Source organism: Micrasema longulum, unplaced genomic scaffold, assembly GCF_059751315.1.
Source record: "Micrasema longulum isolate JH-2025_06_02 unplaced genomic scaffold, ASM5975131v1 h1tg003292l, whole genome shotgun sequence".
In the NCBI taxonomy this organism is placed as follows: Eukaryota; Metazoa; Arthropoda; class Insecta; order Trichoptera; family Brachycentridae; genus Micrasema; species Micrasema longulum.
Window position 1 is genome coordinate 1 of NW_028280371.1, and position 72,089 is coordinate 72,089.

General features: G+C 32.4%; 2 protein-coding genes across 2 annotated transcripts; one reads left to right on the forward strand and one right to left on the reverse strand.

Annotated features, from left to right (window-relative positions):
- Nucleotides 1–121: 121 nt before the first annotated feature.
- Nucleotides 122–28,751, reverse strand: spn-E (tudor domain containing 9 protein spindle E). The gene is made up of 21 exons (XM_088242089.1): nucleotides 28,409–28,751; nucleotides 28,008–28,181; nucleotides 25,747–25,968; nucleotides 25,052–25,127; nucleotides 24,544–24,668; nucleotides 23,658–23,819; nucleotides 21,268–21,476; nucleotides 19,274–19,449; nucleotides 18,827–18,990; nucleotides 18,291–18,458; nucleotides 16,933–17,095; nucleotides 15,774–15,901; nucleotides 13,523–13,735; nucleotides 11,800–12,029; nucleotides 7,929–7,983; nucleotides 7,731–7,825; nucleotides 6,624–6,783; nucleotides 5,334–5,558; nucleotides 4,544–4,759; nucleotides 3,262–3,381; nucleotides 122–386 (listed from the first exon to the last, which is right to left on the reverse strand). The coding sequence occupies exons 1-21, from the start codon at nucleotides 28,619–28,621 to the stop codon at nucleotides 177–179; spliced, it is 3,504 nt and encodes a 1,167-aa protein (XP_088098215.1). The 5' UTR covers nucleotides 28,622–28,751; the 3' UTR covers nucleotides 122–176.
- A 4,285-nt stretch (nucleotides 28,752–33,036) lies between these two features.
- Nucleotides 33,037–47,043, forward strand: LOC148270889 (dihydrolipoyllysine-residue succinyltransferase component of 2-oxoglutarate dehydrogenase complex, mitochondrial). Its single transcript, XM_088242090.1, has 10 exons — nucleotides 33,037–33,199; nucleotides 33,309–33,448; nucleotides 33,525–33,626; nucleotides 34,101–34,422; nucleotides 37,454–37,531; nucleotides 38,805–38,956; nucleotides 41,845–42,003; nucleotides 44,889–45,022; nucleotides 45,742–45,899; nucleotides 46,019–47,043. The coding sequence occupies exons 1-10, from the start codon at nucleotides 33,146–33,148 to the stop codon at nucleotides 46,151–46,153; spliced, it is 1,434 nt and encodes a 477-aa protein (XP_088098216.1). The 5' UTR covers nucleotides 33,037–33,145; the 3' UTR covers nucleotides 46,154–47,043.
- Nucleotides 47,044–72,089: the final 25,046 nt, after the last annotated feature.

Genomic DNA, 72,089 nt, shown 5'->3' on the forward strand with positions numbered 1-72,089 from the left:
TCACCAACTCAATGGAGAATGCTGAAAGTTTGCGGTGTCAAGAATAATTGAAATCTGTCTTTGCAAGATTTAGAGACGGTTTTGAACTACGCAATAGCGTAAATAATAATTTAGGTAGGTAGGTTTTCAAGTATACATAGTTTATTTTGGCATCAATGACTAATTTTCTAATACCCTCATACATAATAATTATAAGTGAAAAATGTAAGGAAATTAATATACCTAAATGGACCCTTCAAATTGACTTGTATGGGACAATCCTTAATAGGTGGCGGTTCAATAGTAACAGAGGCTATAGAATTGTATTGCTTCTTTTGCTGTTGATTTAATGCATTTTTTTGGTTTGGTTGTAGATACTTTGAAGTCTCTCGCAGATCTTTATTGAGCTGAAATATTAGAAATTTTTACATGGATATTGTTGAACACGCAATGAAAAATTACACTTTTTTTATTTATAGAGATTTTTTACCAAAATAAGATAAAAAAAGGCCAAAATGCATATTCAGAGATTACATTTTTAAAAATTCTATTACATACATTCTATTATCTATATGTATAAATGTTAATGTTTGTATGTGTGTCCTCGATTACAATTTTAGAGGGCTCAGGGTGCATCTATGTGTACTAATAGGTCAATGGTTTTATTTCAGAAAACCGAACCAGTTTCTTTGGTTAAGTAAAAGCATTATGAAGCCAACTTTGTAAGTATACTTAATAAATTTTTATCTTGAGAGGAAATGTGGTCTGACTTTTCTTCATACAAACTTATTCCTGTATTTTCACCCTGGATTATGGCACTATACATATTTACCATCAATGTGTCTCAATAGTTTGGGTTTATTGATAAATAGTTTATTATGGGAACTAGAACCATCCAAAAACCTATAAAAATGACCAGTTTTATTTGCGGTCTTTGGGCGCATACAAATATGATAACTATTTTTGAAAAACACAAAACGTAACGATATAGAAAATTTCATTCTGAAACTCTATTTTTTTTAAATAACAAAATCGGTTCAGTTTTGAAGGGCGGAAAATGGGACAACGAAATGTCGATTTTGTCTATTTTATTTATGCATAAAAGATCCAAATGCAGTTGTCTTTTTCGCATAGCATCGGGGGAGGCATCTTCAAGACAGCAACAGGAAAACAATGTTCGAATACCTATTTATCGAAATTCTCTGTCCTCACAATGTATGTAAACCGAAACACAAAAATAATAATGAATACGTACACATCTAATTTGGACTAAATACAATAATTGATATCAAACATTCAATTGTGTTGATTTAAATATAATACAGCTGACCTGGCGATGCTTTGCTATTGCTAGATTTGAGTACATACTAGTATATAGATTAAATCAACAAAGAGAAAGGGAAACATATGGTGACCACCCAATCATAAACAATAAGGTAGAAATGGAAAAAAATAACCATAAAGTATACACACAAGTACATCCTTGCCACTTCTATATTGCAGGTGATTAGAATGGGAATTACAGATCATCTATGGTTAACGTCAAGCTATTAGTCCCATTTTATTCATTCAATAATGAGGAACTTTAGCCCTACTGGAAATTTGATACAAAAAATGTTTTCTTGCGCGCAGTAATAATTAGAGCATTAAATTGTACGGTGAAATTTTTAAAAAATGTACGAAAAAAAAAATTATTTTAATAAAAACGCACTACTTTGAATGACGTCACTGGTTCATATGAACGATCCAATGATATGAGAGCATTGAAGGATATCCGGTTTGGTCACCGTAAACGAACCAATCGGAAGAACTGTCATAGGACAACCTCCGACGTCGCACGCGGAGTTATTTCAGAAACACAAAACTTTAAAAAATCTTAGCGCTGATAATACAATATAAAAAATATAAAAAAATTGGCTTAGTTACATACTACTGGATTCTATTAACAAATAAATAATTAAAAAAAGATACTGAACTTCCTCATTATAAGTGATATAAAATTAATAATCCTGTCAGTAAATACGCTTTTGTAAACAAAAAAACAAAAAATCCGGTTGTGGTCCTGTGGCTAGTTTAGGCTTAGTTCGAACCCCACTCTACCCCAACTCGATTCCATTTTCTAATAGTGAGTTATTTACAACTCGTTGAAAATGGCCCTCAAAATGAAATATTTGGGTAAATCATAAGAACGCAAATATTTATTTTTATAAAAAAATTTAAAAAAATGGAAAAGCAATTATTTCATTCCCAAACTGATTATAATAGCAACAGCAAAAAAGTTGCCAGCTGTACAAAATGGAAAATTCCAATTTAAGAGTTACTTTATTATTTACTTTATTATTTTATTATTCCAAAACACTTTTGATCATAATAATTTGAACAGAGTTTTGATAAATTAATAATGCAATTTATACTGAGCGTACAGTAAATCAGCTATTACAACTAACAATAACAAAAAATATGTCACGAAAACAGTTGAAGACTTGGATTTATGCACCGTATTCGGTGAATTTAACTTAGATTTTTCTGAAATTCAAATTACCACTTCGTGGAATGCATTTTAACTTGATGAAACTTTTAATTGAACTTCATTGCGTTTGACAAATATTCTGATGATGTTTTTTCCCAAAACTATATTAAATTTGATTTTAAGATGAAAGAGGGCATTTTTGAAAGAAAAAACATTTATTAACATTATTTCATGAATTTCACTTTAACACGAGAGGAAACAAATGTATGGATTGAAGTATTTGGGACTTTTTTATCTGGTAAACTGGTGTATGAGTGTCGACGTGTCACCTATAATTTAGATATTTATCAAGAAAACTGTCTTCACTTCACTTGTTTTTGTTCATATTAAGCTGATTTTAGCTCCTAAAGTCAGGTATTTTTATTAAATTGCAACACCATGGATGATCGACACGACTATATCGATACTATAGACAATAAAACCACAGAAAATGTTTCTCTGATAATATGGACTCTAGAAATCACTCTGAATATATTATAATAAAAAATAAAATCTGTAACATTTACCAAAATGTAATTTATTTATCTATATAAAAAATTCTCAACGGTAAAATCCAGTAGTATGTGGCATAAACATTTGAATTTTTTAAAAACATTTAATATATTGAGTTTATTTAGGTAAAATGATATAACTTCGTGACATTAAGTTGATTTGTAAACTGATGTAAAAATAAATAAAAATCGAGGGTTTTGTTTTTTTCTATAAGTTTTCACAGCAAAGAGATTAATAATGGCAATGGAGAAATTACTCACTTTTGATATATAGGTTTCTTCCGCAACTTGCCCGTAGCCTTCTCGAATCAATAAATTGTTTATATTTAAATCTCCCGCAAACAACTCCAAGGATACCACACCCATGGCAACTGAGAATACCTAAAAAGCCATTTATTATAGTATATTATTCCACTACTATGAAATATTATGATAATAATACTTTTATATAGACAATTTTACTACTGAAACATATGATTTTCATATAAATATAAATAACTGATATTAAAAAGAGAAATAAAAACAGAATCCTTAAAAAGAAAATAAGGGCCAATTTTATTTTCATTGGCGTTAAACGTGTAAAGAGTTGGAAACGAACAGGCGAGTTGAAGACTTTTTCTTTTTTAAACTCAAAATTAAACAAAATAAACAAAGCAGTAAAAAAAAAAGAACAAATTGTGCGTAAAGAAAAATTAATGAATTTAGAAAAATCAGAACATGATGGGAATAAACAATAATGTTCTTATGGAGGTCTTAACAACTGCGTGAAAAGGGATGAGTGGATCCACTCTGCTGTGGTTTAGAGAAGTGTATTATTTGAGGGGGTTAAATGCAAAACCGCCACTGTCCATGATCACTGTTTTTGGGAAGACTAACAAAACCAGTATCTGAATTTCTTTTATGTTCAATGTGCACATTCAACTTAAAATGAATAGTCCTTTCACTATCTGTTATACCACGCTCAAGTTGCACATTTAACTTAAAAGAAATAGTCTTTGAGCTGCTGGTTTTGTTGGTCTTCCCAAAAACAGTGACCATGGACAGTGGCGGTTTTGCATCTAACCCCCTCATTTGAACTTTTGACGTTGACATAGACTCCTGGCTCTTAATGAATTATCCATGGTTTTAATATTTTTTATTACAGCGGTAATTTGTTAAACACTCAGGCCTAAGAAAAAATCCAATTGAATTATTATCAGTTTCCTGTCTCTGCCATTACAAACATTAGGGCTTCCTAATTGAATTCCTAAAAAAACAAAGATAATATTATGTACACTCAATGCATGTAAATTTATATACATACATTGAATGTACATAATATTATCTTTGTTTTTGAAATCCATTCTAAAACTAGCGTTATATTGGTCATAAAATATTTACACTAAGGATGGACATTTCAACAGAGATGAAGAGCATTTTTGAGAAAAAAAAAATAGATATTTTTATTTGTATGAAGGTTAACTAAAATTATGAGTCTTATTTTTTGATGCCAGTCTAACCTAACAAATGATATGTGATTGTGAAAAAAAAAATGGCAACTTACTTTTCCCAGAAGTTTTTTTCCTCTAGTCAGATTACTAAAGCGATGGATGGCTTCTTTTGTCCAAACAGCCCTCTGATCTTTTACTATGGATGGAGATATTTCTGTCAGGACACACTCAAATGCAATAGCATGAAGGTTCAGCATGGGTTCCATATTCAGATGTCTTAATGTGTTCAGTGGAACCACAGCATTGTTTCCATAATCGATGTAGAACACCTAAAATTAAAACAGATGATATCAGATTACAGTTTAGAACGTTTTGTTACTTTTTTGTCCTTCCGATGTTATCATGTTTTGGTAGAAGGCCCTAATAAAGGAAAAAAAAAAACTTTCATGCCCGGTTGATTAAATTTATAGGTAATATTAAAAAAAATTGTATACAATTTACTAAAAAAATAAAAATACATAGAGATTTTCAAGACTCGCGAGGCAATTTATTTGGCCACACTATTTAATTTAATTCTGCTAGAAAAACTATATTAAAAGGTAGAAAAAATCTGAGAAAAATTTGAATTGCAATTCAATAATAAAAAACTTCCTAGTCAATCATTTTGATATAAAATACTATCTAACTTCTTGGTTTAGTTTTACTATTTTATTTATTGAGCAATAAATGCTTTTGCCTAAGTGGGCATCTTCAAAACTGATAAAATTTTAAAATTAAACCAAGAACTTTGATATTTGAAATGAAAATTTTTACTGAAGAGAATCTTCATAGTCATATAATAATGTCAGTGGACCTTTAATAAGATAATTATAGTTGAAAAAGAATAGTTTGAAAATAATGTACCCAAATCATATTGTTTTCCATGACTTTTTCAATCTTGGCTCGGTAGTACATTGTGGGCTGTCCCTCGGACTCCTGGAATGGAGCGGCGCACAACTGTCCAGATTTCGGCTTGCGACCCAGCGGCACCAAGGGCTGGGAATTATTTAGGAAATCGTAGAGCCAAGCCAGCTGGTTCTTGGTGGGCTCTTCGGCATATTGGCACCAGAAATGCCCGCAGTCTATCATCTAAAAATTAAGATGAAATTAGTGTACATTCGATTCTCATGTCCAAGCGGAGAGTGATGGTGGGATTTTGCGGTGGTATGTTATAAACAACACCGCGTAAATCATTTTTGTTATTTTTTATATCTTATATCAACTAACAGATTAAGATCAACAGTCGAGTTGCGTGGACACTAGAGAAGGAGGAATTGTGGCTGAGAATTAAGAGGGTGCTCTAAGAATAAGAACGAAAAGGTAAACCATGAGCTGGTAAGCGTTATTTTTTTTCACCTAGGTGTATAGGAGCGTAAAGATTATGAAGTACAGTGAATAGAAGTAAGATATAGTGATAGTCTTTTCGTTGTAAAATTTTGAGCCATTTCAGTTGCCTACGATAATCAGAAATGCGGTCGTATTTCCAAAAACAAAAAATATACCAAATGTATGTATTCTGAAATAATTCAAGTTTATCATAACTTAAATCAGTCAAATTTCACTCCTGATTGGACCGTAGTTGATGGTTTGAAGTAAATATTATTTGACTAACATACTGGGACACTTTTGTAGGTGACTGTTTTTTACAGGGACACAATATCGCCTACCATAATATAACCACATCAGCCGTATTTTTTTATTTTTAAACTTTCATTTTATTATTCTATCTTTTCACTACCAATGTCCTTTAGACTTATGACTATAGTCGTCATTTCCTAAATGAGACATGATTTTAACAACTTCAGGCGGCATAACCGCAAACATGTTAAAAATCATGTTTAATGGATGCTACCTATTAACTCCACGGTACCACATTTCCTACTCTTTCAACTTATATTTTTGTTAATTTTAGTAAATATTAGTTAAAATGGTTGACTACAAAGTTAATGCTTTAAACATAAACAATCAATATTTTTGTATTGCAAAATAGGTTTCGTTTCTGACTGCACATTAAATATTAAAATCACATTAAAAAAGCACAAATTTCTTTTGGTACAGACAGAACATCAACTGAATAACAAAATACTTGAGGAGTAATATTTTAGAGATACATAAATCAATAATGTATAAAAAATATAAATGATAAGTACATACGTTTGAGATGACAATATCAATATAGGTTTCATCTACGTCAGGCAGGCGTGGTTGCAAAATGTTTATTACTAGATCCTCAGATTTAACAGAGGTCCATTCATTTGAACCAGTTGATTTGCACAGCCCCAAAGAAGAGGCGTATTCCATAGATTTTTGGTATCTGAAAATGAATACATACATACGGTAAGTATTTTGTTTCAACAAATACAAAATAATAAACAATGTACAGTCCATTTAAATCTTTGTTTATAAGTGGATAAAATAATGTTTTGGAAATACAGTAAAACCCCTAAATTACGTTTTTTAAGGGACTGACAAAAAAATGTAAATGGAGGGTAATGGAAAAAAATATTTCAGCAAATATTTTTTGTTGAAAAAGTTATGCAGCAATGTTTGAATTATTTTTTTTATTGCAACTTTTTGAACATCATATTCATAAATAATAAATGTCTGTAAAATACAATAAACTGTTTGCAAAATTACAATAAAAAAAACATGAAAATGGCGGCAATAGTTTTGATTATCGATTTGACTTACCAATAAGTTGGTATAACGATAGAGACTAATGTCAGACTCTTGTGCTGTCAGTTTTCAGGGTGGATTGCAATTTTTTTCGTCCAATAAGTTGGTATAACGATTAGACTAACTTTAGACTCTTGAGTTGTTAAAAACACGAAAATGGCGGCAATAAATGTTCGCTATACACATTAAACTGTTTTTAAAATTACGAATTTCTCCGACAAAATTGGTATAATGATAGAAACTAACTTCAGACTCTTGAGCTGTCAGTTTTCAGTGTGGATTGCAAATTTCTCCGACGTTACGGAAAAAAAAAATGCACAACTTAAAGTTCATTAATTTGTGCCATCTAGTTTTAAATGTTTTTGGAAATAATATCATCGTGCCACCATTATTTCTTGAATTTTAGTGAGAAAGTAAAATGTTTTCATTTTTACTTTTAAAGCCACATAAATAATTATGCTACTATTTCTATGAATGGAAAATGAATTCAGGAATATTTCTACATACGGAACTTAAAATGTTTGGACTTGTGCTATTCGTATCGCTCACGTGCAAATTTGTTCATTAAAAATCAACATAACTTACGGCATCACTTGTATATTCATCAGGTGTTTCAGCTGTCGCAGTTTTAATGCTTTGTATAAGGACAGAGCCACTTTGCCATGAAGAATTGCTGATTTCTAGATTAAAAATAAAATTTATTATAATAACTTGCAAAAGTGCGATTGAGTTATGAATATTTTAGCAACAGGAGTAAAATAATTGAATTGTAAAAGCAATTACCCCATTTTTATTGGTGGCATGTGAATCTCTGTTGCGAAAAGTTACATACACCTTGCTGAAAGATAAAAACAGATTTATTTTGAGTTCAAACGAGATTACATTGTTCTGTGCTAACGTCATAGATACAAATTTAATAGAGTTTGGGATTCCTTTCTAAAGAAACCCCACAGAAACATTACCTTGCCATAATGAAAATTTAAAATAAATAAACATTGACTCGTCAATATTCATGAATATATCAATGTTCCAATTTTTCTCAAAACTCAACCGTGCAGAGTCAAAACACATTACCGCATACTTTCCTTGCATCTTGAACGTAAACCCCCATCCATGCATATTATAGAAATGTTTTGTACTTTTTTTATTATTCATGCTTTTTCTAAAATGTATTTTTAATACGTACTGTATGTAATACGATGATATGGTTGTTATAGTTGAGGGAACTAACTGAACTAAAACTATTCGGTAAGTTTAGTAGCTAATGACGTTAAAATAATTGAAACTATGGTTTGACAAAAATATTGTATCTTAAAATACGGAAAAGACAAAAATTATACCATTTTTTATTAACAAAACTAATTGAGATTCAGTAATAAAAATATCTATTCACTAAAGCAATTGCAACAAAACTAACTGCGATCTAACATGTTCAGTATTAGATGCAACAGATAAAATGAAATATCTTGGTGTATACATAGACCAAAACTCAAAATGGAAAGACCATATCAGTAAACTAGTTAAATAAATGTATATACATATTTATTAGATTAAGAAATATTTTTATAATAAATAATTTAAAAATAACTTATTACTCAATTGTACAATATTTATTACAATATGGTATTGTTGGATGGGGTGGTGCATATACCAATATATTAAACCCTCATAAAATAGTACAAAGTTCAATTGAAAGTAATAAAAAAAAACCCCTCAACATTCAACACGGAAAATCTATACAAATTACTTTAAGTTCATACAGTAGACACTATTTACAAAATAAATTCTATTATACAAAATTTACAAAGAAGAAAAATAAACGAGTTTGAGAAGAATAAGTCACTCAGATACCAAGATAATAATATCAACATTCCTAAATTACAGACAAGTTATGAAGTTAAGAATAAAAAAATAAAATAATCTCCCCAATGAACTAAAAACTATTAAAACTAATATATCAGTAAATAAATTTCAAGTAAATTTAAAGAATTTTTTTAAACACGAATAAAAACAGCATTCTATTTTAATTACTGTTTTTCTTTTTATTTAGAAACAAAATTTTTTTTTTCTCATGTCCATATATTTGAAAGTATATAACTTCAAATTACTAAATAAAAATAACAGTGTAAGTTACTCTCCAAGCACAACAGCTAGTCTCGTTTTTGCAAAGTTAGTTATAACAATAAAAAAATATAAAAGTAGAATGTAAGAGAAAAAAAAACATGTATTATTTATTAAAAAACAAAAAAAAAAAAATGTTACAATTAGCGCCAAATATTAAATTAGCAAGTACTGCCACTATAAAATTTCTATCAAGAAATGAGTTGGGCACGGATTGACGAGTGGATCAGGCCAAATAGGTAAAAAGTGTTTATATTTATAAGCATAAATGCTAAAAGCAAAATTTTATTTAATATGTAATTTGTAAAGTAAAATAATGTAAAATGTTTTCCTTGGCACGGGACACCCCAGTGAGGGAATATTATTTTTTTAAAAAGTAGGAAAATCTTATAATAATAATAATACTACTACTACTACTACCATCACGCCATTTCCCCGTAGGGGTAGGCAGAGAGAATGGACCGCCACACACGTCTATCCTGGCATACACTCCTAGCCTCTTCCACATTCATACATCTTGTCATACATGCCCTTCGGTTCTGTCTGCTTTTGACATGACCAGACTTAAGATTTTGGTTTATCTGATCATGCCACGTCTTCCTTGGTCGTCCTCGTCTAACGTTGCCGTTCATTTTTGCCATATATACTTGTTTTACCATTCTCTCGTCGTCCATTCGTTCTACGTGGCCAAACCATCTCAGAGACCCTTTCTTAATCTTATCAATTATACTTGTCTCAGATTTACACTCTCGCCTGATTTCATCATTCGTAACCCTGTCATACATTGATTTTCCACACATTCGTCTAAGAGATCGCATTTCAACCGCGTTCACCCGGCTTTCATCCTTCCTCTGCCAGTTCCATGTTTCACTTCCATACATAAGTGTTGGGACTAAAACTCCATTGTGCACTGCCAGTTTAGCTTCGATTGACATATTTTTATTAGAAATTACTGTGCTTAGTGCTCCGTTCATTTTGTTGCCCGCATTCACTCTTCTTTCAACATCTTTTTCTACTCTTCCATCTCTTGAATACATGCTTCCCAGATACACAAATTCTTCTACTTGCTCGAGACATTCGTTGTTTACATTTATTATGCAGTCAGTAACCTCACTATCCCTTTCAAATACCATCACTTTTGACTTACTTTCGTTCATCGCCAATTCGCTCTCCAGGCATACATCATACATTCTAGAGACTATTTGCTGCAAATCAGCCTTGCTGCTTGCTAACAGAACTGCATCGTCAGCATACAACAAGCAGCTTACTGAAAAATTATCCATTTTTGCTCCAATACCCATACATTCTATCTCTTTCATACAGTTGTCCATGTATAGATTAAACAACCATGGTGACATTACACATCCCTGTTTCACGCCTTTTGAGATCGCAAACCAAGATGTAAATCCCCCATTAACTCTTATACACGCTGAACTCTCCTCATAGAGAGACGATACTGCACGTATAAGTTTATTGTTTACTCCATACTTTTCCAACACGCCCCGCAATTTCATTCTATCTACTTTATCATACGCTTTTTGCAAATCGACAAATGCGCAGAATAGTTTTTGACTTTTTGTCAAAAACTTCTCCGTTAGCATTCGCAGCGCAAAAATTTGATCCGTGCATCCACGTCCACTCATAAAGGCTCCTTGCACGTCCCACACTTTGTCTTTCGTCACCTTTCTTACTTTCTCGATTATAATTTTCCCATACAGTTTACCGACAGAACTCAGAAGACTGATGGCCCTATAGTTTCCACATTCCGCACGAGATCCCTTTCCCTTATATAAAGGCATGACAACTGCCCTCCTCCAATCCAACGGCGTATGTCCTTCCTTTAGGCAGAGATTGAAAAGTCTGTGCAGCCATGTACCCACGATCTGGCCACCACTCTTCAGATATTCCACAGCAACCTTATCATACCCAACGGATTTTCCGTTTTTCATACTTTTCAGCGCACTCTTTATTTCTACCATGCTTATCTCACATGACCTATTATCACTCGTATCTTCCTCTGCACAACCAAGCTGTTGCTCAGGGACACTTTCAGTACTTTCGTATACTTCCATAAAGTATTCCATCCATCTCTCTTTCACTCCTTCGTCATTCGTTAGCATTCGGCCATCTTTTGATTTTATCGCTTTAATGTTTCCACTTTCGGAGGAGTTCTTTGTCTTTTTCACCTCTTTCCAAAACAGTTTTATGTTTTCATGAAAATGAGTGGACAATAATTGAATAAAATAAATAAATATTTATATTTCCTATTAAAAAATTTAAAAAGTTACATTTTATGAAAGAGTTACCCACTAAGAAAAAATCTTTGGCGTAAAGTATGGTTCAAATGGAATTTAAAAAAGAAAGGATTTCTTCGGGTTACTTAATCTTTCTCTGGGTCTTGACAAGTTCAATATGTTGAGGGTATGTAAAGAGGCCATAAAAGTACTAGTTTAAAATACTGGCATACATGTGCAGTTGGTGACAGCCAAGGCAAATGGGTTAATTTAAAAAATGATCATGTTAATAGTCAAACCTGGTGTTCTCTTCAAAAGAAACAACGACTTCTTCATCCGAGCAGTCTGTAAATAGCGCCTTAACCCTTTCGGCATAGATCATTCCTGGTAATCGGGAGTCCATGTTGCGCAAGTACACCGTATTGCGGGGGTCTCTTCCACCCAACAACTTGGTGGCTTCACGTTCCTCGGTTTCTCCACCGTGTGAAAAGGTGAAATAGTACGGGTAGAAAGCACCCGCTAAGAGGAACTAAAGCAGAAATGACTTTTGTGGAAGGATTTTCAAAGGAGGAACCAAAAATATTTAATAATTTGCATAACAGTACACAACCTAAAATCAAGCTTTCTGCCACAGGAAATAGCAAGTGTAAAAATGTAATTTCAAAGGCATTTTAATTTTATTAGCTTCAGTCAAAAGTGAAAATGAATGTCTATAATATTCTGCCCGTGTCCGGGCGAATTAAGAAAATCGTTCTGTGTGTGAAATAGAACCAGGATTCTGGACGAGTGTTTTCGACTCGATAGCTGCTCTCGGGTAAAAATCCTGAGTAAAGAAATCGAGTGGAGATCAAGTCTGCCTAGTAGTGTAGAGGTTGGAAAGAGGATCATGCTTGAGGTTTTGGGTTTGATTCCAGGGTAGGTCAACATGAAATCTGTTGCTTGGATCTAAACGGACCAATGTCGTAAATTGCGATATTACAGGACAGTAACTTTCAGCCATTCTGTGACATTTTAATTTTGTATGATGTGTTTAATAACAAATATGAATAAAAAAACATTACAACATATATTATGTTTGTGCATATAAAATAGTTAAATACATATATTTTTAATTGAAATTGATCCTCTAGAAAATTTTGACAAGAAAAAAATAAATCTGACATTGGCCCTTTTAGATCTAAGCCACAGAAACATTGACTAAAAAGGTGGTTCTACACTGTAATATTTCATACACATGGACTGGTGCCTGAAGCATAATGCTGATGACCTTACCTTCTTGTAACAAGGCAATCGATATACGCTGCATTTAGTGACTAATGCAGTGCCCTATGCACCATATGGTAACAATTGTAATAATATGAAAGAGCAAAACTCACCCACATACATTTTCATAAATCAAATGATAAAATCAGTTTTTATTTGACAAAATAAACCAAGTGTAACTCTTAGGGTCAACATGTTACGAATATAATATTCCGAGTATATATTATACAGAATTGAAAAATTCCATAAGTGAACATAGAAGTCAACTACCAATAGGCAGAATGGTGAATGTTACACAGTGTGTACAATGATCACTTAACCCAGCCGATGACAGATCATAAGCACTGTAAATGCCTAGACTTCCATATTCTCAAGAGCTTTGTATTATTCATCGAGTTGGTGTATATTTTGTAGAACTCCATTTTAGAATCTTGATATTTAAATCAAACGCTGATTTGAGTATACTTATTTGTTTTAAAATGCCCTGATAAGGCCAACTGTCTTTTTTTTAATATTGAAAAATTAAATAAGCAGACAAAAAACAGTGTTTGATTTAAATACTAAGCTTCATTTCTGTTGAAAAAATATCTAATATTAACTCTTGAATATTCACAAAAACCTCCACCATCAAAATCAGATTTGTACGCTTATGATAATTGAGCGGGCATGTGTTGAGTTAAAGAAGCTAATACATTGGAAACAAATACAAACTCCTAAGTCAAAAAAAAGATTGGGGGATGTAGTAATCTAATGATTTACCTTCAAAATGAGCGGAAGTTCTATCAGATCCCAAACATTTCTGTTTTGTTCAACTTCTACGATGCCCTCTCTGGCAACTCGCCGTTTCAACTCATCAACGAGGGAATTCAACTCATGCATGGCATGTATCTGTAGGAAAGCTGACTTGGCCCAAGACCTCTCACCACCATGGGACGTGTTGAAGAAGTTTTGAGAGCATAAATGTTGATACACCTAAAATGAAATGGCGGGTTCATAAGAATCATATAATAAAAATAAGATTTATAGCACCCGCTTTTTTCCTATACATTTTTTCGCATATTGTTATCCGTTTCTTACGAGATAGTTACGTATAAACAACTTCTCTAACATATGGTATAGGTTTGCATATTCGGCCGCATTCCAATGCGATGCCCTCCAGCCACCCGCGCTTACCCCAGGCCCCGCGAGACCCCTAAATTTCTCTTCCCCCCTCGATTTTGGCCTTTATAAGGCGGATTTCTAGCCCCAGAAGTCAGAGTATTCCAGGTCGTCCTCTAACCTTTCTGCTTACCTAACTTCTTGGTACTTTTTGGTAAGGACACCCACTTAGGGCTCTCCTAGCGAACCAGCTTGCTTTCCTTTCCTGGAACTCTTTGGTACTAGACTATGCCCTGGCTCTCATCCCGTACAGTCATATTATACTGTCAACCCTTGCTTACCTAGTTGCTTGCGTTGTTTGACACCTCCGGGTTCTTTGGTCAGACATAAAATTTGATTAATCGAGATCCTGTAGTCATATTATACTGCTTAGATTATTATTTTCAGAGGAATGCCTTTTTTCCAGTATGATCGGGAAAACAGGCATAAAGCCCACAAAATCCCAACACAGAAAACAAAGTATAGGAATATAGTAAAGCTGGCAACAAACACAAATTAACCCATAATGACCGTAAACAATTTATTTTTTATAAAGTTTATATTTGAAGCACTAACGTAGTGGTTAAAAACAAAGTTGCTTTATTTTTTAATGACTGTCTAGATTCCTCAAATATATCCAACCCCTCCTCCCATCCACTTGGAATAAACAATTGAACATTCGTTGAATTCTTGGTAGGGGTGAGTGGTAACCAATATTTGATTTAAAGATTGGCAAAAAAAATGGTTGGCGATGTGTTCTACTTGGTGCAGAAAAAATAATTTGTTTGGTGCATCACAAATACGATGTTTTGGGAGGAATAGTAAGTCCAATCAACAGGTTTATCAAACAACAAACCATCACGCTGCTTCTTCGTAGGGGTAGGCAGTGGATAGAACTCCATATCACTCTGTCTTTGTTTACAAACCTCGCTTCCTCTACATTCCTCGGTGTACCGATACAATAAAAACGAACATGTGAAATTATACATGGTACTTCTTATTATACTATTGGGATAATTTATAAATATTTTATAATGTGTGCAATGTGAATGTATTTTTTTAAAATGCCAAATAAAGATTATTATTATTATCATTCATGCATGTTCTCATGCATGCGTGCCTGATTTTTGACATTTCCGTCTTCAAATATTTGTTGGATTTGGTCATGCCATGTCTTTTTTGTTTCCTGCATCCATCAACACTCATTCGTAGAGTAAATGTTTTTACCCACTCTTTCGCCATCCATTTATCTCTTATGTCAGCCTTACATAATGCACAGATCTCGACATTTCCTTTTACCACACATTCACCTGAGAGATTTCATATTGACAGCATTCAGCCTACTTTTATCCTTGTTTTTCCAATTCCACATTCACTTTAATACATAAGGGCCGACACCAGGGCTCCATTGCGAACGTCTAATTTTGCCTCCTGCGATAAACTTTCACTTGTCAAGGTTGGTTTTAGCGCACCGTTCACCCTGTTCCCGGCACTCACCCTCAAACAGGTTTATATCTGATCTAATTACAAAAAAATAATTTTCCAAAACACTTTTATTTATTTATTAGATATCTCACACCTATTAAGATAATTCAAATTATTTGTATTTTTCACTGAGAAATTCGGTGCCGTCTAATAAATTAAGTGATTTTATTAAATTTTGTTATTTAATTTGAACTATTTGAGTAATGCATTTTGTCTCATAAGGACATTGTCAAACTAATATGGGAATGAACTGGGTTGTGATGCTGTGGTAGTGTTGCGAATTCTCGAACCAGAGGTCAACTTGACACTCCTTTTATAGCAAAGTTATTTACAATACGGTGAAAAGGGCCCCGATATAAATTTAAAAAATCACTGAAATTTAAAATACCTTATACACATTCAAGAATGCGATGCAATCACTCGATGAACCATCTGCCCACGTTAATTTAGAATTGTACGCCATCAACCTTTTTTGGAATGGTGTACTGAACACATTCTTGACGCTCATTGCTGCAGCTAGAATATAAAAAATTGTTTCAAAGATATTTCTGGTTTTTAAAAAAAAAAATATACATCTTTCATCCTCCCTCTCTCCGACGGCAAGCCCATATCGAGCTTTGGTCTCCTGCAACATTAACATCGAACTCTGTTCTAGGACAGACATCTTTTTATAGTTTTTTTTTGTAATTTTAAAAGTGGGTTTTCCACCTACTTTATTTGTTTTAGTTTAATGTATATTTTTGATAGTTGTTAGCATTGTACATTGTAATTTTACCATTCCTGTAATAATCTAATGAGAAAGTTCAGTGTCTTTTTTTAATTTTTTACTTTGCTAATAGACTATTAAAATAAGCCAATTTTTGTTGAAATATTGCATGTAAGGGTTGCTTATTAAAATGCATGTCATGTTTGTTTTATATTTTTGTGCAACACTATGGTGAAGCTTAATTGTGGGTTTTGCATGCTGGTTTAATTGGTGTCCTGATGAAGAGACAGGTTTGTCTCGAAACCGGTAGACATAGAAAAGTCGGTCAGTGGTTATATACAAATATTTAATAACATTTGGTAAATATTAATCAATTTATGTATTATATATACGGCTTACATTAGTTACATGAAGAAACTGAACAGAAAGAACATAAAACTATGTAGCAAAGACAGAAAAGGGCAATAAAATTATGGTATACAATATATTCATAAACACTATGAACATATAAGACTTCGAGTTAAAACATGCCAATTCATCTACGAAAGGTCAGAAGATCTATCCCAAAGGATTCCATGTTGTGTGACGAATTGACTAATCTACACATTCTGGACATTAGGGCATAAACAAAAGTTGCTCTTAAAAGATTTAAAAAATAGCAAAAATAGAAAAATAAAAATAGCAGATTTTGATTTTTGGGGACATGGTTGGGAACATGAAAAGAAACTGATTCATTAATTAATAAAAAAAACATTACCACGCATGCATGTATGTAATAAAATAGTTAATATGCAAGTGCCTCTACAAAATGGTGGCAAGAAAAATACAAATAATATATTACCCATTGTGATGCAGTCATTTAGGCATCCAAATATGTATCCGAGAACAATAAGTTTGGAGAATCTAATATCGAGGGGCAGTTTAGCCATTATTCTTCCCATATATGTAATGTCTCCATCATCAACAGATATTGCTCCCGATACCGTTTTGAGCATAGCACCCACCTAAATTGGAGGAATAAAATTACTAATGACAAAAATTAGTTGCCAAGTTTTAGTGGATGCAAATGTGATTGATAAAACTCAACTGATTTCATTATGTTATTGTATGCTCGGGGGAGCATACAATAACATGGATAGGGGTATCCAATAATTTCATTCTGGAGTAGTGAGATTTTGACATGCGAGACTTTCTCTTCATAATAAAAATGATAATAAAATACAACCTATTTACTTAATTTCACAAAAAATTTATACTGTAGCCTGAATATGAGGTTTTTCTGTATTTAAATAATAAAACAAATAAACTAAATAAATTGGAAATTCTAGAAATAAAAAAAGCTGTCAAACAAAATTTCAATATTATAAATAATCAATTAAACTTAAGCCAAAGTCCTATTTTTAGTATTTTCTCTATAAAGTCTAATCCTACCTTAAATACAATTACCCCCTCCCCTATCCTCATCGACGCCCACTAATCTGTTCAATGTTTCTTTTATATTTTATTTTATTCAGAAAACATAGTCATATAATAAATATTAAAATCAACGATTTTTTAACATAAAAAGACTAATTAAGTTTTCATAAATTATGCGAAAGATGTAAACATTAAATGTGACAAACAAAATAATAAATAAGAAACTCAAGTGAGAAAAGAACAATTGTTAACATTTGGCATTTCCATGGAGGTTATCGTTGGTAATAAATAAAAATACCATTTATACAATTATAGGGATAAATATTGCAATACAAGAACAGTTAAAAACATGGAAGTTTAGTGATTAAATATCCCTGTAGTTGCTGAAACTAGTCAGTTGTGTAAATAAATAAAGTAGTTCATAAAACAAAGTTATCTTATTTATCTCTCAAAATATTATTTATAACGATGAACAACAAATTTAGTGCTACAAATATAAAAACAAACAAAATATATAGAATACAGTAATTACCAATCCAGACACTACATATAATGTTAAAAATATAATTCCTTTATTATAGATTGTCATATCGACATTTGCAGATGTCTGTTAAACCCACACCCACGTAACATGTCTGATTAAAAATACAGAATGGTGAATGTTACACAGTGCGTGAAGTGATCACTTAATGATGGATCATAAGCACTGTAAATGGCTACTTATAATATATTATCTTCTCAATTAGGATCTCCAACATAATTATACAAGTATATTCATTTTACCTGTTTTAGATTTAACACAGTCTTAGTAATATTAGTGAGGTCTGGAGGGTCCATAGCAAGAGCTAGGATAGAGACTGGTGGACCCATATCTAGTAGCTTGGCTGACAAGACCAGGTTGTCCAAGGGACATCGTTTCATCTCAGGAATGCAATCCTCAGGCAGGGTGTTCTGTAAGAGTCAGGTTATAAAGTTTACAGCAGTGGTAAATGTGATTATAAATAAAAAATATATTTTATTTAAAAATCATTCAAACATAATATTATCACTGAATTACTTTCACGTGTGTGTCAAACAAACCAATACTCTAAATATAATAATAGATAGTGGAACATTATTCTGTTCTTCAGGGCCCAATGAATATAGAAACTAAAGCTACCTCATACGTTTAACTGGTTGGCGTGCGATTGCAACAAATAAATGGAAAATATTAACAAATAAATGGTAAAAAAAATTGGCATCAAAATGTGAAATATTACAAATATGGGGGTTGACTAATATAGAGGTTTCACTGTATTTAAAATAATTGTAATTCTTACGTAGAAGTCTTGGTGTACCATCCTATAAACACGTCCTTCTCTAACACGGCCAGCTCTACCTGCTCTCTGTTTGCAGTTGGCTTGAGAGGCCCAATCCATTTGGAGCGAGGAGAAGTTAGTTTCGGGATTGAACTTCAGAACCTTCGTAAGGCAGAAGTCAATAACTGTAAAAAAAAGTAGATGTTTACAAAATACAACACTCAATTATTCCTTTCAATGAATGAAGGAGATTCTGGGAAGGGTATTTGCAATGGATAACTCCGTCAAAGCCCAGTTGTGCTTTGCACTGGTATATACTTTGTGAATCATTTGTTTTAACTTCTTCTTTAATCTTTTTCGATCACAGCCTATTTAAGATATAATGTGATAAAAAAAAATGCATCTACCAGTTGCGAAAGCTGTGCAGTGATATTTTTAGAATACACCAGTCGGGGTAATTTTAGTTACCATATTTGATGTCAGGAACAGTGATGGAGCTCTCGGCTATGTTGGTAGCGAGGATGATCTTACGAAATCCGAGTGGAGGTGACCTGAATACTCGCACTTGCTCTTCGGTGGTAATGGTGGAGTGAAGAGGAACCAGCCACCACTTGCAGTCGGAGTACGCTGGGTTGACACTCTTGCTGCGAAATAAAGCAACCTCATGAATAAAAATGAAAAAAATGCATTTTTATGATTTATAAATATTTCATATTTGTAAATAACTGAATACTAGAAAATGGGATAGTCGTGTTGGAATGAAGTTAAAACCTCAGATCTCTGATCTATGGGTCTGCAATACTACCACGAGATCTGCAATACGAACATGTAAAAGGCATTTAAACCACTACATAATGGTCGGTGATATTGCAATACCGCCTAAACTGTTTTTATTAACAAAAATGTTTTACTGCAATAAATTAATTATATGGACTATGAGTCGGTAGTTTTAAATTATTGCTATTTTTACTCTAAATAGTGGTATTGCAGTATCACCGACGATATTACGTTTTGTTTGCAGTCGAAAGGGTACAAAATAAATTCTTGCGTTTTATAAATTATGAATTGAAAATACCTGTAGAATCCTTAAATTATGATTTCCTTAGAAATGAAATGAGATTACTTGAATTATCTGATCGTAGAGTTATTGCCAATTTATTATTCTTATTTAAAATAATGAAATCGATAATTGACAGCCCTGCTCTGCTTGAACTCATTCAAATGCGAATACCTAGTAGGTGCACTAGAAGTAAGGAATTATTTTTTTGCAAGAATTCGCGGACCAACTTTGAAATGTACTCTCCTATTCCCAGGATACATAGGAATGGAAATGAATAAGAACAAATATTCGATATCTTCAATACAAGTTCTGTTCATGAATTAAAACGAATTCTCACTCGTTATTTTTTAGAAAAATAATGGATTTATTTTTAAATATATTATAAAATTTTACTTTGTTTCCTGGAATATGTGATTTTTTATTTCTTTATTTAACATGTTAGACATAATTTGAAATTGTACATTGGTGGATTTATTGCCAAATGGATGATTTCACTAAATGGAGGTATTATTATTTAGTAATTTCACTATTTTTATTTTCTATTTTTGTTTTATTGCTCAAAAAACTTTTATTTTTTTAAGTACTTATGTTGTATTAATTTTTTTATTATTATTATCTAGTTATTCTCAACTTTACTGTGTTATATTTATATTTAGTATATGAGATTTTATCATAGTTATTGCTTTTTTTTATTAAGAAATGTTATGTTTCTTTTTAACTTTTTGTATTATATGTTTGCTAAATTGTTTAGTTTTAATTATTCTATTATTTCTTACTATGTACTTCATGATCATTGTGCACTGCTGTGATTATTTCTGTAAATTGTTATTTTTTTGTAAAAGGTTCTTTGAACCGTTGATGTATAAATAAATAAATCTGCTACTTTGACCAATGGCCGCTAGGATCGCTGTATAAATATGATATTTGTGTTCATTAACATACTAAATAAAGTTCAATTAAAATACTTTAAAAATATAAACGGCGGTTTATATTTTATGTAGTATTTTTTACTCGGTTCAGTATACATAGGCAATATAAAGAATTATTATAAATGTTCTAATAATGTACAGGCTGCCTCGTGGTCAAATAGTCAGCGCGTTTTCCTACCATGCTAGAGGTCTCAGGTTCGATTACAGACCTCATGACGTGAAATATTAATTTAAATAGGTGTTTTAACACTAGAATATTTTATAGTCCCTGGACTGGCACCTGAGCGTAATACTGATCATCTTACCTTCACATTACAAAAATGATCAAGATACGCTGCGGTTGGTGTACCGATGCACTGCCCTATGCACCAGGAAGAATGAATGAATGAATATATGGTAAGCTGTGAATTTACAAGGATGATTTATCTTTGCTCCCAAGTAGAGTGAATAGTTTTCAGCAAACCACAACTCACCGTAATTCTTGATCATTTAGCGTTTTGTATAGTTCTTCTATCTCAAATATTCCCGGCAGGAATATTAATACTGAGGGCCGCGCACTGCCGCCAGTTTCATTGTTCTTCTCCTCTTCACTATCGATAAACTCGAAAGCATTTAATATTTTCAGAGTGAAAATATACATATCCTTGGAGATTCCCGGAACAGAATAGTTTATTTCAGGGAGCTGGAATAACATTAACGGGCATGAGAAACGTTTGATGACTTGAACGACACTGAGGAATGCTATATTTGAAAACACTGTAGCTACGAATGAAAAATTACTAGTCATCTATCATTCACCCAAAAATTGAAACAGGCAAATTAGGAATTTGATTTTTATTTTAACATGTTCGCGGACACTTTTCTTTCATTGGGTCCACCCATATAGACGCATATAATAATTTTCTTATTTTTTGGAATACATAATTGGACAGCGGTTGATGGTTTGAAGTCAATCTTATTTAACTAACTTACTGGAACACTTCTGTTAGCGAATATTCAAAATATATACAATATCTCCTCCTACCATATAATGAGTGCTATAGGTAATTGGATATAAAAAATGTTTTCTAACAAGCGGTAAAAATTAGAGCATTTAATTGTTCGGAGAAGTTTTCCAAAAATGTTTAAAAAAATTAAGAAAATAATATTTCACTTTAGGAAGGTTTCGAAAAAGAATGCCCCTTTAATTAATAATCAAATAACTTTTTAATATAGCCCATTACACGATGTTCCGTTGTAATTTATTTATTTATTTTCAGTTCACAAACAGTAAAATATATCATAATATAAATACAATTTATAAAATATAAAATAATAACACTAAACATCTTTCACCAATTATATGTGAACACCAATAGTCACAAAAGAAAAATTGTATTTAGACCAAAATTTAGTTTTCATTATATGTTATTAAAGCAGTTTATTAGAATTTAGGTAAGATTAATTTTAATAAAATTTAATTTAAGATAGATGCAATTTATGCAATCAAATATAATTTTACTAGATTAATAATAAAGTCTCGTAGTAGTAATAAGTTTTTTTAAATGAATATCAATAAAACATTTAAGTTTGTAAGTGAAAATTCTTGATGGAAGTTCATTGTAATTTATTATATAAATAAAAGACGAGTAATAATCCACAAATTTGGAATATCCAGTGACCGGATTCTTCAAAATAACTTCATTTAATTTACTTTCATATGATTTTGAATTATCTATCCTTACCTCTGTTTTGTATAAATACATTGAACTCCTTAATAAAGATACCAGTCTCGAAGATGTCGCGAAAGCGATGAAACCGGTCACTGGATATTCCAAATTTGTGGATTAAAGTATCACTTGTCTTTTATTTATAAAATAAAAGTATATCAATAAATTATAGTAATGGTCACCCTTTACTTAGTAAACTCATGCTTCTCCCTCAACCTCTTTTAACTATTTCTCCCACAACACCAAATATTTTCATAAATTATAATCAGTGCATGTTAGTGTTATATACTAAAAGCATGTGGTTTCAAATCAGCAAGTTGGTTTTATATGTATTTGCTACAACTATGGAAAGGGTGTATAGTGGGATTTGCATGTTAGTTTAATTGGTGTCCCGACGTATAGACGGGTATGTCTCGAAACCGGTAGACATAGAAAAGTCGGTAAGTGGTTATATATAAGTATGCAATAACATTTAGTAAAATGTTGACCACAAAGTTAGTGCTTGAAATATTAATAATAATTAAATATGTACTGGTGTGTTTAGAAGACTAAAGGAATGCACATTCATTTATTGGGCCTGCCACACACTCAACGAGTGTCATGGGAAATAGCGAGGAAAGGAGGCAGAGACGTAGTGTGGCAACATTACTCATCATGCCGCACGTCATGCTCTTCGTTGTGCCCACCGCTTCCTATTTTGCCGGTTTTTGAGCGCGAGTCAAAGGACCGGCAATATGAGCGCGAGTGGTTGGCCACAATCGCATGGTTGCAGTACGCATGTGGTAGGCATCGAGCGCTCACACAAGACACACGCGTCATTTTTTAATGATGTATATTTCTTTGTATGACATTGATATAATTAGCTATATTAAAAATGCATAGTGCGCACGCTGTCACAGTTTTATCGTCCAGTGTATAGAAAGAGAAATGACAAGTGCGGACCGTCGCAATTAATTGCGCGAGTAGAGCAGTGTGTGGGCGGAGAGGGTAACATCGGGCGGAGAGGGTATCATCGGGCGAGAGGGCGGCAGCGCGAGGAGCAAAGTGAGGAGCAGCGCAAGGAGCATAGTGTGGCGAGGCTATATAATTTAAATTGCGGAAAAACCACATTTGACGGTAAATTTAGAGGTCTTAAAAAATCAAGTAATACTTACTGCTCCCAAACAGGACAGCATTTGCAAATGGAAAATTTTTAGTTGAAACATTCTTACACTGTCTATATTTATAACAGGATACTTTACAAATCCCTGGTATGATGGCATACTAAAGTATGTTGAAAATTGTTCAACATTGAATGTGGCTGACATCAGAATAATCTAGAAAATAGGAAACTCATTTAAATACTAAAATGGTTTATATTAAAATAAAATATATGTTTTCATTCCATTTTGCGGCCAATTTCAGCTTTATTGTATAAACTGTGTTAAGCTGAAATGTCTAACGATTAATAAAACAATATATTTAAAAACAAATAATTCAATAAAATATTAAACATGTTCAGTAAAAAAAAAAAAAAATTACTGAAAAAAAAAAAAAGAATTTGAGAAACCAGTTTCGATTACATCTGGTGAGTGAGCAGTCAAGTTATTATTTATTCAATGTATCAAATTAGTTTTGCAATAGGGATTTTTTATTCTGGATGTTTCCTTGGGGCATTACACACATAAATAACAAAATTTAAAAAAGCTTTACTTGTTTGAAATTAACATATTTTATGTAGTTCAACAGCGATAGAGAACCTGCTTAAGAAGGAAAATGGAAGTCTAGGCGTTTCTTTTTTCAGCAAAAAATGCTTGAAATCTAATGATTCACAAAAATACTTTGATTATGGAGTCATTTTCCACGACCTTATTATGCCTGTCATTTCCTGGTTTAAATGACACTATTCTGCCTAGGTATGAACTTTCATATTATTTTTTCAATTCTGCCATCTAGCTTGCCATTTAAAATATATATCAATTGGATAGGGGATCAATGCACTAAAATCTCAATTTTGTAGGAGATTTTAATTTGTGATTATAATATATTTTTTTAATTCACCTTTACTTGGCGATTTGTGAGCAGTAGTTTTTTAACTACGATAAACAAAAAATCCATTTCTTGATTTCTCTCATGAACCTCATCAAGGATAACATGGGTATAGCATTCCATGCTTTTGTTATTAACTGGAAGAGAAAAATTAATAAGTTAAAATAAAAATTATAAACTGGCGTCAATTTAGTAATAGTCAAAATAATATTTTTAAATTGCAGCATGAGAAAAAATATTTGTATTCAACTGAAAATGTATAATGTGCACATATCGTAATTTCCCTACCCACATCTAGTGGTGCATAGGGCAACTGCATTGGCACTCCATCGGTCTTACGCTTCAGGTACCAGTCCGGGGAAAGTAAATTATTGTAGTGTTAAACCACCATTAAAACAAATATAATACCTATCATCACGGTTTTCTATATGTCAGGGTTTAATTTACACACTGTATGAAAATGAATAGTATTTGTGTTTATTTCTGATGAACCTAACTTGAACAAGTCTTAAGAACTTACTTAATTTTTGAAGTAAAACTCCAGTGGTGACATATTGCAGCCTAGTGTCCTTAGATAATTTAGAGTCCAACCCAACCTTGAATTGAAACCGTATTATTAAATCAATTGTTATAAAAATAATATAAAATGTACAAATTTATGTGTACCCATACACGTACAACACACAGTGGAAGTGGAGACAAAATTTTTTCATGCCTTGATAAATTATTACATCAGCAAGATCTCATTTATTTTAATGATTTTTAGAATCTAGGCTTGCATCAAAAGGTCCAGATCCAGTCTTGAGTTTACAATACAACACAATCGGGGCATTGGTGCATGCAAGCCATTATTTGTGGTGTGCAGATAGAGGAACAGCACATCATTATTTCACAACAGGCAGATCGGAACATTGAATGCCACTTGCTATAGTAACGATGGTACATCAATCACGCTACTAAATAAACTAAATATAAATAATATGGAGTCAATATTATTTCTCCGTTTTGTGGACTTAATATTACTAACATCGACTCCACATCTTAAGTGTAGTCTCCCTCTCAAGGCCGAAATTATAAAATGAATCAGCATAAAAAATAAATAAAACAATTGATACTGATGGTAGAGTAGGCACCGCTTACATGACTATTGGAGAGCACAGCCTTACAAACATGCTAACCATTATACCAAGCACTAAGGGTACGTTATGTATCCACCTGATAACCAACAATGCTGCCCATCTCGAAGTTGTTTTCTTCACAAACTCTGCGAGCGATGGAGATGGCGGCAATTCTCCTCGGCTGGGTAACAATAATGTTACAGAACTGTCTGCGATGGTAATGATCTTCTAAGATCCACTGAGGCACCTGAGTAGTTTTTCCACATCCTGTTGGACCATCTATAATAGTCACAGAGCTCCCTTCAATCGTACCCAATATCTAAAAAAAAAACTATTTTTATAGTTCAGATATTTGCAATGTACAGGGTGCGGCATTGCTATCTTCCTAGTTTCATAGGTGGATAAATAAAAAGCTATTAGAGTTACAACTAATTTATTTTTATTTTTGAAAGCTACAATACAGAAAATTTTACATCATGCTGTTTTGAAAAAAACGTTAGACAAGTGGTGCCCATCTTTGTCTAAACACTTCTGCAAGAGATTTCTGAAGCGTCGCGCAACTCTGGAGATATTCTTGGGGTATATGGGAGTTTCCGCAAGGATTTTCCTTCGGGTTTTGTAAGTTCCTTAGATGTTTATAAGCTTCGGTTTTGAGATAACCCCACAAGAAAATTTGCAAAGGGCCAAATCTGCCAAGTATGGGGGCCACGGAATATACCTCTCGGGGAGATCAAATTCTGGGAAACATTCACATGCCGCAAATTGATTATACCAATCACGTTCTGATAATTATTGGGCATTGCCCATCTTGTAAGGACGAAAACCTAGGTCTTTAAGGAGAATTCTCCTTACAGAGCGGTCGGAAAGTCTAAGGGTGGCAGCACGTTTGCGAGCAGAGCGTTTAGGCAACTCCAAAACTGAGCGTCTGACTGCGTCAATGTTCTCAGGTGTTCGAGTCGTTTAAGGGCTTACAACTCTATTTCTGACAATAGATCCTGTTTCCTTGAAGTTTTTCACCCACAACTCAATAGATTTTCAGTCCGGAACTGCTTGGTGTGTGGGAATTTGAATCCGAGTTTAGACCTGTTTTTTTTATTATATATGCTTCTAAGGAAAAAGCGCACTATACTTTCATCCACACCATGTTTGCAACTGACAGTACTGACACGGAAACTTCCCAGCTGCCTGTACATATCGATACTATCGTCACCCTTCTACAATTAATCCTCGCGTCACACAAGCCTTTTAACAAGGGAAATAGCGATGTCAAACCCTGACCTGGACCATTTTACACAGTTTCAGAATAATACGATTTTTCGAACATCAATGTAACAGCAATACCATGTATTTGTTTTGGACTTTCCAATACCCTTTGCATGTACTTACTGCTCAGTAGATACACAGAGGTATGCGGAAGTATGTTACGTGAAGGTAAACTGATCTTGTCCGTTCCAGTCCAGGAACTATAAAATATTCTAGTGTAACATACACCTCCTTAAATAAATATTATGAACCATGTCAGGCATCCAACCTAAGACCTCTTGCGAGGCAGGCAAACAGTTAGTGCCACAAGGTGGACAAATTAAGATACAATTTTTTTTTAATATTCAGAATTGATTTTTATACAAGGAAATATATGTACCATAATTCTTTATTTAGTTTACTTTTGATTACTTAAGAGTCCTCAATTATAATTTTAACAATGGTGCCTCATAATCACGTTTCTTTATTTAATGAAAATAAAAATATTTGCGTACTAATTTAGACAAATATTTTATTTTTGGGGGAAATTTTCAAGAAGTTGTAAAAATATAATATAACTACATAATATTTAACATGGAAAATCACAAAGTTACTGCTTCAAATATGAATTTTATTTTTAGAAATGTAAATAATTCATTGTTAGAAAATGATAATGAAGTTAGGGTAGAGTGGGGTTCGGACCTCGGAACTTGTGAGTCCAGAACACTAGCCACGGGACCACGACTCGTTTATAAGTAAAAGTCAATAAATTGATATTGTTCTCGTAAAATATTACAATTAATTTAATTGAAATCCATACGTCTATAACCCACTGATTTTTTATTTTTTTAAATAAATATTTGCGTTCTTATGGTTTACCCAAATATTTAATTTTGAGGGTCATTTTCAACGAGTTGTAAATAACTCACTATTAGAAAATGGGAATCAAGTTGGGGTAGAGTGGGATTCGAACCACAGACCTTTGAGCCGTGGGTTCGAGACACTAGCCACGGGACCACACCTAGATTTATAATTTTGCCAAATTAGGTCTTCAGTAACCTTTTAGGAAAAGTCATTTTTAATTAATTATGAGAAGGTAAAATCATTCCATATTACCGTTGTCTTCATATTGTTTATGGTAAACTTTTGAGTTTTTTCTTGTTTGATGGAAAACTTTTTATAATAAAGAGAATCTTCGACTAGTTCCGTAACTTTGTTTATATCTCCCATAGATGTGAGATCGTCAAGAACTTCATTACTTTTCTCATCCTCCACAGGCATGGATAAAGTCTGAAAAGATAAATGGCTATATTAAATATCGACACAACTTCGAACGATGTATCGCCATGTAGTATCGGGAAGTTAACATAATAAAAAACAGTTTTTAGCGTTCGATCCGCAAGAAAAGAAGCGGCGTAATCCCAATGAAAATTGTGGGTATATTATTATATTTTGGTAGGACCACAGAAATTGAACACGTTGATTGGTTTTCAAAACAATGCTATCAAAATACATACCTGCATTGTATTGAATAAATCCAATTCTTTAAAATGTTTGACATAATCAAAATTCGAAGTTGATGGCATTTTAAACCCTTCTCTGTCCCTAGAAAACATTTCCTCCGAATCTTCATCATCGACGACCATAACACCGTTGGTTTGTGGACCTCTAATTGTAACCCTTTCAGCTGGCTTCTTCGACAAGTCGAAAAAATCGTTGATTTCATCCATAATAAATAATAATACAACTGTATATTTCCTCTTCCTATTTTTGATTTTTCAGGCTTTTGACTTCTGACTTCTGACTTCTGACTTCTCGTTTTTCCGGGACTTTCTGGTATTGTTGCCAAAAACAATGATTGTTGAGTTTTGTTGCCACCTTACAAAAAAAGAAAACACTGTATAATATGACATGTGTAATATTATTAACGAATGTGTGCGTTCGAAAATATGTAATTATTTTAACCTTTACGCCCGGTTTACACGAAGACAATACAATAGATTTGTCAATATTGTCAAGTCCCAGCTCCATGAACAGCCTCGATCGCGCAAAACATAAACGCTGGGACAATACGAAAACTCAGCTTCAGTTCACATGCGAAAATGAATACATGACGACGTTTGTTACGAGCGAGTTCCCGAAAAGTATTATTTTTTATATACCAAGGATGTACTGGAATTGTTGGAGTACGAATTACCTATCAAGATAATAATTAGAAAAAAAAACTAAACGTTTATGTAATATATGTATGGAAAAATAAACAAAAAAATTGAAAAAAACTTTTTTATTGTTTTTGAAATCAGGAATTATTATTCAAAACATATGCATTACCTACCAATAATTGATATTTTAAAATTCGATTTAATGTAGGATTCGCCCGGAAACGAATGCCTACTGTCAACTCATTAACTAAAGTCTTAAGGACGGTGCAGAAATTAAATCGTAAATTTCAAAACACCTAAATTATTGAAAGCAAATTTCCAACACGCATGGAATTCAGCCATATCGATAATCACTGACAGCCAGGGAAGTGGCACACGAAATCAAGTTCCTACTAGAAAGTAAAGTGAAGACTGGATAATATAAATATAAGCCTCTGTTATTCTATTCATTCATAATGTTATAAATACGCCCCATCGCATAACATTCTTCTCTCCTGCCAACCTCCAACTAAATAGGAGCTCTCATGCATCTACAATAAAATAATAATAAGGTTCGCATAATTTATATAGCGCCATATTTGTGAAAATCACCTCAAGGGCGCTGTACAATAAATAAAATTAAGTGAACATGTAACAGAACAAAAAGTAAAATATAAAAAAGCAAACAAAGATAGCATTCCTTAACTTATTATTAAGGTTAACAAGACAATAGACGATACCCAAACTCAAACTCGTCCCTGTTTTATTTTCGTATGCAATAAAAAGGATCTATTGTCTTTTTTCTAGTAAATAACTGTAAAAACACTTGGTTCGCATTTGGCTGTTCCCTGGGAGATGATAGTAGAAACGCATCTGTGTGCGTAGTGTAGAGTGTAGGTACCAAGGAATATATCCGGTTCCTTTTAATTTTGTTTGTTATTACTATACGCATGTTTCCCGCCTAAAATTTCTGGTTATTATTATTATTTTACTTTGATTAAGGTGTCAGATAAACTTGTGTATTACTTTTGATATTCGAGTAATTTTACGTGATACAGGAAAAAAGGTATCATTTGTATTTTTAAATGAACATAGATAGGTAGCACTATATCGAACAGAAATTGTTTAATAATAAATAGTTAAATTTCGGCACATGATCTTCACAAATAAACACTTTTTTAAACAGTTTTAACAGAAGCACAGTTGTAAAATCACGAGAGCTTGTAGCGTTTGAATATATTTAGGTTAGGTTAGGTTAGAACAAAGTGTTGAATATAATAACGTTTATAAAACAATGCTTTATATTAATTATCTCACTCTTTGTTTATAGCATGTCCACACCTTAGCGACTTAACTCAATGTTTATCACAATTTAACACATATTTGTGTATTTTAAACTAAAGTTGCAGAGAGGAACTATAGCTCGGAGGCTGGGTGTGTAATCAAGCATAATTCTTACAAAAATAATTTATATTATACCATTAAATTTACAAATTAAACCAGCCAATGACAGGTCATAATTTTGAGAATGTAATCCGTTTCTGTTGTTATTTGTAAATATAATGTATTTCAAACGGCAAAGTTAAGACTGGTCAACCTTCATCATATTTTGAAAAAACATTTCTTCTTCTTCTTCTTTTTTGGCTTTTTTCACCCCTAACTGGGGTGTTCTAGCCAGTGTCAAGTTTAAGTTATCTTATTGAAATATTTACACATGTGTTAGTACTATACATACAAGTTAGTGTGTTAGTATTTATATTACATACACTTTACATGCTATATAACTTATTTACAACTTAATTCCATTTATAACTACATATTTACATAAAATTTTAAATATCTGCTTATTGGGTGGGGGACGAGAGAGTTAAAATATTAGTGGGGAATGGGACGATGATTTTGGAGAGGTCAGATAGGAACTCAGGATAACAATCATTAATGGGGCATTCAAAGAAAACATGATTCAGGTCTTCCTCCTCAAGCTGACATTCGCACATGGCAGAGTCCCGGACATGGATTTTAAACAAATGAGAACTATTGCAACAATGTTCAATGCGCATTCTGCATATAGAAGATGTCTTAAATTTGTTCAAAATCACTTTGGAGAACCAAGGCTTTTCTGTTAAATCTGGTTTCAATTGGAAAAGGTGTCTTCCCTTGGCTTGGAAGGAGGTTACCCAATATTTTTGCCATGTGTGAAGTTGCTTCTCCTTTGTCATAACGAGGAGATCACCTAGTGGTAGAAAATTACTATAGGCAGGATCCCGGAATGGACCGCCTCCTTTGCCAACTCGTCTACCCTCTCGTTGCCGGGAATACCACAATGGCTAGGGATCCAAGACATAAAAATGCTTTTATTGGATGCCTCTGATAAAGAAAGAAGAAATCGAGTTTCCACGCAGAGTTCGTCCTCGGGATATGAGGATGGGGGGATTTGATTTTTTGTAAGGCACTCAGGGAATCCGACAGGATAAGAAACTTGCTATATTTTGAGCTTAAAGCGTATTTGACAGCTTCTCGGATTGCGATACATTCCGCTGTAAATACGGATGCATTCTTGTGCAATTTGTACAACTTTTGATAGTCGTCGTCTTCACAATATATGGCCGCACCCGTGTGGGTTAGCGAATCTGACCGAGATCCATCAGTGTAGATAATTCTCCAACCTATCCACCTTGACGACTGAATACGGTTGAATGTACACCGAGGCTGTAGGTGGCTTTCAACTCCAAATGTGAGTTCAATATTTGGGGCGTATATAGAAACTTTAAATGGAAAACGATAAAGGGGAAGAAGGTCTTTAGGGTTAATGTTAAATTCAAAAGATTTGTAAAAATTAAAGTTGTTGACAAGTAAAGGGAGCGGAGCGGTTTATGGGACCAGAAAGATGATGGCGTCACACTGTCAGAGAGGGATTTTACTTTTTTGAGGAGCAGGTTACTCTTTTGGACGGAGCATTTTAGCAAAAACCTATCCGCCAAATATTGTCTTCTCATTCCGAGTGGGGTATCAGAGGCCTCTACCTGTAAAGCGTTAATTGGAGAGGACTTCATTGCTCCGATGACTAGTCTCAGACTTTGGGATTGAATCCGGTCGAGTCTTTGGAGATTTTTTTTTGAACATGGTTCTAAAAGGAACGAGGCATAATCGAGATGGCTCCGGATATACGCAGTATAAAAAAGTCGAAAAAAAACATATCAAAAAGTTCGTTTTTGTAGTTATCACGTTAAAATGCTATTTTCGTTTCATTTCTATATGGTTCTTTTTTACATTCCGAGCTTGGATGTTTCTTTTACACATCAACAAAGGATTTAGGTTTTTTATTTGAAAAAATCAAGAGCCCTGTGAAAGAACTGATGAAATACTTATGATTTGAAAAATAGGTAAGGTGGTAAATGTTATACAGTGTATTAATAAAATTGATCACTTAAATCAGTCAATGACCGAAATCATACGTCCAGTAAACTCTAACTTTTACTTTCTCTGTTTAAATGGGTTCCTAATCTCTGTTTAAATATCAATACTTTTTTGTAAACAGTAAAGGTGGTTAAATCCAGTATGTTTTTCTGTAAAGATTTGGACGTACTCAGTATATAATTGATTACAATTAATAATTACTATTGAAATAGGATATGACCTAATATTAACATCATCGATTCAGTATCGAAGATCCAAAATTCTGACCCTGCTTCACAACTTGATTCCTATTTTTTCGCTCGGTTAATAAATAATAAAAAATGTTAAATCTTTTTTTTTTAAATTAGGAAGCGAATAATTAGTTTAAAAATATATTACAAATCGCAAGTAAAACGAATTTAAGGTGACCAAAAATGTCATAATCCGGATTGTTTTTTTTTTCAAAATGAGTGATGTTTTTTACATCGATTTTGATCAGTTTGATCACGTGTTTTTGAATAAAATATTATTGTTGCTTTCTATGGGTTTGCGATGAGCGTTTCGTACTGTGGTTTCACAGTTTAATTTTAGTTTTTCATCTATGACTTATTATCGCCCGTATTTTTGGAAATGAGATGAAGGTACGGGAGGGTGAAAGAAATAGGGTTGACATTTGTTAATTAATTCTAAAAACTATACTCTTACAATTTTATCTCAATGGCGACTTCGTTCTTATCGAGCTCGGCTCGTTTTCTTAGAATTTATTCTGGGGTAAGTTAATGCACCGCTGCTGTCGAGCTGTCATTATGTAATGGTTTTTGCATATGGTTTATTATGGTGATTGTAAATGAATCACATGTTTTTTTTCGTTAAACTTTAGTTCGCGAAGCCTTGGAATCCAATAAGTGTCCTTGGGAAAGTAGATAAGCACGGCCGCAGCTTCTGCTTGGCTGTCTCGAACAAGAGATCAACCCTATTGAGCCCTATTTCTAATGAGGACACAGTTTTCGAATGCAAAAAGTTTGTATTGTTCTTAAAGCTATGAGCTGTTTGACTCGAAGACCTGGGTGTTTTATTTGTATCATATTTTTTGCAGGCTTACGTCAAGGAGAAATTTTCATGCTTCAGGAATTCTATTCGAATCTCGTGATGTGGTAGCTCCCACGTTTCCCGATTCCGTATCCGAAGGCGATGTCAAGTAAGCTATGTTCTTATTACTAAATTAGAAATAAAACATATTCACCATGAATAAAACCATAACTTATTGTCAGTTTAATGAAACTCCATAAGAGTTTAAAATTGGACAAACTGCACAATTCTAGCCATTAAAACGTTTTTTTGATTCCTCAAATGTTGAAAGAATGGAAATATTTATTTGAAACAATCTGACTGGGGAAAATATAGTACAAGTTAAAATGAAAACATTTTTTAAAAAATTGTTTTTTTTGCCTGTTTTAAGGAACAAATGCTGAATACTATTCTAAAAATAACCTTTTCTCACATTTTAATAAGTTAATTCAATAGAAAATTTGAATAGACATAGTTATTTCGCAGGCCATTTATTTTACCAATTTATTTAACCATTTATTAAACAATAATTATTAAACAATTTATTAAACCAAGTCCCTTTTTAATTGATAAAGTAAACTAAAATAAAATAATTGCTGTACAGGATCGACCGAAAGATCGGTGAGAGCGTGCGTGAAGATGAAGTGGTTTGTGAAATCGAAACAGACAAGACCGCCATGCCTGTGATGGCTCCCGCTTCAGGAGTGATCGAGGAGTTCTACGTCCAGAGCGGGGACACCGTAAAGGCGGGGCAAAAGTTGTTCAGGCTCAAACTTGGGGCAGTGGAGGCCAAGGCTGCTCCCTCTGAGGCCAAGGCGACCGCCTCAGCACCGCCCCCACCTTCCCCGCCGCTATCCGCTGGAGCCCCGCCCCCCCCGATGGCCCCGCCTGTCGCTGCTGCCCCATCACCGCCGCCATCAGCCAGGGTACATTAAATTTTTGTTTAATTTTATGTATTGACGGTTAAAATTTGAAAAGTTTTCCTCAAATAGAAGATAGGGTGTTAAAAAAGCCTATATCTTGTTTTGTTAATATTTAATATTAATATATGCAGTATTATTTCGTGCATTTGGGATTGCTACATATCCTTATATAACTCATTAAGGCTGCAGTTTGATAAAAAGTAAGGAAATTATACAATGTTACCATTTTGAAACACCGTTCTTTTAAAATTGCGCTATTAATAAAATAAAGAAAATATACATTAGATAAAAATAATAATTTTCCAAGGTATTTCTGATACAAAATATACTTAAAAGTTTTATGTAACAAAAATATAATTACTTTTCGACTGACAGATTACGCCTCTTGAAATAAAGACTTAACTTACGTGCATTGGTACTCATGTAAAGATATAGTATTTAAGTATTTAGTATTTATTTATTTTGACAAGCCGGTTTCGCGGTTAAGTGGGTTTCATTATTTTTCCTTTTATATTTTCTGTTCATGTTTTACCTTCTTTAATTAAAATATTAAAAATAAAATAAAATAATAATAACCAAAAAAAAAAGTAAAAAAAGATTTTAATGATTTGAAGGCAACAAATTTAGGGTTACTAAACTGTCAATAATTGTTTATAAAAAACATAATAATTAAAATATTTTAGTTCAAACCCTTTTTTATGGAAAGATTTTTTTTTTTAATTTTGAGAAGAATATTTTGGCTGTAAATATTTAATTTTTATCGCATTTAAAAAAAAAAATTGGAACTCCATTGATCGGTGGATATGAATATTGAAATCGCTTAGGGGGATTCTTTAAAGTGCCATTTTTATGCAACAAAAGACCATTTCGTCGGTGATACTGCAAAACCGCATAACTGTCGATTTGATTTTTTGGCCGGGGAACTTAAAAAGTGTTCTGTTAATATATTACTTACAATTTTAATCAACCTAAAATACCGCCGGAGTATCAGAAAAACTATTATTATAATATTTAGAGTAAAAATAACAATAATTTAAAACTAACGTGAATTTGTTTTATTTTAAATTTTTTTATTAATAAATTTCATAAAAGGTACATGTTTTAAAAAAAATTCTATACAGATCTACTTTTATACATCTAGTAAATGTTATCACTGTAACTCTCCAAAAAAAGAGACTAACTCTTGTACTTGGATTTCTTTAAAATATTTTCATATAAGAAACAGGTTATGTGGTATTGCAGTATTACTGACGATTTGTTATGAATGAGTCTCTGATGAATAATTTAAAACTTCCATTACTATCGAGAAAAATAACAATAAATAACCTTTTATTCCTATCCAAATTATCAAATAATGTAATAAATATATTGTTCTGAACTGTCGAGTTTTATAAATGTTTGCATCCTACAAAGACTAACCAGACTTAATTCTTAGCTTTACATTATTATACTAAAAATTTGATAGATTCATGAATGCACATGCAGGGGCTTGCAAATTAATGCAGTGGTCATTTAGATCTGCTTTTTATGTCCTTGTTGATAAGCAAGTCCTGTATTCTAAAGGATAATCAATTGGGGACTTAATAAATAATTAGATATTTTCTTTTGTGCTTCTTGTTTTTGTATAGTGTTTCGTGTTTATATTGGAATATACATATGTTATTTGTGTATCCACGTAAAAGCGCTATGAATGTTAGTAAAATACATGTAGTTATTGTATTGAGAAATTAAATATTACTCAATCGAAATGCATGCAAATAATATATACATAATAACATTTCCATATAATAACAAAATGTTTGTGTAGTCTGTCTCAAAATTAAAACATCATTAAGATTTCCCACTAAGCTTGAAATGTATGTATCAATTAACTTTTCATTAGTGATGTATTAATAGTGTGTTTAGTCATAACAGATAATGATTATCACAAATTAATGATCAGTTATGAAATGTCTACCTTTTAAAAAAAAAAAATAATAATAGTAAACACAAAATAAAATTTGACTATCTGAAAATGTGTGCACAAAATACCATCCTATAATTTATAGGGTCATTTTTTATCTTGGAACGTACTACCCTTTTTTATCTACACAAAGCAGTTGATATAATATGGTAACAAAAATTATGTCTGTTTTTCTGTGAGATTAGCTTATCACAATACTGTGACTCCAAGATTGCTTAATCAATGTAACTTTCTTATGTCATTTTGAAACCTTATCTAATGAAAGCAATTGCATTTTGGTGTAATTAGTAGTTATGATTCAGGGTGATAAATAAAGTTACTGCTGTATTTTTAAATATGTACCTTTAAATAATTATATTAAATTACAATGAACTCTCATTAAAACTTTTACAATTCATTTCATTTATAGATATTTACACTTTAAAATTGTTGGTTGCACTTACATTTTTTAGGTTTTCTTTCAGTAAAATGAAAAAGGAACATACCTATCGTGTTCTAAAACTAAATAGCGTTAGTAAAAAAGTTTATTTCAATTATTATTTAAAGTGCTTGAAATTAAAAAGTTAGTACAAAATATTTCTCAACTTCTTTAATGCCGTGGGGCCGATCTTCAGTTAGACAAGATTTTTTGTGTAATTTAGAGAATTTTAATATTTACTCATTTTGTAAACTTGCTATCTACTTCAATTCACCATATTTCAATAGGTATAATACTGAAGTGAAATAATTAATTACAACTATGGCTTTGTATTAGAAAATTCTATGCAAAATATACGTTCAAATATCGATAGTTGACTGAAAAACTCAAATGTACCAGGCAAGCTCGCACGTGCAACGTGTCGAAGTCCGCCATGTGTTGACTCGTGACGATTCCTGGAACGTGTCAAAGCCAGACAAGTGATGAGAAAAAAAACCTTTTTAAAATTAATATTGCGTTATAGGGAATCCGCACTTGCCGGGGTCGCGATGAACAGGGTTACCTGTATTAAAATGAACATGTGTATGCAGATTTTGATAAAGTTATCTAAAATGTTTAAAACTTTGTATTATTTTGCATTTCTTTTTCCTTAGCCACCACCAGCACCAGTTTCCTCAATTCCTGTAGCTGCGATTAGACATGCTCAGGCTATTGATTCGGCATCAGTTAAGGTAACATTTTGTAACTATTTTACCCTTTTTATTTATTTATTTATTTTTTCTTTTATTCAGGAAACATACAGTACGGTTACATAGTTTAATACTTTACTCAGTTAGACTTAACTCTAATGGACCAGTGAAGTTTCCATATTATATAATAATTATATGTAGGTAAGGTTATCAATGAAAGTACAAAAAAGAGAAAAAAAAAACATAAATAGAAGTTGTTTAAAAATTCAAATTAAAGTTTAAAAAAGTTATTTAAAAGTTTGTAGTTGGTATTTAAAAATAGAAATAATATTTAAAATTAAGACTTTTTTTGGAAAATTAATTAAAAGGTAACAATTAAAATAAATAGTGAAAAACATGCTCAGATATAAAAAAAAAAACATTTTCAAAAAGGAAAAACATAAATATACACATACATATTTTATGGGATTCAAAGAAACGATGAAAAGAATCTTTAAATGAAATAATATAAGACAATAAATTTAAATCAATTTAAAAAACATCTTCAAAATTAATGACACATTATAGTAAGAGCAGCAATGTATTGATTTTATATACATATACAATATAAGTAATTAAAAGTAGTTTCAAAGTATAAAAACATGTTAATGCAGCAGAGAAAAAAGAAAGAATAACAGGTATAGCAAGTTATCTTTAAATTTAAAAAAAGCAATAAAAAAGCTAAGGTGCTGACATCACTGCTATCCATCTAGTTATATTATGACAGCCTCTTTCTTAAAATCTCATCCCTGCACATCAATACTGCACAAAATTTAGTTTGTCACTTCCTAGTGAAATTAACCTATATGTTGCAATTTATATTCAGATTTAAATCAAGTAAAATATTAATTAAAATTTAACACACAATGCCAAACCAGGGATGGAAAAAAATTAAATTACCAATGAGGAGGAAAACAGTCATAAAACTAATTTTATAAAGTTTATATAATTGTACAATGAGTTACTTAAAGGAGTAAAAAAAAAACAGCCTACGATTTTAAATAAATTTAAAAAAACATGTTTTTGATAGTATTATGTGTTATAAATTAAATGTTTATATGAAGATCCTTATAAACATAATAAAGTATGAATAAATATACAACCTAGGATTAATTAAAATAATTGTTTTTTTATTAATTTAATCACGAAAACAATGAACATAATAAATTATTGTATTTCATCAAGTTTGAAAACATGTTAGGTTTGCAAAACCTATAGTTTACTGTGTGCATATAGTATGTACATACTATCATAACGAACCTAATATTTTTATTAGATTCCTCCAGCCGATTACAGTAAGGAAATTACCGGAACAAGAACCGAACAAAGGGTAAAGATGAACCGAATGCGACTACGTATTGCGCAAAGATTGAAGGAAGCCCAAAACACTAACGCTATGCTCACGACGTTCAATGAAATTGACATGAGGTAATAATAAAATTTCATTTCCTTTTTACAATTTGTGATAATAAAGATTCATATCAGAGTAAAATATCACTAAATATGACTCTTCTAAATAAATTTCAAGACAAATTATTTATAAACTTATTTAATTTAAACCAAAAATTAATCTGTTCATTTATTCATATGTAAAATTCAATTTATTTATACTAATGGATACAACATATGTAATGTGCCCTTGTGTACATCGTAATATGTATGTAAGATTTATAAACAGTTTTAGATTTTGATTGCTTATAAAATTGTCTCATAGAACAACAACACATGTGTTTTACTTCAAATTTACGAGAGGTTGAATTTTTTTTTTAAGCTTTTTGTCACAACTCTATAAGTACAAAAGTATATATTTTGATACTCGGGTTAGTTACATATCTGTACCTCAGAGGATAAAACATGGGAGTCCACTCATTACCATTTTAAAGTTAAAAATGCAGAAATTATAGCAATAAGCTATTTTATATGTGAGTAAAACACCGAAGTCCACTTTCGTTATATAAATGCTTTTTTAAGTCGAAATAAAAATCTGAAGTCCACTTTGTTTTAGTGAAAAAAACATCAGTAGTCCTAGATGCGCTATTTTCAGATTATTATCAGAATTATTTTGCATTGAAAGTTCTTTGAAGATTGAAATTATCTCATTTAGTTCCAAAGTTATGTTTTGGAAATCGCACAATCACAAAATCTTGTTTCCTGAACATTTCGTTCAATGTGACTCCCGTAGTTTATCCTTCAAGGTACATATAGATGCACGGTGTTTCAGGGCCAGACCGCAAAACTTCAGAGGAACATTCCTCATGAACGTTGAAAAAAATCCCAATAATTTTTTTACAAAAACGATTTTAAAAAAATCACAATTTCAAAATAGAGAAAATTCTTGATTTCTCGGACTAGCATCCCTTTCACAAACCACTACCCCTCCCTTACACAGCCGCTTCCCTTGTCCGCGTCTGGTGCGTATTGTTTTGTTGGTCAAATAAGTTTTTTATTGGAATTTTTTGTATGGGAGGGGTAGGGGTATGTATAAGGGATGCTTGTCCCAAAAGTTCCATTCCACTCCATTTTCAAATTAAAGAAAAAAATATTTTTTATAAAAAAATATTAGGATTTGTTTTTAAGTTCAACGTGAGAAATGTTCCTCTGAAATTTTGCGGTCTGGCCCTGAAACACCGCCATAAAGCCTTTATAAAACCTTTTCAAGATCAAATGTTAAAAAAGTCAATGTTGTATTTTTCGCACATCCATCATTCTATGATCACGCCGAAGTAAAAACTTTGCAGTAGATAGATCTTGAAATTAACTATTGTGATGATATTTCGATCTTGGAAAGTCAAAATGATGAAGCTCCATTGATTAAGCACATTAATCACTAATGCCTACTAAACTGATATATTAAAAAAAATATACCTTTGTTTGAAAGTAGATAAAATATTTTATTTTTTAAGTTTTTGTAAAAACCATCAACACTTATATTGTGTGATTTATTACATAATTTTTTTTTCGTATATGACATTCTAATAAGACTTGAAATATCGTTAGAGTTGATTTATATTTCTTGCAAAGCCAAGCTGTTTCTTCCGTAAGTTGGCGTATGTTCAAAGTGTCACTCATCCAATTGGTCAAAATAATTTCTTTATAGCATCTTTTTACAATGAATTTTCGATGGACTTTTGTTTTTATATATTTTAAAAATTAATGCTCATTTAAATAATATTTGTTATGATAACATTAAATTATTTATTTAAAATGTGTACAGATTGGCCTGTAAAAATGCATTCTGAATTCTAATCTACTTTATTTGCCAACAATGTTTTGAGTTTATCCAAATTTTTGTAGACAAGGACTAGATTCAGTCTCCTAGGGGGCTGTTAATATTAACATATTACAGCAGAGATGAAGAACATTTTACAGAAGCAAATTGTCGCTTTAGTTGTTTTTTGTCGAACAGATCTTTTTTTTACAAAATCGAGTTAAGTGTACAGGTGTTCTGAGAAAGTCTTTATTTATATAATTCAAATGAAAAAAAAAAAAAAGTTTTAGGGCTTTTTTAACTAATTTTGTCTAAGTTGTGGTCATTATTTTTGCCTATTTTGTATAAAAAAACTTAAAAGCTCTATTTCTGTAGATTTGTGTTTTGGTCTGTTGGATAAAAACAAATTGAAGCAACGAAATGTAGAAGTCTAGGCATCTACAAGTGAAATAATTCAATGAGATGAATCTCACCTGCATCAACAAAGGTTTCAGCTCTTTAACTTCACAAACATCAACAGGTGGAAGAATTGAAGGAACATAGATGTTCAAAAATAATCGGAATGGTGAATGTTACACAGTGCGTAAAGTGGCCACTTAAATTACCCAATGACAGGTTATAAGCCATGTAGATGCCTAGACCTGTATGTTCTTCATATCTGTTGTAATATTTTACTTTATTTACAATTACTAGAGAAATATACTAATACATATGTAATGCAGTATATAATGTTCATCAACTTATATAACATGTTGTTAGCCTCATGTATTGGTTAGTTACATTCTTCTACATATAAATCCAACACATAGTATATTTTTACTCACAAAAGTTTTGTGAATCTGCTGTTATTTTATATGACTTTCGAGTCTGATGCTTGCCAAATATACAAATACACACACAAATAAGTTTTAAAATAGATATAACAATTTTTACTCAAATCAGTATGCTAGACATAAATAAAAAAACAGCGTTTCCGATATTACTGATATAAAATATTATTTTTAAATTGTTTAAGGAAAATATTAATATTTTTGTTATTAAAAGAAAGATGGTCTTAAAAATGGATTAATGTTTACCATTTGATTCTGACTTATGTGTTAATTTTTAGTGAAATTATAAATTTCCGCAAAGCCAATTTGCCTGCATTCCAGAAGAAATATGGCATGAAATTAGGATTTATGTCCCCGTTTGTCAAGGCTGCCGCATACGCTCTACAAGATCAACCAGTTGTCAACGCCGTTATTGATGGAAATGATATTGTCTACAGGTTTGTGAAACAGTTTATTGTTAGCAATTTCATTAATGACATGATTTTGTTTATTAAAAAAAAAACAGTCTTACGGGTTCTTCTTTTTCTTTCTTCTTCTTGGCCCTAATTCTCTCCACTGCTGAATAAAGACCCTTTCCAAACGTCTCCGTTCCTTCCTATCGAGGCAATTTTATCGACCCATCTTTTTTGTGGCTTTCCAACACGTCTTTTGTTTGCCCATGATCTTCACTTTATTATTCTGGGTGTCCACCTGCCATCATTTTGCCTCGCCAAGTGTCCTGCCTACTACCATCTTAATTTTGCTGCCCAATGCATGATATTTGCGGCTCCGGTTCGGCGCCTCATTTCTTGTTTTTTTTTTTTTTTTTAAAGAAATATTAGCGCTTTTATAATTTGACCAAATATTTCGATTTTGGTGGCCATTTTCAACGAGTTGTAAATAACTCACTATTAGAAAATGGAAATCAAGTTGGGGTAGAGTGGGGCTCGAACCTGGGACCTCTGATCCGTGAGTCCGCAACGCTAGCCATGGGACCACAACCTGACTCAAATTTCTTAATCTATCTCTTAGATATACACCGAGCATCTGTCTTACCATAGATGGTTGTGTGCACTTTAGTTTCTGGCTACTTTTCTGTGCCGCAGACATGGTTTCTAGTCCGTATCTTATTTTAAGTATTCGTCTTATGGGTTAACTCACTCGTCAAAACATTCCTAGATTAGTTTTTTGCATCCAAGTCTTGTAATTTTTATACCAATAGAATAAATAAGTCTATGGAGAGATGGGAAACTGTTATAGCTAACTATGGTTTTTATTATTAACTGATATGATAAAAATTAGAAAAAAAAAAAATTGTTTTTAAAAATAAGTAAAAAAAAAGCGTCAATCTTATAATATTACTTCACCGCTGATATGTAATAGTTATGCAATATTATTTCTATTCTAATATTTTTATGTTTTACAAATTCATTTTTTACTTTCACATAGATTTCCATGCTATTGATAGCACATACAAAATATGTATTTATGGAAATTCTTATCATTTAGTTATGTGCATATTAATAAAATTATCATGATGTTCTGTTTTGTATAATTACCATATTTCATCCTATCTCAGTAGTTGCTCTGTTAACCAAATTAGCATCACTATCACCATTGATAACAAAATGTAAATAAAAACTGACTTATTATTTATTATTGTTATTCCACAGTTATCTTTTTAATTAGACATCAGTTTTTCCATGTAGATTTTATTAATTTTTGGGGAATAGGAAATAAAATGGAGTCATAATGAAACATGAAGCTGACGTTAGCTATAGTAAATTATGTAGCAAAAACTGGAGCATTTATTTATATGAATTTATAGTTATATTTGTAAATGTAAAAATGTCAGTTTTTGTCTTGAAAAAATCTCATGTGAGGCACTAGGTATTTTATTTTTTTTGCCAATTTACAATACAGTCGAACTTGATTATAATGATCATGGTACTAGCAAGATCTCGGATGTTTTTTTATTTTTTTTTTTAAAAAAGGAAATGTTTGAGTTCTTATGGTTTACCCAAATATTTTATTTTTGGGGACCATTTTAATGGGGGATGTAATGAGGAAACATTTGTTGACATTTGAGTATGGTTTTCTCCATACATTTATTCACTTTTATAACAAGCTATTTCTCGGACATACCAACCACGTTCCCAACCATGTCACCGGAAGTTAACATCTGCTATTTATAAAATCTTTTAAGAGCAACTTTTGTTTTTATGCCCCAATATCCCAAATGTGCAGTTTAGTCAATTCGTTACATAGCTTGGAATTCTTTGGTATAGACCTTCTGGGTTTTAGTAGTACTCTTCGCCACTAAAACAGTTTGGGATGAAGATGGATTGACATGGTTTAGCTCGAAGTCTTTTATGTTTGTTGTGTTTATGAATATATTGTATACCATTATTTTATTACCATTGTTTGTTTTTGGTACACAGTTTTGTATTCTTTTTGTTCAGTTTTTTGTATAAATGTTTCTTCATGTAACTGTTGTAATTAGCTTAGGCCGTATATACAATAGATAAATAAATAAATACTGAACAAAAGTATTGTCAACAATGGAGCAAAAACTCTTAAATTGTTTAAAAACATTATTTTCAAGATAAGAACCCAAGTAATAAAATTCGAACCGGGAGCTAACTTCAGACGGTTACCCCTGGGCATCGGGATCGAATTAAATTTATGACACTATGAAGTGTCTAAGTACCTGATTGGTGTTTTCACTGACAGGATTGAAAAAGTATCATACGTATGGTTTAAATTATGTGTGAAAAATCAAGCTTTGTGAACTCTGGCACCACATTATAATATTTACAACTTCTTTTGTAGGTTATGGATGACATCCTCGATTCGGGAGTTTTTACAATGTTTTTCAGTTTTATATTCAATCTCTTGTGATCAATTTCTGGGTGATCTCAGATCAGTTCTAGAGCAAATCGGTTAAAAACCAAACTTTGAATTTTAAACATGTCTACTAAGAAGGGGAAAGTGTCTTAATTCGTGAAAAAGTGGCAATTATTTGTGAAATGTGGGACGTGTTTACTAAGTTACAATATGTAATGGTAATTGGATTTTAAAAAACCTCTATTATGTGAAAGATTTATTGTGAAAAATTAGATCCTTAAATATTTATAATAGATTTGGGATAAAAGTTGTGTATTTTACTGACATGTAAAAAGAGATATTCAAATTTAAAAATTACAAAAAACTGCTTGGTGTAGAGATGTCATCTGGGCTTAAGTTTCTAGCATCCATAGAGTTAGAAATAAGTTTTTCGACCTCATCAATGTTTGCATGTTTATTGAATGCAATTCAAAGCCTTTCTGTTGTATCTTTTCAGAGATTTTGTGGACATTTCTGTGGCTGTAGCAACTCCCAAAGGTCTGGTAGTTCCTGTTCTGCGTAATGTCCAAGACATGAATTATGCCGATGTAGAAATTGGGATCGCTGAACTCGGAGAAAAGGCCAAAAATGGTAGGGTTTTTGGTTGCAAGATCTAAAAAATAAATTTAATACTACCTTAACTCTTTGAACTCTGTTTTACACGTACTGTTGAAACTAGGTTTGAATAAAATTTTCGCAAAAATACAGGTTACCCCCCCGTTGATCGCGGGGATACGTTCTGGACATGGCTGCGATAAGTAAAATTTCGCAATCAACGGGGAATTTTTCACGGAACTCAATCGGATATTTTTCAGCTGATTCTATGTCTGCACTAGCTGTTTCCCCAACCATTTTAAGGCAATGCAAGTTTGATAATTTTTTAAACCGATCAAACCAACCATTGCTTGCTTTAAAAACAATTTCTCCTCGGTTTTTTCTATTGATCGCACTGTACACTCAGGCCATTTTAAATCCCTACCTACAACCGCAATTTTACCACCATTTTCTATCATTACAATTATTTTTTAGTTTATTTTCTTACATTACTACATTGCAAAAAATATCACGTTATAACAAATCCGCACTCGCCGGGGTCGCGATCACGAGGGGTTACCTGTAAATTATTATTTAAAAAATAGAGAAAATTTGTTATTTAATTAATTTATTTAAAAAATAATAATAATGCAGAAATATTTCTGAATAATTTTTTTATCAGCCAGTTAGTTTCTTAAGTAAAGCACAAGGAATGTCTAGTTTTAAAAAAATGTATGAAAATTTACAGTAAATATGATTTTGGATTTAATCAACAGGCCAACTGGCAATTGAGGATATGGATGGAGGAACCTTCACAATCAGCAACGGTGGAGTGTTTGGCTCCCTCATGGGAACTCCCATTATTAACCCGCCTCAGTCAGCCATCCTCGGAATGCACGGAACCTTCGAGAGGCCTGTTGCAGTCAAAGGACAAGTAAGTCTCTTATTATAAATCTCCACCTACAAATAAAAACTGTGATCTTATAAATATAAGTGTATAATTTTCTTCATTTGATTTTATGTTTATTTATCTTACACATATAATTTTTCCAGGTGGTGATTAGGCCGATGATGTATGTAGCTCTGACCTATGACCACCGGTTAATTGATGGGCGTGAGGCTGTACTTTTCCTTAGGAAGATTAAGGATGCAGTAGAAGATCCTAGGATTGTCCTCGCCGGCCTGTAGAACAAAACACTATCAAAAATGCAATGACCATTTTATTATTCTTTTATTTACCGGAATATTATTTGCTGAGGATAGCGTTGATTATCGCTCTACTCCAATGTTTGAGTTAAACTACTTAAAACCATATCAGGGGGCGTATTTATTTATTTATAATTTATATCATTCATACGTTTTATTTATAATCATTCATTCACGTATACCGGATGATCATATTGTAAATATGTTACGCATGTAATATTTGGGTGTGTAAAAATCCATTGAGGAAACAAACTCATGATACGGAATAATTTTGAGTATTTATTTGTCGAATTGTTTTAAAACTGTTTTATGTTAAATGTGATGTTGTTCATATTGTAACTGTATTATTTAATTGATAAATATTTTAGTGTGGCTGGCAGCATTGTGGAAAAACACACCATTTTTAAATAGTGCGCTCATTTCGTTATAAACCACGGCTGCACTTTATCTCATTTTCATTGTGGATTTATTTACCAGTAAGTATTAGCAGTCTCGGTGCTAAGAATTCAGAAAATTGAGAACTGATTCTTAAATGCGTATTTCATTATTTATGGCTTTCGGATACTTTATTTATGAATAAATTCGAAAATTGTGTATAGCTATTGCTGGGTAAGGAATAAATTTATAAGTACTATAAAAATGCAATACTACTCACACACGTTGTACGTAACTTAGTGTACTATATTTTACCATATATATTTCAACATAATTGCACACACTTTGTATGTATATTTACTTTGATTTTCCTTGTTTTACTCATAAATATTAATGCAATAAGAGTATGTTTTGCTGGTGTAAAATGATAAATCATTATTAGTAGTAAATTTGGTTGGCGTATGTTAAGTAAGGAAATAAACTAAACAAAAAATAAATTCTTTTATTTGTCCTATGTATTATTCCTTAATTAAATACATTAAGTGTTTTTTCAAATTCTTAACCCTACTTTTGGACAATGTTTATTTACATGTAAGATATTCGTGACCAATCGAAACAAAATTTTCAGCCGAAACTGAATTTTGACTTCTGTTCTAGTTTAGGCCGAAAATGAAACTTATTAAAAAAAGCTAAAAATCTCTTCAAAACACCCTAAATTTGTCGTTTTTATTGTAAAACCTTACGAGCTCATTAAAATAAGTATAAAATTAAACACAAAATTAAATAAAAGGCATAAATTTAGTGAGTAAATTAGTTTTAAAGGTTTCAGCTCCTTTACTTCACAAAAGTCATCAGATGGAAGAGTTGAGGAAATGTGGATGTTTAAACATGGGCAGAATGGTGAATGTTACACAGTGTGTAAAGTGGCCACTTAACTCATTTCATCCCAGAACTATTGAAAATTTGCACCTCTCTTTATCCCAGAACTTTTTTTTTGAGGTGCATGATATTTGATACTGATAACACGATGAATGATAAAAAACTGATAAAATGAACGGGAATTTGTGTTACCTACCTCGTCTGGAGTGTGGACAACGGCAACAGTGTGTGACCTTGACAGAATGTATGTGTTAGAATATTATATAAATCAAAATTCAGAAAGGTCGTTTTTGACCGTTTGGGATAATACGTACAGTCGTTTTCGACCATTTGGGTTGAAATGAGTTAAACCAGTCAGTGACAGGTCATAAGCTCTGTAAATGCCTAGACTTCCATATTCCCTTCTCAACAATGTTTTCCCTCTCTGTTGAAATAAATTCAAATATGAATAACTCCCTAGGGAGGAAATCCAGCAAGTCAGCAAGCATTTGGACATACTCAAACATTGATGAATTGACTACCCGGTAAAAGAAGTATAAAAATTGTTTTCAGGCGTTGCCTAGTAGGTGATTCGGTTCAGCCGGATGAATCTCACCCACATAATAAAGGTTTCAGCTCCTATACTTCACAAAAGTCAACAGATGAAAGAGTTGAGGAAATGTGGATGTTAAAACATGGGCAGAATGGTGAATGTTACACAGTGTTTTAAGTGGCCACTTAAACCAGCCAAGACAGGTCATAAGCCCTGTAAATGTCTAGACTTCCATATTCCCTTCTCAACAATGAAATAAATTTTAAAATTAGTTTATTTTTAGCGCTTCTAGTTCTGTTATGTTATATTGTACATATAACTTATTTGTAACAGTTCTTTAATGTATGCCTTTGGGATTTTAACCTATTAACCATAAAGGAATTACAAAAATATGAATACTGTCAATAAATCTCAAATTAAAAAAAAAAAAATGTTAGACAATGGCAATACAAAAATTAATTTTTTGAATGGTCAACAATCCAATATCTCTAATTGTGCTAATTTTCCACTTTAGTACAGTCGAACGTAATCCGACACATCCAGACCGCAGGTTTCGGCTGAGCCAATGTTTCGGCCAATTTTTGGCAGATACCGAAACCCTGGCCTAAACTGGCTGAAACTTCGGTTGATCACTATAAGATATGAACTAAAATGATTACTTATTTAATCTTCATATGTCCGTTCCCTTCTTGGAGCATGTGATGTCCACAATGCCTTGCTATTGGAGGCTAACTCCTATGTGTCCTTCCGAGACAGGTCGGTTTGATGAAGACATGGTTTGAAATCCAAATAAATAAGTAAATATTAAGAATAAGTTCATTTGAGAAAGTCAGAAAACAAAGTTCTAGATTATTTTAATAACCCGAGTGTTATTGCAAATGTATTCATCATCATCGTTTCCCTTTCCGCACCCAGTGGTGCATAGGGCACTACATAGGTGCACCAAATGAAGCGTATTTTGACCATCTGTTACATGAGGGCAGGGTCTATCAATCTAGGGACAGTGAAATATTGCAGTGAACCTTTAGGACCCTGCCGGGAATCGTGCCGGGACCTCAAACATGGTTTGTGAATGCGCCAGCCATTACATTACGAGGTGGACAAGCATCTCTTCTGGTTCTATTTCAGACTAAGAACTTTATTCGGAAAAATAAATTATAATTTTATGCAAGTTTTCCACGATTTTAAAGCACGTAAATCAGAAATTATAATATAAAACACGTAAATAATAATATTCGCACTGTCTATAAATATCTTTCTCACATGAAAGTTTGCGTGCATGTATTCATTTTTAATTGTAAGGACAACGCAACATAACTAGTTCGGGAATATCTAGTCTATTTACTTCAGCAGTGGATAATGATTGTCAAAGTTAGTCTCGTATAATCACGTTGGAATCTTATTGGAATTGGAAGTAACAAAATATTGTCATGTTTTTCAATAGATGGCAGTGCATGCGTTTGAAGTTTTGACCAATCAGTATTTCGGATTTACCTAGGGTGACCAACTGTTTTTACAGGAGTTTCCGTTTTCTATCATTTTCCCGTGCTCTGTAGTTTCATTAGATAAAAATGGGACCGTACATAATGTACAGTCCATTAAAACCTTAAATAAACTTTGGTTATGTGTGCATATTTCACCCGCTTCTGGATGTTTTATTTTTATTTTTCCTAACTGCAATATATCACAACTTTCGCAAAAAATAATACTTTTAGCAAAAAAATACACATTACAAACAATGCAGCTTCAAACTACAGCCAGAAAGCGCAATTTGGAAAAAAAAATGTTCAACGTCTTAGCGTGGGCCATTCCTTTTTTTATAACGCTATGTGAAATAATAGTGTCTACAAGAGATGGAAGTTTCGGTTACTCAAAAGGAGTAGTCGTAACAGTCACCGTTTCACAAATTAAACTGTTTCATGAAACAGCTTAAAGCACTGTGAGCGTGGGCAAAAAATCTAGTATAACCAGCTGCTGTAATAGTTTCGTTTCATAAAAATAAATTAAACTGCTACCTACTTGTAACGACGAAAAACTAGTCTGGATATGTGAAATATTTTATTTCTATTATAAGATTCCTATAACGCATATAATTATACATTGTATCCGTCATTATTTCTAGGGATGCTGGATTACAACGCCCTCAAATCTCGTTGTCATAGTTTTCTTGGGAATTTTTTTTTATAAACTGATTTCTGGAAGTACAAAATATATCAGTTTGTGTGTTCCCAATAGAGGTGGTAAAAAAAAATTAACTGCTGTTTTAAAACAGTTACCCACGCGAATCACCTAAAATAGTTTCACGAAAATAAATTAAATCGCTAAAAAACAAATACTAAATCACCAGGCGTGGAAGTCAATGCAAAAACATTTCGCTTCACGCGAAAAATTCAGCGCCCCGCCGCACTCCGTACTGCGCTTCTTCCTAACTTCAAATCTTTGTACATAATACCTGCCTACTCGTATTATAATCTCCCAAGAAAGAAGTACAAATACGCATGAAATCTTCCCGGTCGGTCTCCACTTCATCCCATAGCCGCGCAGTCCCGTACCCTGGTCTATCCGTAAACGAAATTTTTATCAGCACGAAGTCGTTACCGTTATAAAATAACACCAAAAACTTAAGGTGTTTCCACAACGGAGTAGCAAATCAAACTGAAACAGTGTCATAACCAGTTGTAACCTTTAAGACATTTTAAAAAAGCAGGAAAACTTTACCTTTAAATAAAAAACTGTGAGCCTACTCCGTTTAAAAAAATCCTGTTTAAATTTTGCTCGAGGTTTTTTTTTACGTTTTTGACCCATCCATCCGCACTCCATACAATATTATCAGAATTTAAATACAGTAATGAGGCATTTAATCAGCTCACAATTTCTTTAAAATGCAGACTGATCCTTTTTGATAATAATTCATAATTTGCAAATCATAAACACATATAACATACATATGCCTTGAATAATGAAGACTGTATTTTAAAAAGGGTTTTATATTTTATATGACACATTCACGAAATAATATGAAAGGAATGCCAAGTTTACTAAGTGGCTCAAATTTAGTGTAGGCTCCCATAAATAATGTTCGTCAGTATGATGGGGGGGGGGGGGAGGGTCGTACACTGCACTAAACTGTCATTTTTTAAGCCTCTTCACGAAACAACTTCATTCTTCACTTGTGAAATGGTAACTGTAACTGCTTTGCTGTTTGCTCTTAAAAAAAAACGAAATGCCTATCTCTAGTTCATATACTACTTATTCACATTTCGGCAGTTTACCAGCAAACTGTGTTCTATTAACTAACTGTTAATTCTTGATGCTATTCAACCCTAACAGTCTACATTTCATAATAACTTAAACAACCCGTAAAGTAATGCTTCAATAAATTGTTAAATAAATAAATATGTTGAAAAATTCGTTTGCTGTTGCCACGTTCAGAGACGCAAATAGCGATTTGAAAAACTACGAAAATAAGCCAATAATTTGTAGAAGTACAGGAAATGCGTAGCAATTCGGCAGCGTTTCCTTCAGGGCTGGATTCTTCCGCCCCGATTCTTACTTCATGAATAGAAATACTATTACTTACTCCCTTCTCCCAGGGGTAGGGGGTGGGCGCTGGGGCTGGATATTGGGTAGGTACCGCTACTGTAGCCACGGCTCCGCTAACTTGAGACATTTCTATGCAAATCGACAGTGCGAGGGCTCACGTTATTAGGGGCTGGCGAAAAAAATGGCGAGCCGAGAAGCCGGGAGGGGAGGGATGGACTAAGGGCGAGTTAGGGGAAGTATTTCCGTCCCCCTACTTCAGCGGTGCCAGTGGTGCCCTTGAGAAATAAATATTACTAAGGGGTAGTCGTCGACTATGCCACAAAATTCGACCCTTCGGGTTTTAAGTAATCGGGCCTTATTCAATGACACGGCACTGCGGGCCTCATCTGACGCACCACACAGTCATTTAAATAAAATTTGCATTTATTACTTGTGAGAAACTGTTGACAGTATGTTTAAATTCGATATAAAATTATTTTATGGCACCCACTTACCATTAATCTTGTTATTCGGTAAATCATAACGCCTATGTAGAGAATAATCACAAGTTGAGACTTACGTAAGCGCTTCATGTGCCAGTCTAGGAACAATTAAATTTGTTGTTCAAAAAGTCGTTCACGTCCACCTTGCCAGGAATCGAACCCAGGACCTCAAGAATGGTAGACAAACGCGTCAATCACTACGCAACGAGGCGGACTTATCTCCACTTGATTACCTTATTTAGGACTTTTACCTGAGAGCAGCTATCGAGTCAAAAATACTCATCCGGGGTCCTGGTTCTTTTTCACACACAGAACTGTATTTTTCATTGAGAATTATTAAACTTAATTACACATTTATTTATGCTTTAAAAATAAAATCAAAAGATCCAATTGCTAATATCATTTTTTTGGATATTGTCTCTGTTACAATGCACAAAACATTAGTCTTAATGTGTAATATAAAAAAAAAATTAAATAAAAAAAAAATCTTTATAATTTTTTCCTGATAGTAAATAATACTTTTTTATAAATCCTCATGCGTATTTGAAATTATATAACTTTAAATGACTAAATAACTATAACAGTGTTAGTAACTCTCCAAGCACAAGACATAGTCTTTTTTTTGGAAAGTTACTATACATTAATATAAAAGTAGATTGTAATGGAGAAAAACACGTGTATTATATTAAACATATTTTTTAATTTTTACAAAAATGAATTTTATAAAAAAATTGTCCGCCTCTGTAAGTAAGTGTGTCGAGTTTCTATAGATTAGTACATGAACCAGCCGTAAGAGGTCGGGGGTGCCGATACATTTCTTCAAGGAGGGGTAGTTTTGGCTGCCGGAATTTCCTAACTGGGAAGATGTATGGAAAATACAAATATATTCAGTTACTCCAAGGCGCCCCACTGCTGATTTATCTGTCGCTAGCTTTCTGTGGTAAAGTAAAATATTAGGTTTACATTATATGTACTCGTATGTACAACATTCGTTGGGAGACTGGCAAACGATTAGGTATCAATAGTTCTCCATATTTGTCAATCAAAAAATGCCAGCCTTAAGCTTATAACAAAATAACGAGGTCTAAATGAAATAATGACATATTTAATAGTTTAGTAGCCCTCGTTGGGTAATGGTTAAAACGCTTGCCTCTTGCACGGAGGTTCCGGATTCCATTCCCGGGGAGACCGTAATAATTCAATGTGATTTTTCTCAAGCCAAGTTGTACTGCGCTGTATTTCACCACGGTGATTTGGTCGTGGTGACGCAAAAAATAGATTTTTCATAACATTTCGTATTTACTAGATTATTGAATTTAAAAAAAAACAACAACTTTATTTTGATCACTAATAAAATTTAGAATACTACTTAGAAACATGAAGTAAGACTACCATTTCGTAGGAAAACAAGTACACAGAACTCATTGATGCACCGAGCTGTACAGTTATATTATAAGGAAATACCATTAGAAATAAGAGAGCAAAAAAATATTATTTCATTTAAATGTCAATTAAAAAAACATGTGTTTAGCAGATAAGTTTTAAAAAGTAACCATATTCGTGTTAGCTTTATAGAAGTTTTCTTTTTAAGTGTACGTATATCGTTTGAAAAATGTTAATAATTAGTATATGTGTTAATAATAATTAGATATAAGTTAATATTTGGACATTCATTTATTATGTTTGTACTATTTAAAGATAAAATAAAAAAAATAAAAAATAGTGGACTCAGTCATCTTTTTCCAACATCTCTTCAACAACGAATCTGTGTAAAAATGAATACATTTATCGAGTATGCTCGTCATATGATAAAAAAAATTAGCGCGATAGATCTTTTTAACGAAAAAAATACGGTTTTAAAAAATATATCGAAATTGCGATAGAGACGTCATAAGAGCAAAATTGTTATAGTCCATAAAATGTAACATGATTAGAGTGACAGTTGTCAGAAAAAGTGACGACATAACTTTGTAGTAACGTCAAAGGAGTTATTTATATTGACACACGAAAAATCATTTGTATCTGGCGTGTTAATTTATTTTTTTAATACAATGCTTGAAACATAAATCAACATTAATATATAAAATCAGCTTTAAAACTAAAAGAAAACTAAAATAAACCTAATTATTAACGACGTTCTTACAAGGTTACATCATTTTGCAAAAACGTCAGAGATGGGACAAATAGATCAATGTAAATTGATCGAATAAAAAAATAATTAATTTGATGTTGTTCATGAAAAAAGTATAAATGTCACATTTTTTGGTGAATAATTGTGTTAAACACACTATAATAGGCTTGTTTTTGCGTTTTTTATATTAATTTTCGGAAACAGAGTTTCATGATTGCATGAAATAACTGATAAAATCGATTTGATCAGTGATCAGTAATTTTCCATCACTAATGAAATTAGTTTGACAGTTGTCATTCTAATCAAGCGAGATTTTAAGGACTATAGTTACTATTTTTTTATCGTCTTACTTATTAGTGTTCATTATTTTATTATTAATTATATATATGTATGCGAATGTATGTGCATTAGTGTATGCGTATATATCCATGTGTGTATGTATGTGTATTTAAATATGTATTTGCATGTCCATGTGTGTATATGTATGTATGTATGTACATATGTATGTGTTTGTATGTATGTGTATGTATGTATGTATTTGTTTATTTATTTATTTATTAACGGACATTGTCCATGTATACAATTTATAAGGTTTAAATATTACAATAAAAGAATAGTTCAAAACATTTTTAAAAAAGAAAGAGGCATTGACAAACATAAGGGACATCGAGACAAAATCTGGACTATTTATTTTGACTATTTATGTTTGTATATTTATATAAATATATGTATATATATGGATGAGGGTGTGTATGTATATGTATGTATGTTGTATGTGTACATTTAAATAGATTTATATTTCTTTTTTCATTGTTTTATATTTACTTACTATTTCTTCTTCTTCTCTTCCTTCCCTATTTTCCCATCCCACTTCCTATCCCCCCTAGCGAGCTGTACGTTTTGTTTTTTTATAGTTTTGTTTCTATATGAAACCCACAATTGGTCTTGTTATTTGTTGTTATTCTTTATTTATTGTTTATTACTACGACTGTGTTAGTTTCAAAAATGAATAAATAAAATAAAATAAATAAAATTATCGGGTATTTCAATAAATAAATACGCCATCACACACGGCATCGCAAATTGTAATACGTACCGGGACAGGCAAGGATGGCAGATAGGAAGTCTAAAGAAGCCTAGAACTGCATCCCTAGTAGAACATAGTTATCCTTATACCTAGTTTATGGCATATTTTATCTACATGTAGGATGTAGGTATCCAGTGGCTATTCCCAAACTTGGACTGGAAGTTGCTTAAGGAAGTTTAACGTAGAAGTTACTTCGCCGATACAACGCTAACGCGGACTTGCGAAGTGCTGTGTTTGCCTTTAAGTTATTCAATGGAAATATCCAAGTACCTACCAATATTCATGCATCTACTCAATAGTATCAAAATGTATACCTATCAATCTAGCATTATTTCACCTTCTGTTTATTTATTTGTTTATTCAAACAAATACATATTTATTACAATTAAAAAAATAAATAAATACGTATCTCTAACTCTATGAGGTCAAAAGCCCCGTGTTGAGTTGGTATACAACATAATAAACAGTTGAAGCATGTACATATTGTTCATGATTAAAAAATAGCAAAAATATTTTTTTTAAATTATTAAATAAACATGTATTTCAATAAACATCTGGAATCTGGACGACACGCTTGATAGTATATATATCCATGCAATATCTCACAGCAGTCTCCTGCAATGGTATTATAGTCATTCTGATAAATATAATTTACACCAATAAACGTTTAATTTGTTTTCATTCTATTGATTGCGCGAAAACCAATAGATGGAAGAATATCTGAATATTTTCTACGCGACATTTTGACAGTAAAAAATCGCGATCTTTTAACAGCAATATTTAATTAAAACGAGATTATGTACCTATGTGATTTATGTTAGAATACTTTATTTTTATCTTTTTCCTGTTGTTTTTATTAGAGTATTGTTTTCTATCCATTTTTTGTTGTTGTTTTTAAGATACCTATGTAACATGTCGATGACTCAGATCGATAGAATGATAAATCAAACATTTGAAGTTTTGAATTATATTTGTTATATTAAAAAGCAATTCTTTTCAATTCTACGAATATTATTCTCTTAAAATTATCAGTTTTCTCTGGTTAGACAAATGTTTTCATCTGAAAATAAACTTAACAATCTCTTAGCTCTATACTTAAAACGTTTATTTATTGTGGATAACTTATATAGCGCCATTTTCGTAATAAAATACCTCAAGGGCGCTATGATAATTTGCGTAACAACTTTAATCCTAAAACTAGTAACCATTGCGTATATATTTCAATTTGAAAGTACTTCCTCCGCGGGTCTTTCTCTCGGTTTCGCCATACAAAAAAGCAATGTTTTTTGTCAATAAACAAATCACTCTTTGAATTTATTTAAAATGATACACTTTGTAATTTTTACCACAAGAGTTTTATAATATTATAACTCAACTAGTTTCAGGTATTCTGAATTACCCATCATTAGGTGTAAATGTAAACTGTGTATATCATTTTAAATAAATTCAAAATGTTTTTCCACAAAGTAAATGCTGAAACAAAAATGGAATGTTTTCAATTTTTCAATTACAAATATCGCGATTAAAATTGAATTTAAATCTACTACTTTTAGTGCCCCTTTCTCTGAGAGTTTGGAAAATAATATGGAGGGCCATTGTCGAACATTCTTCCTCATAACCATATCGCAAACACGAATGGAAATAACAAAAACTGAGTTTACTTAGGTATATGAAATTCAGTTAGTCAGTTCATTTTATATAAAAATAAATAAATACTGTCATGAACATAGACTTTTGTAACTGTATGTATTTCACATAAATTCACTGAAGGTGATATAAATAGTGACTTCTACTTATTTCTACTCATGGAACTGAGACATTGACGTATTTTAGCGGATAATATCAAGTTTTGATAAAATGTCTTAATAAATAAATAAAAATCGTCTATTTATGTTCGAGCGGGTGATAAACCCATGACTTCTGATTTAATGCATGCCTTTTCAGAAATTTCCAAAATTACAAAACCAATACTTACGAATTTCCAATACATTGAATAGAGTAATGGCAAACAAGAAGTAAGTTCGGTACTTACATAATTTCCTAAAGTGAATGCTGGGGGATATTTATTTTACAAACGTCTGTATTTCCCCAATTTAATAACAAATTCATAAATTTAAGTGCCTTTTTATGATAATCAGGTTATTTATGACGGAACAAATCTTTCCTCCGCCGCGGAGATGCCTTTAGTTAAAGAAAGTTTTGCAGTTCCCTCCTAAACTTACTCTTCGTAGACATTTTATGTTTCCTATATACATTTTAGAATTCAAACTTTGCCTAAAATAACAACAGAGCCTTTAATACATATTTATGGTGTACACACGGATACAAAAACATTGCCAAACTACCATGACACGGAAAATAGATTATAATTAAACAAAGAAAAATATCAGTTCACGCTAACTTTATTTATTGATTTAAAAGTATTAAAAAATATATTCAATAGAAATAGGACTTATTTTTTAAAGGGAATATTCATCTCGTCTATGCGCTTTGTAAATAGAAGCATAGAATATCGGACCATTTTTCTAATGCCGGTATTTTTTCGATATTACAATTTCAAATATCGGAAACCGAATATTTCGATATTTTAGGTAAATATAATCGCTTTTGCTTCACCGTAAGTAAACTTAATCGTAAATTTCAGTTTAAATCATTGTAAACGATGGAAATAAAAGTGTTTCAAAGTGATGCTTTTATTTTATAATACTTATTTAAATTCAGTGTTTATTATTGAGGTCTTCCATTTCAATTTAAGCTTAGGTAGGTACATGTATTTTAAACGCACAGTAACATATTCAGCCTAACAAACACATACGTTTCTTAAAACACACAATACTATGTTTTTTAACAAATTTAACAAAACATAAAATAAGAAAACAAACTATACAAACATTAGCAACTTTTAAGCAAGTCTGTAAGCATTAACCCTTTAATTCCCAAAGGAGACGATCTGCTACTTACCGAAAATCGGTGTATATAAGTGATTTTAAACATTCAAGAATGGATTCCTGGATTTTCAAACATGGGCAGAATTGTGAATGTTACACAGTGTGTAAAGTGGCCACTTAAACCAGAATGACAGGTCATAAGCCCTGTAAATGCCTAGATTTTCATATTTCCTTCTCAAAAATATTTTCTCTCTCTGTTGAAATAAATATGAATACGAAAAGAAATCCAGTCAGTCTGCAAGCATTTGGACATACTCAAACATTCTTAAATTAACTACCTGGTAAAAGAAGAAGTATCAAAATTGAAAAATTGTTTTCAGGCGTTGCCTAGTAGGTGATTTGGTTCAGCCGGATGAATCTCACCCACGTGATAAAGGTTTCAGTTCTTTTACTTCGCTAAAGTCAACAGATGGAAGAGTTGGGGAAATATGGATGTTCAAACATGGGCAGAATGGTGAATGTTACACAGTGTGTAAAGTGGCCACTTAAACCAGCCAATGACTGGTCAAAAGCCATGTAAATGCCTAGACTTCCATATTCGCTTCTCAAAAAAGTTTTTTGTCTCTGTTGAAATAAATTTAGATTTTAAACATGTTTATCATTCGGTGACTAGTTTATTATATTGTATACATACTGGCTATTACAATTTATTTTAAAAAGTCGCCACAAGGGTAAAATTTTTCGATAAAATTTATATCAAAAAGTCAGTTGCACGTACCTATTATGTCAAAACTGTAATTGAACTGTTCAAAGGGTTATTTCTTTGTTTTAAAAAAAAAAATTTGAAGTTATAATTATTCTCGCAAATTTCATTATTATTTAAAAAGATGTTCATAAGAATCGTTATTTATTATTTTGCTTAATTTTTTGTATTTTTTGACCTTTAAATGCCCGATGTAGCATACTGTCCACATAAACTAAAATATAAAATGAAAACAAAAATTTTTTTCATTATTTTTCCCAGTATTTGCATAAAAACATACACATAATATGTTTTGAGTTAGAGTTACAAAAATAGGCATTGAAGGGCTAAAGAAATAAAAAATTCAGCGTATTGTGGCGGGCATGGCTTGTAGTAGTAATGTAAACTAACTAAAACGACTAGGAAGCTACTGTCGCTACTGACGCTAGTGACGGAATTTGGCTGAACGAAATCAGCATCGGAGTGGCGTATGGCATGACAAAGAATTACGTTTGAAGTTTGAAACTCTAAAACCAGACAAAATAAAACAATCACATCTAATATCGAAATCTCGGTATCAGAGAAGTCAATACCGGTGTTTTCAATATCACGTTTTTGGTCCGATGCTCTACTCTGTACGTAAATGAAGACGTTTAGTAATATTAGTTAATTCGTCACACAACTTTAAATCCTTTGCGATAGATCTTCCGACTTTTCGTAGATGTCTTCGCCATTAACACGCTGTGGGATGAAAATGGATTGGCATGGGTTGGCTCGTCTTATATTCGTCGCAATCGTAGAACAACGACGGATATGCGAAAAATGCGATATTGACGTTCTTTTACATTTGATATTGAAAAAGTTATATGAAGGCTCTTTTTCCAGGTCTGGATTTAAAAAAAATATGGAACTAACCCAAGTATAAAATGTATACTTTTGTACTTACCAAGTTGTGATATAAAGTTAGTGTAAAAAAAAAATTGAACCGCTCTTACGAAAAGTTGAAGAAAATCACATGCGTCGTGTTTTACGATCCCGGCGATATGTTCATCGTGTTTATAAATATATTGCATACTATTATTTTATGGCCCTTGTTTGTCTTTGCTACATAGTTTAATGTTCTTTTTATTCAGTTTCTTGTACATATGTTTCTTCATCATCACATAACTTTTTGTTGCTTTAAGCCGTATTTTAACAAATAAGATTTTTATAATGTATTTATGTGGAAAACTGATTTGGCTTTATTTTTTGTTTTTTTGATAATGTTGTATATATTTTTTTGTATTGCTGTTGTTTTTCTGAATAAACAAAAATTAAATTAAATTAAATTAAATGAAATTAAAATTAAATATATATTCCATATGTAAATGTTATCAACTATCGAAGTATTTCATACTTTAATTTAGTAAATAAGATTTAGAATGTCAACCTCTTAACTCGTATTATAGATGCGGGACGTGTTGTAATATTTAAGAGGAAACGCGATCGGACTTTCTTCATACAAACGTATTCTCGTATTTCTTCCTTGATTATGGCCCTGGAGCAGTGATTTTTTACACACTATAGATATTTATTATTGGCGTGTATCTATATTTTTGTTTTATTGATGAATTGTTTCTTACGGAAGCTAAGACCATCTAAAAACCCATATAACCGCTTTGTTTTATTTGCCGTCTTCAGGCGAACGGTGAACAAAAATGAACAATAAATTTGTAAAACGGAAAAGCTACCGATACAGAAAATTTTATTCCACTTAAAAAAAAAAAAAAAATTGTTCTATTTTGGGGTGCGAACAAAACCTCGGTTTTGTCAGACGTGCAATTGTCTGTTTCGAACAATATCGGGAAGTCATATGCGCGAGAGTGACAGAAAAATGTTTGAATACCTATTTATAAAATTTCTCCAATACCGGGATAAAATAAAACAGCTAAAGTTTTTTTTCGAACCAAAAATTTTCGCATGCACTATAAACCATGAATTATAGAATCAATTAATTGTTTTGAATTACAATTCAATTAACCATCTTTATAAATGTTTTATCCGGTTGTGGTCCTGTGGCTAACGTCCCGGACTCACAGATCAGAGGTGCGAGGTTCGAACCCTTCTATACCCAACATGACAGGTACTCATGTTCTTAAAGTGAATTATTTACGAATATTAATTCTTACACAAATACTTCGATTTTGGGGGCCATTTTCAACGAGTTGTAAATAATTCAGTAATAGAAAATGGGAATTAAGTTCAAGTAGAGTAGGGTTAGAGCCACGGGCCTCTGATCCATGAGTTCGAGACTTTAGCCACGGGACCACAACCCGGTTCAATAATAAACTACAATGAACTTCCATCAATATTTTTTACAAATAAACTGGTTTTACTAATAACCTACACATATAAATAGAGTATCATGTAAATCTAGTATCTATTTACTGTTGTGGACTTGCATAACATTATTTATCGAAATAAGCGATCGACAAATTGTAATTTAGATTTATCAATGTCAAATAAATGTTAATGAATTCACTTTAGAATTGCTTCATATCAGATCAAAGGACCAAATATTTTGGCAATAATTTCAACTCCAAACCTCTTTCCAGGGGTTTTAAATATCTTAAGCATTTAAGTTTGTAAGTGAAAATTCTTGATGAAAGTTCATTGTAATTTACTAAAGAAAAAAAAAGAGTCATACTTTAATCCACAAATTTGGAATATCCAGTGACTTCATCGCTATACCTCTGTTTTGAATAAATACATTGAATTTCTTAATACAGATACCAGTCTCGAAGATGTCGCGAAAGCGTTGAAACCGGTCACTGGATTTTCCGAATTTGTGGATTAAAGTATCACTCGTCTTTTATTTTCTATAACAAAAAAAAGTTTTAAATATCAGTTAATATGTAATGATGAAAACACACATCCTTCTAAAAACAGACGATATTTTTTAAGTTGTGTTTTCTTAACAAATCTTGTATATGCATTGCATTTTCTCTCTTATTTGTATTTTTTAAACTTTTTTTTTAATAAATTTATTGCAAAAAAAATAATAAACATACAATAACAGGGAATCTATATAAAACCAATTCATGTAAAATGAAAACGGAGTGTTCTCTGTTTATGATAGTCTCCATCTACCATGGCACAGCCTGTTCTAATACTGTGCTTTCTTTTATATCTTTATTTTATATTTTTAAAATTTTATTTCGTTTATGTAGCTATTATGTTTTACATAATTTACATTTACCTAATAAATTATATTGATTATTATGAAAATCTACTGATAAGTTACATCACTATACAGTTTCTATCAAATATGACATGGTTCATTCAAAGATTGAGATTTTGTTGTAAACTGACTAATTATGATTACGTATTATTTAATGTAATGTAATGTTTAATACATTCGTCTACAGTTCTTAAGTCCCGGGTTTTTTTAGATGGAAGTTGCATTGATTTATATTTCTCAAAGTGTTTTTTTCCTGCTTTAAGAAGCTTCTATTTTCTGTTTCAGTGTTGGGATCAGGAGGGATATTCAGTAGTGGGCCAGTCAGGAACCTCTCAGCATTTGCTCTTGTGAAGAAACCACTTAAATTTTACCAGAAGAAACCTTTGTGAAGTTTCACCGATCCGATTTGGCATAGGTCCTCGCCCAAACTTCTGCATCGAGCCTCCAGCTGCTGTCTCTGAAAGCTGAAAAAGGGGCAATGCATCAACAGGTGAGGGACATCTTGAGGTGTTTCATCTATTTTGGTTTCTTCAATTCATTGTAAATTTTAGGCATATGCATTTTGTTATTAAATAAAAAAAACAGAGGCATTAAAGGAATCCTGAAGGGTGGGGACGACATGTTGGCCTCTGTCCATACATCCTCTTCTCCCCTCATCAATCTGCATAGAGTTTGTATTATTTGGGAATATTTTAGCTAACTTTCCCAGATAATATTTTAGCTAACAGAGTCCCCCGGGACTATAACACCATCTGAATGTTTGAATTGTTGCTTTCTCCTTCTTATTTCCATCCTATCACAATTTCTTTCCTCTCTTTATAGTGTAGTGTAATTTTTTAAAGTTAATTTTTGTTTTAATTTGTTATATAAAATTATATTCTGTAAAAATATGTTCATATACTTGTAATTTTTTCAAACTAAACAGTTTGGGTAGGTAGGAAGAAATTGCTTTAAGGCAATACGCCCGCCCTTATATGTATATAAATTGTATATGTATAAAGTGTAAAGATGAATAAATATAACAGCTGAAAGTGGATGGTGGGCCTCTAGATTTATTTATGTATTTATTTATATATACGCCCAATGGGCATTTTTATGGACACATTTATACATAGAAAATTATTATAACAAAATTAGAAAGACTCAATGGTTTATAGTAGACTTTGTGGGAGTGGAAGCGGGAGAGAGGTGTTTATAATTGAATTTGATCCCCTTAATGCAATATTTCACTGTCTCTGAGTGATCATCTTATTTTCATGTTACAGATAATCAAGGTACGCTGCATTTGGTGTCCCGATGCAGTGCCCTATGCACCACTTGCGGATAGGGAAACCGTGATAATTATTATTGATGTTTATTTTCAGAGAATTATGCAAAGTACTGAAAACGTCTGGAAAAACTGAAATTAATTTATTTTTACTTCTCTTCAGAGCGCTTGAAAGTTGGTGTCTTAAAGTAAGTTTGATAGTTACCAATCTATAAAATGAGATATTATCTATGGTAAGTTCTACGTGCCTATGCACATGATCCAGGCTCCGAAGTTTCGCGATAAAAGCGACCGCGGCTTACCTAGTTGGCGAACACCTGCCATTGGTCCGCCGGGTGGTAGGCCCGCTCGGGATTGGCGGGTGGGACGGGGGCGCCGGGTGGCCGCAAGAAACCTTCTCCGTGAAAGGAGCGCCGCAAGTTCTTGCCCTTCTAATGTAATAAGATTAGTGAGACGGGACACTCGGTATTCCCTGTGAGTTCAACTTTGCCCCGTCCATTGCGTGTCAATGGCCAAGTTTAGCTGAGATTTTAGCAAAAGGAACTTTCTTATGACAGAAAATATCTCTTAATATGGCGGTACCTAGACAAATGTCGGGTTGTAGTCCCGTGGTAGAGTTGCGTTCTAATCAGAGGTTAGATGTTCAAACCCCGCTCTAACGCAACGGTTTTGGAACTAGAAATATTCTTCTTTCGCTTTGTATGGAAAATTTTGTACATTTGTTTATTTATTTGTTTTTCTGTGTCCAAGAGGATGCAGGGAAGAATGCACTTCTGAGTGTGAAATAGAACCATAAACCCGAACGAGTATTTTCGCCATGATTGGTGAAAAAAATGAATAAGGAAATCGAGTGGAGATAAGTCCGCGTCGTTGTGTAGTAGATGGTGTATTGGCCTAATTTTTTTTGGTCCTAGGTTCGATTCCTGAGAGGGTGGACGTGAAATATTGATTTTAAAGGTTCTTGAACTGGCGTAGCACTGAGAACCTTTCTTTTATATAACAAATGATGAAAATATTCTGCTTTTGGTTTATAAATACAGTGTCTTATGTACCACTGGGTGCGGAAAAGAGAATAATGATGATTGTTTTACTGGTATTTCAATTTTTTTTGCTCAACAACAGGCCAAGATGCTTCATATAATATAAATATTATAATACATTCGTGAATATCGAATAGCCTATTTTTATCAAAACTCAGCCGGGCAGCGTCAAATCACATTAACGCATACCTTCCGTGCGCCTTGAACGTAGACCCCATCAATACCTAAGTTATTATATTAAAATAACACAACTATGGTTTCTGGAGAGTGCTCCTCTCATGGACAGATAGTAAAAAAATATATAATCTTAATCAACTCCTTAATCGAGTCTTTAGACGTGCTAAAAAAAATATATTTTGAAAAATTAACATATTACAACAGAGATCATCATCATCATCATCATCAGCCGTCTCTTGTCCAATGTTGAACATAGGCCTCCCCCTTTAGTCTCCATATTTCCCTATCCTGAGCCAACCGCATCCAACCACTTCCTGCAACTCGTCTTATGTCATCAGACCACCTTGTCTGAGGCCTGCCGACACTTCTTCTACCCGTTCTGGGTCGCCATTCCAGGACTTTTTTGGTCCATCTAGAGTCTGTGATTCTGGCTATATGACCAGCCCAGCTCCATTTCTGGTTGGCAGCCCTATGGACCACATCGGCGATCTTTGTTCTCGCTCTAATCCATGTATTGGTTTTTCTGTCTCTCAACGAAATACCCAGCATTCTCCTTTCCATGGCTCTCTGTGTCACTGATAATTTGTGTAAAATTTTTTTCGTGAACACAAAAGTTTCACAGCCATATGTCAGTACAGGGAGAACACAAGCATCAAAAAGTTTCTTCTTTAAGTAATGTGAATACTTCGGAGATTTCAGGATATATGAGAGCTTACCAAAGGCGGCCCATGCTAAACCTCGCCTTCTTTCTATTTCTACCTCTTGATTATCTTTGCCGAGCTTTATTCCATGTCCTAAGTATATATAACTATCAATCTTTTCAATTATTTCTCCATTTACTAAGATGTTACATGATTGGTTTGCATCACTCATAACTTTAGTTTTTGAAGCATTCATTTTCAAGCCTATTTTCAGGGATGCTGTATTAACTTCGTTTATCATGTTTTCGAGTTCTTTCTCATCTTTAGCAAATAGGACTATATCATCTGCGAATCTGAGATTGCTAATGAGTTCGCCGTTGATGTTAATACCCTTGTCGTTCCAGTCAAGAGTTTTGAAGACATCTTCCAGAGCTAGTGTAAATAATTTTGGGGATATTGTATCACCCTGTCTTACTCCTCTTCTTATGCGGAACTTTTCGCTTGGTTCATGGAGCTGTACAATAGAGGTGGCATTATTGTATATGTTTTTTAGGAGTTCTGAGATGAAGAATACAACAGAGATGAAGAACATTTAAGCGAAGGTAATATTGAAGTCTAGGCATCTACCTGGCTTATGACCTGTCAATGGATGGTTTAAGTGGCCACTTAACACAGTGTGTAACATTCACCATTCTGCCTATATTTGAACAACTAATATATAATATAAACAGCTCCCCAGGGAGTCGAATCCAGTCCTTGTCTACAAAAATTTAGACAAACTCAAAATATTGTTGTTGAATAGTTAATTTATAAAACATGCAAGTCATTTGCCTTGTAGTCTAACAATTTGCCTACCATGCAAAAGGTCTCCATTTTATTTCCCGGCACGGTCGACATGAAATATTCATTTAAAAATGTGTTTTCACACTAAAATACTTCATAGTTCCCTGACTGGTGATCCTCACCTTGAAGTAACAAAAAACATATGCTTCGGTTGGTGTACAAATGCAGTGTCCTATGCACCATTAGATGCGGAAAGAGAATGATCATGATGAAGAAGCTTTTTTTGTAATTTTGATTTTTTTACAAGATGTCTCATTTTGCATGTCGAATATTCCATCGTGACTAGTGTGGCCAGGTAGTAGGCAGGTTTCTTAGACCGTACAAACTGCATGCGAAATTATTGCCAGACGCAAATAATTTATGGCAACAAATTTTGAGGGATTACTTGGGGTTAACCGATACATGTTTAGATTCAATACAACAAAATGGACGGCGTAGTTAAATACGGACCCTAGATGATAATTCCTATTACTTACTCCCCCAAAGATATTTAATTAATTTCACAATCAACGTTAATGTTATTACAAAATCAATCATCGTGAAATAGATTTATGATTTATTTTAATATTTAAACACCCATTTCGTCAAAAAATAATTTAAAAGTAAATCAAGATGATACTCATAAGCATACATAGGTAAAGCAAGCAAAGAGTGCGCACTTTTAATTTTAATAAATTTTGTAATGAAAAAACCTACTAAAAAAAACAACTAATAATTATTACTTCTACTAATAATTATTACTACTACTCCTAATAATTAGTACTACTATTAAAATACATTTTTAGTCAAAATAGAATCAATCATATTTTCATCAGGTGGGAAGGGATACCATTTATATCATCAGTTATCGAATCAAAAACAAAAACTTCTAAGTTTTAAAATTATTATTACTCTTATTAAAAAAAATTCAAACTATGGTTTTTAAATTCTTAGTACGAGTACTACTACTACTACTACCACCACGTCATTACTTCGTAGGGGACGGCAGAGAGGATGGACCATCACACACGTCTATCCTGGTATACATTTCTAGCTTCTTCCACATTCATACATCTTGTTATACATGCCCTTCGGTTCTGCCCGCTTTTGATATGACAATTATTATCATATGAAAATTTTGCAATTCAAAAACAAACATTTTCGGAAACACCAGAAATAATTGAAAAATGGGTTTGAATTTTGTCCAAGGGAAGATACCGTTGCAGGAGGCTGCTGCGAGATATTACATAGATTTATATATATTACTATTTAGCGTGTTGTCCACATGTTTATTGAAATATATGTTTGTGTTATTTTATTTGTTTGTACTATTCTTTAATGCATGCTTTCACTCATTCATTCCTTCCTATCATACTTCACTTACTACATAATCATACTTCCACTCATATCATTTTGTTGTATTCCAACTCAAAACAGGATTTTTGGCCTCATAGAGTAAGGGATACGTTTTTTTTTTGTAATATGTATCTTATATGAATAAATAAAATAAAATAATACAAAAAATACTAAAAGCTTAAAAAAATAACAAAAAAAAGCATTTTTTCGTACTCTTTCTAACTATATGTATGAATAAGCGTAAGAGATAAGAGTACGCACAACCATTTCTTCGTACAAGGTAAGAATACGCATATAAAACGATTTTGATTTTTCATATACACGTCATTAAAAAATGCTCCAAAACCAATGTGCAATGTATTTTGTAAGTGCACTCATCATGCTATCATACTTCGCTTTTTAAATTGAATCTAATCCACTTTCGGTGGCTTACCGTATACCTCTTTGCAAATAGGGCAACGAAGGGCTTGTTGGCTCATTCAAGCATCTGAACTTATTGATTTCACATAAATTATTGGTTTCTTCCCTACTTTCTTTGATTTTGCTCTCTGTCCTTTCCTTCTTCGTATTTTCTTCTTTTTTTTGTATATTACCCATGCGTACTCTTTGTATACTTACTCTTAAATTTTGTTCCCATTTTTCGAGATAACCAAAAACATTTTTTGAAATGACGTCCAGCGACAAAAAAAAACTCAAAATCAAATGATCATAAAACAAAATAAAATAAAATTTACACATGCTATAGTAGTCCTAGTCTTGTAAAAGATTATTTGTTTTTATCGATTTTTAATAAAAACGTAATTGGCTTTTCATAGGCAATGCAAATACGCGATATGAACGACACGCCGATTGATGGTTTAAGCTATAGATAAATAGTTGAAATTGTAGTGTTGTTAACTTTGAAAACGTGCTTCGAATAAATCGCGATGCGTACTCTTTGGTAGTGCGCACTCTTTGCTTGGTTGACCCTACATCATTAAGCGATAAAATATTTTTTAAACAGGCCATTTTTCCATTTAAATCAAACGTTGGTCTTTGTTGGTTTTTTCTATATTGATGTGCTTTTTATTGTTTTAAAATGATGTTGTTGTCATACTACAAAAGTATTGTTTTACTTTATACTATCGTTGAATATTATTTGTTCCAACTCAACACAGGACTTTAGTCCCATGGACTTGAGACTTGAGTCCTAATAAATGAGTTAATCTGGAAATTATAAATGAATGAAATAAAATTGGTTTATTTGCAATATTATTTTAAAATAATAAAAAAAGTCAGCATATTGGTATGAAAAGGCCGTGCTAGGGAGCTTTTATTACAAAAAAATATTCTATAAAATACGGCAAATCGTTATGGTAAATTTCGAGAAGTAAATCATAAGAATAGAATATAAACATATTGTACATTATTCTGTGAAAAGAAATTTTATTGTAAACAGTTTTTTTATTTGAAAAAAGTTGATGAAAATTTCTCGAAGTAAATCACTACACTTCTAGACAGAAAAATTACAATTGAGCTAATCGGGTTTTAGAGTTTCAGGTCAAGTTGTTTGATCATTAGTAATATCTAAAGTTGTAGAACTAGTAACAATTTTAAAAACATATTTGAACATTTATTTATATCAACATAAAACAACATATACTTTTCTAAAACGTACTGAGTATTATTTAATTTTTTAAAATTATTACAAATGATCAAACAGTGTTATTATTTTCACGGGTCACTAAATTCCCGGTTAACCGGAAGTTTCTATCGGCTACTGGAGTGAGTTGCGAGCCAAGTACTGTGTTCCGAAACTTAGACTTGGTCGATGTTTTGAGTTATTGCTCATTTAGGTGTGACTACAAATGTTCAGTGTTGCTTGTTGAAAATTCCTAAGTATAGAGCTTTAGTAGTTACCTACTTGGAAATTTATTGCAGGCTGAGGCGCGTGGGAGAATTTATAAACTTGGTCCGATTTGGCCGTGGCTGGTTAGGCTTGAGACGGTTAAGAACTGTAAATAAAAGAAACTTTCAACAATAGGGTATTTTCACATAATTCTATATATTTTTTAAATGAAAGAAAAATCATGATGGAAACGGTATCAATATTTTTTTTGTGCGACGCTGGATAAATTTTCTACAAGGATTTAAAATATGCATATTTTGAATTACTAGAAAACGAGATGTTTTGCATCCTGTGGGAAAAATGGTACGAATGATGTTTTCGCGCTAAACATGCACGCACTGTTTATTAGAAGCGCAGTCGGCGGTCATAACGCATGACGTCAAAATGACGTAATGCCAACTGTGAGCCGTTTTGTGTAAGCTCATTTTTAAAGACGAAAATTATCGATATACCCGAGAGTTATTTAATTAGAATCGTAAAAATCCGCTTTAAATTTATACGATATTTTTGACGTTATTCCCGACTTGTGAAAATACCCTATTCACCAAGATTCAGATTCTGTTTTATTATGCACGAAATTATGAAACGTATTATGACTTGTTATATTAAAAATGTTTTGTGAAACAAGCAAATGGGCTAGAGTTATAAAATAACCTAAATCAATTATCAACCATGTTTTTCTTTAACCTTTAGACTGCTAAGCAGTTTTTCAATTCCCTCGTCATAATGATCTTATCCGCACCCAGTGGTGCAAAGGACATAGCATTGGTACTCCTAAGCAAGGTGTTTGATCGTTTTATATAAGAAGACAAGATGACCTGTCTTACGTTTCAGATTCTAGTTCGGGTATAGCGAAATATTTCAGAGTTTAACCACCTTTAAAATGAATATTTTACGTCGATCCTACAAGGATTAATATGTATGTTTTATAAATTAAGCTATACAAATTTATTGTATTGTAATCAAAAGTGTCTGATCAAATTCAGTATTGTATCATAAACATTTCAGCTCAACACAGGTTTTTACCTGAAGAGCTGAAATATATACTAACAAATGTAGCTCAATTCTTGTATTTGAAAATAAATAAATAAAAATAATCAAACCTGAGACCTCAAGCATGGTAGGCGAATGCACCAAACTCAAAATAAACATAAATTAATATTTTTCTTTTAAACATTTTGAGTTTGTCCAAATTTTTGTACACAAGGACTGGATTCAACTCCCTGGGGAGCTGTTTATATTAACATATTACAACAGAGATGGAGGACATTTAAGAGAAGAGAATATGGAAGTCTAGGCATTGACAGGGCTTACGAGCTGTCATTGGCGGGTTTAAGAACCCACTTTGCACACTTGTAATATTCACCACCCTGCCTATGTTTGAACATCTATATTTCCTCAATTACTCCAGCTGTTGATTTTTGACATTTAGTCATGAGAAGAAATGAAAATATAAGACAAAAGCCCTTCATATAATTTGACAAACACCCAATAAAAGGGGAATAAAAGCAGTGGATTTAATTAAAATAAAATCGCCATTTATGAAATCAAAAAAAGCTTCTTGATTTTTATTTGTCTTAAAATGGTTTTTGAGTATGAGAGACGAGTGCTTTGTGTGAAATTAAAGAGTTAAAACCTTTATTGATGCTGGTGAGATTTATCTGACTGAATTATTTCACCTACAAACTAGACAACACCTGAATATATTTTCCAATTTTTAGACCTTTTTTTGGACCAGTTTTTTATCCTCAAAAATTTGGACATTCTGAAAATATTTTTGATTAAGCCTCTGTTGCATATTCTTCACAATTTGCAGGCTCCCGACACGCCTCGCCCGATGAGATGCACTCGATGATAATTTTTCGGTTGTATTCGGTGAAACTTAGAGACGCGGGATTGACGCAGAAGAAGCTGAGAGTGCTGACTTATAATAGGGTCTTCTGGAGGCGTCTGGTGATGTCCACATGCTCTTCTTAGGAGTGAAAAAGAATAAAAAATATTAAACATTTTTAATTAATTTAAAATTACTTTCTAAAATCATAATTCTGCATGTTTGAAATTAATATAGCATCAGCTTACTGATAAAACCTCATTCCCCAAATTTATTTAAAGGTCCCAAGATACTGCACTTAAGTCTGTAAGTGAATTTCCTTCTACTTGGTCCATTGCTCATATGTATATGTATATATATAAATACATTCTGCATGCTGCACATATAGATAGGTTATTCGCAGACAGGAAATGTCCCAGAGATGATAGGGGCGGGGTGAAGGGAAGCGGGGATGATATGAAATTAATTTCGATTCCTGATTACATTTGGAGTATGAGTATGCACATGTATATATGTATTTATGAACGGTCTTATTGCACATGTCACACACCCGATAAAATAGAGGCATGCCTAAAACAAATCGGATTCTTAGTTAAGTAGGTACAGAATACATTATAAAAAAATTACATAATTCGAGCTTTACGATTTACTCGCTCGATGGCTGTATGTAACACTTAAATTAATTTAAACGCAGCCGTAATCAAATAGTATCATAATTTGACACTTTTCTTTATGACAATCAAGATTTTCTTTAAAAATTATTATGGCGTTTTTTTAAAACGAATTCGGTTTATACACAAAAATATACACGGTTTTTTAGGGCCATGGCGCGAAACTTCACAGGGACATTTTTTATATGTTTGTTTTCATAAAAAAAAACTAGATTAAAAGCTTATTGGACCATATGGGTAGCGTGGTATGGGTTTGTGGAAGGGATGCTACTCCGGGAGGTGAAGGATTTTCTCCATTTTCAAATTGCGACGATTATTTTTTTTATTGAAACAACGGTTTAAAAAA

Excerpts from the sequence above, each read along its gene's own strand:
- spn-E (XM_088242089.1), bottom strand. The coding sequence starts at position 28,621 with ATGGATGAAATCAACGATTTTTTCGACTTGTCGAAGAAGCCAGCTGAA. Across the intron at positions 6,784-7,730 it reads ATGAATATACAAGTGATGCC|ATACCAAAAATCTATGGAAT; the intron begins GTAAGTTATGTT and ends ATTCATTTTCAG. Across the intron at positions 3,382-4,543 it reads GAAAAAAACTTCTGGGAAAA|GTATTCTCAGTTGCCATGGG; the intron begins GTAAGTTGCCAT and ends ATGGCTTTTTAG.
- LOC148270889 (XM_088242090.1), top strand. The coding sequence starts at position 33,146 with ATGGCGACTTCGTTCTTATCGAGCTCGGCTCGTTTTCTTAGAATTTAT. Across the intron at positions 37,532-38,804 it reads TTGATTCGGCATCAGTTAAG|ATTCCTCCAGCCGATTACAG; the intron begins GTAACATTTTGT and ends TATTTTTATTAG. Across the intron at positions 45,900-46,018 it reads CTGTTGCAGTCAAAGGACAA|GTGGTGATTAGGCCGATGAT; the intron begins GTAAGTCTCTTA and ends TAATTTTTCCAG.